Source organism: Hevea brasiliensis, chromosome 16 (assembly GCF_030052815.1).
Source record: "Hevea brasiliensis isolate MT/VB/25A 57/8 chromosome 16, ASM3005281v1, whole genome shotgun sequence".
Lineage (NCBI taxonomy): Eukaryota > Viridiplantae > Streptophyta > Magnoliopsida > Malpighiales > Euphorbiaceae > Hevea > Hevea brasiliensis.
The window spans coordinates 49810065-49882153 of NC_079508.1; the positions used below are offsets into that span (position 1 = coordinate 49810065).

The following is a 72089-nucleotide window of genomic DNA, read 5'->3' on the forward strand; positions in this document are numbered from 1 at the left end:
CCCGCGCGTGTCCTGAACCCTCTCTCTTTCTCTCCCGTTTTCTCTCTCCTCCCTCCTCCCCTTGTCGCGCCGCCGCCTCCCCTTCTACCCCAACCCGCCGGCGCCTCCCGACCACCTCCCTCTCCGGCCGCTTTATGGCAAGCATCGCATGAAGCGATCACGGCAGTATGTGCGACCTTTCGCCTTCCCGGCTGAAATCCGGCCGATCCGGCCATCAATCGGACCGGGTCTTATATCTAAATCCATCTACTCGTCGAGAGCTTTCCATAGACACTAAAAACACCGAAATCCATCAAGCGGTTTGTCCAATTTTTGCCCGGAAAATTTTAGCCCATTTTGACTTTTGGGCTAGATTTCTCGCAAACCGTGGACCCCACGAGAAAACCGAGAGTACCAGAGCGCTCCACTCGTCGAGAGCTTCGTGGCAATATAAATTTCAAAATTTTTCGACACCGTTTTTTGGTGGGTCCCACGAAACTTTGTAGTATTTTTCTGAGCATTAAATGAGCTTAGAAAATTCCGTAAAATTTATGTACTAACCCCCGTGTTGTGAGCTTCATGTAGGTATCTTCAATTCGCGGAAATTAGACAGTTGTCCAGGTCTGTGAATTTTCGGCCAGACAAACCGGCTACCGAAAAAGTCTCCGAATTGGATCGAGTTTTTGGCTACCCCACCATTTTCAAATGTCCCGAGCGCGTCCCAGCAGTCGGAATCGGCATAGGTAAACCCAAACTTTACTTTTTCATAATTTTATAGTGCTTAAATGGGATTAAAAATCCGTAAAATATTCGTGATAGCTAAGAAAATTATGATTCTTTTTGCAATAGCCTAATAATGTTGCTAAGGACCGCGGGGCAAAGTTTTAGAATTTTTAGAGCTTATTTGGGCAATTTTTGCAAAAATGATCAATTATAAGGACTAAACTGTAAATTTACATATTGTGATTTATGACTGTTTGGATGGGCCCAGGAGGGGCTGTGTGATATGATTGAATTGTGGGTGTATAGATTGTGAATATAGAAGTGCGTTTTGAGCCCTTTTGCAGGTTGGGTAGATCCTAGGTATAGGGGAGACTCTGCCGGATTTTCGACACGACTTAGGACGTATTTGGTCTTTTCTTGATTTGTGTTGATTCAATTGTATTAAATAATTGTAATGTAATTATCAGGTGAGCCGGGACAGCCTTCTTCCTCCACCCAGCCGCTACAGTGACTGCTGTCAAATCTGTGAGTAAAATATTAATTTTAATTGTAATTTTGATATTATTATATGTTTAAGCATGCCCATGCATCACTTATATGTATGTATCTATGTAGTTAAGCTCTAGGCACATTTTATGTTGCATTCACAACTGTGAAAGTGCCATGGATGTTGTTGTGGTAATTTGGAGCAGTGTGCGTGCGTTGGTGTGCGTGTGATGTGGTGTTGACTATGGATAGGACGGGTAGACACGGCTTGAATTCTTCGCTGGGACCCCGATTTGGTTATTAAGTGGAAGTTCGAGCTAAGTTCTTCGCTGGCACAGGTTGGATTTAAGAGAGCTGTATAGGGGATCAGCGCCCATATATTATGATTGATATTACTGGGTGTGTGAGTACTCCAAATTACCTTTTTGCTGTTATGATGTGAATTTGTTGCTGATGTTGCATTTCACTCTACAGGATGCATTAGCTTTAGATAGTTATAGAGATTATGGTTAAAATTGATATTTTACTCTCTAAGTCGAACGCTTACTCCTATTCAATATTTTTCCAGGCCACAGGAGGATATTTTTAAGGTTAACCTGCTTTTCTCCCTTGCAGGTCGTCTATTCATGTTTGTGTAATTCTATAAACTTCTAGAATTTCCGCATGTGTTAGAAATATTTATTTGACTTGGGTGTGTAATATAATTATCACGTTGGACCTGTAAAATTATTATTATGTGCATGTTTGATGGACTAGATGAGGGAGCAAAGCTCCCATTTATTTTATGTTGTTATGAGTATGTGGAGGGTGAGCTAAGCTCCCCAATTGATGATTTATTGTGTTTACAGGTCGGGTGAGTCAAAAACTCCCCGTTGAAAGGTCCATTTTATGACCGGACTCTGTCCGGTTGATTTCTTGAAATTGAGTCCAAATGGGCCTTAGAGTTGGGTTAAGGAATAGTTAAGCTTACTACGGCCTCGGGGGCTTTAGGCTGGCCTAGGTCCTAGTACCGGTTTGGCCCATAGGTTGGGTCGTGACAGTTTCATATAAAGTATAATTATTTTATTACGAAAAATAAGATAATTTTAAATAAATTTATCACTTATCTTATTAAATTTTCATAAAATCATTCTTTTTTCTATAAATTAGTTAATTAAGAAAATTTTATTAATTTTAAAAAAATAAAGTTTCCTTAAACAAAATAAAATATATAATATTTTTTAAAAAATCTAAAACATGAATTATGTATTGTAAATTTTGTTAAAAAATTATGAGAATGAGTTTAGGTTTATTAAATATTATTTATTAAAATTTTAAAAAATATTGTATGCATTAAGTTAATAAAATTTTTGTAATTAACTACTTTATGAAAAAAAAAATCATTTTAAAAAATCTCATATGATAAGTTATAAATTTATATAAAATTATTTTATTTTCCATAACAAAAAATAATTATATTTTGTATGAAATCAAGTAACTATAAAATACACGCTAGCAAAGATTTGTTTACCCATTAATTGTTGTTATTGGTAACTCAAACTCAACCTCAAAATAAATATTAAAAATTAAACTTGATAAAATATTAAACTCAAATACAATAAATGTTATCGGATATGGGATTTTTTTAAAATAAAAAAAATTAAGTGTGTACATATTCTAATTAACTCATCTAACTCAGCAAAAAATATTACATGTGTATGAGAATATTTCTTAAAATACAACCTAAAATGGATCAGCCTAAATGGGGTATTAATGAATCCTTTCTTTTTAAATCACTTTTTAATATCAATGGATTTACTAATGAATTTAAAAAGAATACCCTCATGAATGTGGTACCAACTACCAAACTCCTCAAATTATAGTAAACAAAATCTAATATATAATTCTATATAAAATAATGATGGACTTTTATTATTTAATTTTTTTTTTAAATTTTCAAATAATGAATTTCATTTAATTGGTAAGAGGGTGGTCATACAACTAGAGTAGGCAATGTTAATAAAAAAATTAAATTACATATATAATTTTTTTATTAACATTGCAAATGAAGGGCTAAAATTATTATTTTTTAATTATTTTAAATGTTATTAAAAAAATAATTTTAAAAAAATTTATTTTATTATTTTAATATTTTTATAATTAAAACTTATTAAATTTAATTTTAAATTATTTTTTAATATTTTCTAACTATTATATTTTAAAATTATTTTTCTCAACAGCAATTCTAACGGTAATGTTAAATGGGCACTTATATTTGAATCATAATTTATGATGGTTTTATATTGTATGATATGATTGCTATACATATTTAGGAAGATTATTTCTCAAAAATGGTGGTCTATGGTTGTAAAATGATAGTTTCCTAATCATCACTTTACTATAATTTTTCAAATCATCAAATTGATGATTTAATATTGTTAAAAATTTTTTTTTCCATTTCATACTTGTGCAATATGTAAAATTCTAATTATATAACTTCAATGTTATATATTTATAAGTATATTTAGTGGTTAATTAAAAAAATATAAAATATTTCTTTAATTATTATTATGATAATATTATTTATAAATTAATATTTTATCTAAATAAATATTTTTAAATAATTTATATATTTAAAATAGTAATAAAATATATTTTGGTGATCTTCATATTTATTTTATCATATCATATCATCTAACTAGGAAAACTTATTAAACTATTTTATCATATCATATTTTCAAATATGTTAATAATAAAAATCATATCATATCATAGAATACGCTACGTTATATTAATGAATCGCAGTGCATTTAATTCAAATGGATTAGATGTCGACAACCATATGACGATAGAATTTGTAAACCGAAAAACTAAATGATATGTAGCTAAAAAATTAATTTGAATTATGAAGAAAAAAAAAACTATACAGGTGAGAGAAATTATTCAGCTCGCATGCTAAGAAAACTTAATTTTATTATTTGTTCAAGATTACAAACACACAAAGGCTTTATTATTATTATTATTATTATTTCTATAGATAAATGACCTCTGTCTATATATATATATAAATCAATAGTCGGCAAAGAAAATTTTTCAGTCAAATGACATTAATTTTTTTGTTGATTCAACGCCAGATTGATATCCTTCGCTATGTTCTGGGAGTCCATGGAAATCCCATGCAATCCTCTGCTTGCAAATCCAGCACAATAAAGGCCATTTTCCCCTTGCCAGTGGTTGGGAAAATCTCTACTCGGCATTCCATTTTCATTAAAGAGGTCTTGGCCGCCCTGCAACATTAACAAAAGCCCATCAAGATTAATCACCCGTTAATTAATTTAATTTATTAAAAGCATGGAGTTTTGATTTAACTAGAAAAGAAGAAATGGTAGACCTTAAGCCAACGTCTGACAGTGCTTTTGTAGCCAGTGGCAAAGATGATAGCATCAAACTGATCAATGGATCCATTTGCAAACATGATTTTGTTAGCTTTGATGCTTGTTATAGTGGGCAAAACCTTGATCTCCCCTCTTTTGATCTTATCAATTGTCCCAACATCAATGGTAGGAGATCGACCAATTCTTGCTTTTATATGAAAAGGACCTTCTGTTGGCCTTTCAAGCCCGTAATTGGACAAGTCTCCATACCTTAATTTGCTAAGCATCACAGATATGTAGTCTACTAATTTGCAGGGGAGGGAATTTTCCAACAAGTACATCCCTAGGTGCACCATCTCCTTGGTGAGAACATGGACCTGCATGAACATAAACAAACGGTGTAACAGTTTAGCAGATTTTTGTACTTAATGCATGCAAGTTCACAAACTTTGAATCTCTTATAACCATCTGCATGACAAGGGTGAGATAGAGTACCGGACTACGAGTAACAATGGAAGTATCAGCCCCCCAATTTGATAGGTCATAAGCGATTTCCATTCCAGAATTTCCAGAACCCACGACCAAAACATCTTTATCTTTATACTTTTTGCCATTAACAAACTGGTTTGAATGAATGAACTCTCCGGTAAAGCTATCAAGCCCAGGAACATCAGGGATAGACCCATGGCTATTCTCACCGGTAGCAACTACAAGATATTTGGCTAAATAAACTTCATGCGCCTCCAGAGCAAGATTTTTAACTGTGACACACCAGTTCCCACCCTCCTTATCATCAAAATATGCAGACTCAACTGACCTATGATATCGTGGACTAATATTAAATTGGGAAACATAGTTGTCCAAGTAGCTAATGAAGCTACTCCTGGGGACAAATGTGGGTGTATCAGGAGCGAAGAGCATCTGAGGAAGCTGGCAGTATTGCTTAGCGAGGTGTAACTTCAGTCGATCGTAAGCCCTTTTCTTCCACAAGGAGGCGTAAGTATCCTCTCTTTCTAAGACAATATTGGGGATGGAAAGAAGGTTTAGGCATGCAGATGTTGCAAGACCAGCAGGGCCTGCACCAACTATCAGCATGGTGACCTTTTCCATCGCTAATACTAAACCAAACACACAACACACAGAAAAATCAAAGTCTCTTGTGATCTTCTTTCGTCTTGTGACATGCATCCGAAGGCATATGCAAGCATGCCTTTACATAAAAATCAAGATTATTAGCTAAATCTTAATTTCCTATTTGGAAAATGAATTTCATAAGAATTTAATTTAATTAATTTATCTTTTGTCAAATCTAATAAAAAATCATTTTAAAAAATTTAAAAATCATGTCGAAAATAATATAATTGCATGTGAGAATTAAATTAAATTCTTTTCTTTTAAAATTAAATTCTTTTCTTTTAAAATGATACCTTTTTTCATACAAAATAATAAACAGGAGAAACTCATTACTCCCACATATATTTTGCATTTTAAAACTATGATAAATAAGGTTTAAATAAAAAAAAAATTATAGTTAATTATAGAGTATCATTATAGAGTGTGGTTATTCCTACCCTAAATTTCATAAATATGATATTTATATATTTTTCTTAATTATGATATAGCCATATGAGCCATTTTTTAAGATTTCTTGCCATGTTTAGACTAAATGTGAGGCCAATGATTTAATTATCAATTTTGGTAACAAAATCTGCTGGGCAGTATAATTTTATCATATTTTATTAGTTGTCTTCCTCAACCACAACCATAAGAATATATAAAGGAGATAACTTAATGTATCAAAGCTAAATTTTTTTTCTAATTTTAAATATATATATATATATATATATATATATATATATATTAATTTAAAAAAAAATATTGGCATCTAAATTAGGAAGTTCATAAAAAAAAAATTGTGGCACATTTTATTTCACTCTAGAGTATAAAAATGTTGAAAATGGAAATTAATTCCTTACTTTTATTTATTTATTTAATCATATTATTTCTATTGTCAAAAATTGCATTTTATTCGATGTTTGAAGAATTTAATTTTTTTAACAATATATTTTATTATTTTAAGATGACATCTATTTTTAAATATTATTTTAAATTTATTATTATTAAAATTTATTTTTTAATAAATTTATTTTCAAATGAAATTATTAAGTTTTATTTAATTATATTAAAAAATAAACTTGAAATCAAATTCTTAAAAATTATTAGATTTCTATTTCAATAACGATCGCTTAGACTACGATAAATTATCTTTTTAATTTCACGGCTAAATTTAGTGTGCATCATGAAATGCATCACTATCTCGTAATTAAGGGTATAAAACATTTTAAATATAATTATTATATGTATAATAATTATATTATGATAATTAATTAAAATGAGTTTTATTATAATCAATTATTAAGACTATAGCAATCGCTTGTCACATGCAAGCGCGACTTTCCCTAGTTTTGTCACACAATTGGCTGTCTAGAAGCGCTACTCATCAATAAATTTATTTTGTACTTTTTAGGTTTTAAATATGACTCTTTAAATTAAATCGATAAAGAGAATTTAAGGTTGAATTAAGTTAGTATGCAATTAAATAAATATTAATTATATATTATATAATTAATAATTTTTAAAGACAATAATACTATATTTAGGGGCGAGCATTATCCAATTTGAATCGAATAAATTGAATTGAACCGTTTTAATTTGATAGTTCAGTTTGATTTTTAAGATAATTCGGTTTAGTTAGGTTTTATATTTTAAGAATTTTGATTATTTTAGTTCAGTTTGATTTTAGAGAAAAAAATCAATTGAACTGAACCTTATTGATTTTTAATTAATTTATTTTTATAAGAAATTTATGAATTATATGTAATTATATATATATAAATTATTTAATTTCATTGATTAATGGTTATTAGATTTAAACCAAGGTCAAAATCAAACCAAATAAATTAAAAATTAAGTCTAAATTAAAAAAAAATCAAAAACTCAAAAACTGATCAGTTTGAACCGAATCGAAATAGAGTGGTTCGATGTGATTTAATTTTTCATTCATTTCGGTTCAGTTCAATTTTTAAAATATAATAATTCAATTTTAATGGTTCTATTCGATTCGAACTGAATGCTTAGCTTTATGTATTTTTACGATCATTAAATAATTAGTTTAATAAAGTTAATTACATTTTTAAATATAATTTATTAAAATAATTTAAATTTTTATATTTAAGTAATAATATTTTATAATAAAAAATATTTAAAATAAAATTTTTATTATGATAAATTTATTTATGTTAGTAAAAAGGAAATTTTGATATATAAAAATTTTATAAAGTAATAAATAAAATAAAGAAAATTTTATATAGTTTACGAAATAAAATTATAATATATAAAATGTAACATCCCTAATTTTCAAATAATTATTTTATATATATACTTTTTATTCTAACCCTGGTATTGTGAACTTCGCGTATGTACTTTCATTTCGTGGAAATTCGATCGTCGCCCAGATCTGCAATTTCAGGCTGAGCAGATAAGTTGCTGGAAACATTTCAGAACCATATCAAGATTATAGGCTACCCTACCGTTTTCAGACATTCTGGATGCGTTCCAGTTGTCAGATTTGGCATAAGTAAACTCGAACTCTACATTACTCAATTTTTGCCTTGTACTGGATTAGAATAAAATTTATAAAATATTTGTGGATGATAAGAAAATTACAATTCCGATTGAAATAGCCTTATAATATTGTTAAGTACAACGAGGCAGATTTATAGAATTTTTAAAGGTAGTTTGGATAGTTTTTGAAAAATATTAGTTTTAAAGTCTCATAATTGAGTTGTCTGATGTTGTGATTATTGTTTGATTTGGAGGGCCCAAGAGGGGCCATATAATGATGATGAGATATGGGTTGAGTTTAGAAGTGTTATTTGAACCATTTTGCAAGTTAAGTAGGTCATAGGTATAAGAAGACTCTGTCGGATTTTCAGCACAACTTAGGGTGTCTTTGGTCTTTTCTAAACTTATATTTATTCAAATATATTAAATAATTGCAATGAAATTGTCAGGTGAGCCGGGACAGCCTTTCTTTTCCGCCAAGCCACCGCAGTGACCTCGGTTCAAGTTTGTGAGTTAAATATTAATTTTAATTATAATTTCGATATTATTATATGTTCAAGCATGCCCATGCATCACTTATAAATATGTATCTATGTAGTTAAACACTAGGCACGTTTTATATTGCATTCATAATTGTTGAAGTGCCATGAATATTGTTTGTGGTAATTTGGAGCAGTGTGTGTGCGTGGCGTGCGTGTGGTATGGTATTGGATATGGACAGGACAGGTAGACACGGCTTGAGAGACATTCGTTGGGACCCGGTCCTTTGGGCTAGACAAGGCTTTAGAAACACTCGTTGGAACCCCGCATTTGGTTTATTAAGCGAAAGTCCGGCTTGAGAGACACTCGCTGACAGAGGTTGGATTAAGAGGGTTGTATAGGGGATCGGCTCTCATATATATATTGCTTAACAATGTTGGGTGTGTGAGTGCTCCAAATTGCCTTTTTGTTGTTATGATATAAAAATTATGATGATGTTTCATTTCACTCCGCAGGGTGCATTAGCTTTAGATAGTTATAGAGATTATGGTTAAAATATATTTTACTCTCTGAGTTGAATGCTCACTCCTGTTCATCTATTTTTTCAGGCTACAGGAGGATTATTTGTTATGGCTAACTTGCTCTTCTTCTTCACAGGTCTATTGATAGTATTTAATATATTTTGTACAATTGAGTTAAATTTTTAGACTCCGCATGTGTTAGAAGCACTTATTTTTATTTTGGACCTGTATTATAAAAGTTATGTTGGACCTGTAAAATTATTAATTGTATGCATGATGAGATTGGATGAGGGAGCAGAGCTCCCATTTGAGTTATAACATTTTGATTATGTGGAGGGTGAACTGAGCTCCCCAATTTATTATGTATTGTGTTTACAGGTCGGGCGAGTCAAAAACTCCCCGTTAAATGGTCCATTTTATGGCCAGACTCTATGTGGTTGAATTCTTGAAATTGAGCCCAAATGGGCCTTAGAGTTGGGTTGAGAAATAGTTAGGCTTACTACGGGCCTCGGGGGCTTTAGGCTGACCCAGGTCGTATTGCCGATCCGGCCCATAAGTTAGGTCGTGACATAAAAATAATTGAATATTTTAAATTAATAAATTAATGATAAATTATATATATATATATAACTTTTTAAATATATAAAATTAATCAAATAGTTTTTTACCGATTCATAAATTATTTTTCTATTCACTCATTTCTCTAATAATTGTAAAACTTTTTTAAGAAGTCCTAAATTTTATTTTTTAATATCATTATATAAAATAAAAATATATATATCTAAATATTATTAATATTAATATTAATAATAAAATTTTATTTGAAAATTTTCGTGTGGACAATAAAACATGATATTGCTATGAAAAAGCAAAAATATTATACATATTATGCCCCCTTTGTTTCTTTGTCTCTCACTCTCCTGTCTCTTTCACTTTCACCTTCTCTTCTCTCCACCATTTATGTCTATTTTATCTCTTTCCTTTTATCTATTTCTCTACATCTCCAATGTAATAATTTATTATTAGTAAATAAAATTTAAAAAATTATAAAAACATCCATAATTAATTATGATATATTATTAATATTGATTGGCTTCAATTCATGTTAAGTATTAACATTGATAATTAATTAGAAAAGGAAATTATCAAAAATCTATCAAACTTATTAGGAATTATGAAAATTTAAACTATGAAAGTGTGATCATAATACTTATATAATATGTATACTTATGCTTAATAATATAATTATTCATTGAAGATTATAAAGATTTTCTTAAATTAAAAATGTTATTTTATATTTTAAAAGTTTATAAATTGATATTGTGATTTAATTAATTTTTTTAAGAACTTATAATTACTAATTTTAATTAATGTTTTGAATAAGAATATTTAATAAAAATTAATTTAAATTAGAAAGGAGTAATTTAGTAATTTTTTTAAATATTATGGTTTTTTAAATACATTTCTAGTACATAAACAATATATTATATTATTAATTAATATATAAATTGAACTAGTATTTTAGGAAATTATATATTTGAGAAACGTTAAGTTAATTAAGTAAGGAATTTTATAAATTTTAATAGAAATCATTAAATTTAAATACAATACTAATATAATAAATAATTTTAAAAATGAAGAATACTTTTATCCACTCAAAAGTTTACTCTTTTATGAAAATTTTTATAAATTAAAATAAAAAAATTTCATAGAATATTTAAATAATTAAATTTAAATAAAATTAAAAATTTTTATTTTAAAATACCTAAAAAAGAATAAAAATTCAATTTCTTATTTTATTTAATTGATTTTTATGTAGTAATTTTATTTTACTCAATAAAATATACTTTTTACAAAGCAATAAAAATACCTTTAACTTTATCGATTATTCATATGTTTTCTTCAGGGATGGCAATGGGTAGGGTACCCATGAAAATCATGCTACCCGAATCTAAATTCGATTAATATTTTCAAAATCTGAACTTGACCCAAACTCAATTAAAATTTATTCTTAATTATTCGAATCCATTCCAAACTCGATTATTATTACCTGGTAAATACCTGGATCTGTTTAGTTTTATATATTTTAATTAATAATCTATATAAAAAATAATTTTTATTGATAATTTATAGTTGAAAAATTTATTAATTTCATTAAATATTTCAATTTTATTTTATATAAAATAAAATATATAAAAATATATATTTTATATTTAATTAAATATTTATATAAATGAATTAAGATAAAGGATACCCGACATGTAAATTTTAAATTCGACCTGAACTCAAATTTTAAATCTGAGCCCGATTATATATTACTCAAATCTGTCCTATTAAGATTTGATCGGATCAAATATCTGTAAAAATCTGGCTCATTACCATCCTAACTTTTGTATGATAAAAAATTAAATATTAAAATTTAAAAATGTACATAAGAGATAATTATAAAATAAAACATATCAATTCAAATATAAAAAAAAAAATTTAATGGATAAAATTTACTTATTAATAGAGATTTTTTTAAGGAAAATATAACTTTATTTAGTTTTGGATTACTTATTAAATCAAAATAATGCTATAGTTAAAAATTTTGTTGATAATTATATTAAAATTCTAGTATTATACGGTAAATATTATAAAAGATCAAGGGTAATTCTTTCCGACCAATCAGTTGTATTTTAATATATATTTAAATTATAAAATCTATTAATTAAAATTTATTTAATTTATAAATAAGTAATGAATTTATTTTAAATATATAATTTTTTATTAATTTATTTTATTCAATTAATATTAAATGAATTTAAAATTAATTAAATTAAATCATAAAATTAATGAATGATTAAGAATGGCATAAAAAAAAGTGATAATCATTAAATAAAAATATTTAATTCAGTGATTATAAAACTCATTATTATATACTATTATAAATTTCTTTTACATTCATCGGACGGCTACGGGCTCTCAGAGACAGTGTAAGAACCTAGTCCTCGTATCAGCATACCATAACCGTAACTTGGTGGCATGCAATTGGTTAACAAAATTGAGAACAGCCATTGCAGCTTACGAGAACGAAAGAAGAAGACTTTAGAGCTTACTTTGTCCTCTCTGCAATCTCTAATTTCCAATTTCTCCCTCTCCATGTCTCTACTCTTCTTTCCAATACCAAAACATCAACTTCGGATCTAATCCAATATTCCCCATCACCAATTTCCGTTCCCCAGGCATCTTCTCTCTCTCTCTCTGTCTATAGAGCAGTTATTGCTTTCTGTGGTTGTGTTTTTGAGGCTGTGCATTGATGAGCTGTGCATTGATGATTTCTTGGGGATTTTGTATTGGGATTGTTGTGTTGTAAATGGAATCGTCTTCAAGTCAACCGGAGTTTGACTACTTGTTCAAGTTGTTGCTAACTGGGGATTCTGGTGTGGGGAAGAGTAGTCTGCTGTTGAGTTTCACTTCCAAGACTTTTGAGGATCTCTCTCCCACCATAGGTCAGCTAACTTTATTCCCTTTATCTTCCCTAAATTTTATCTGGGTCCTTTCAATTTTTCTGTATGTGAATTGGAATGTAATTGGAAATGGTAATGTTTTAGTGCTTCTTGATTAACCCATACGCTGAGGAAACAAGAAAAAAGAAATAGTCTTTTCTGAGAGAGAGAGAGAGAGAGTTTTCACATCTTCACAGTAATGCAATTATGCTCAAAATGCAATAGTGGAGCGTTAATGAACTGTTTATGCTCTATTTCCACTTCGAGCGTGTGTGAAGTTAGTGCCCATCTTTATGTGGTATCATGCCTTTGGAAAAGGGAAATATTCTTTATCAATGGTATAATTCTGGTTTTAGAGTATCAACATTTCATTTGTGGGATTAATTTTTATTGAAGCACCTTGATTATTGTCAGTTTTGCTAAATTTTGTAGGGGTGGATTTTAAGGTAAAACATGTTACCATAGGTGGGAAAAAGTTGAAACTTGCAATTTGGGACACAGGTATTACCTTGTTCCTTAATGATTTATTTCCAGATATATTTATTAAATCTTGTTTATATGTCTCTTGTTTATAAATAATCTTATGCTTGTCATGGGACAATCATAGTGGAACTGCAATAGGTTTATATGCTGTTAATATGATGCTGTAAGATGTGATTTTTCCAATTATTGATATGTCACGATCCACCTAAATTGTGGATTAGGAAGTGGCAGTTTCTCATTTGTTTGAAATGTTTCTCCACTAAGAAGGATGAATTAATAGAAGAGCTTTACAGCTTAGTCTTGATCATTCAAAGATGCCAGATCATAAGGAGAGAAATGAGGCTTCCAATATTTTGACCATAGATAGTGTTTTCTTTGCTAAAAGAATGTACTTCTTTTCTCAATAATGTGAATTGTTTATCTGTTATGAGAGTATGGTTTAGCTGTTACCATTGCCATGCTTTGGTTAGTAAAAGTTAATTTTATGAATAGTTACATTTTGCAGCTGGACAGGAGAGATTTAGAACGCTTACTAGTTCTTACTACAGAGGAGCTCAGGGGATGATAATGGGTATATGGTTTCATCTAATTTTCCTCTTCCTCATGTTGTTACCTTGTCCTTAGCCAACTATTATGTATCTGTTCTCCTGTTTCTATGGAAGGAATAATTAAATACTCCAATCCATCTTGAATGGTGCTAAAAGTTCTGCATTATTGATTATACAGATTTCATTTTGCAGCTTCTCCATATTTGCAAGTGGAGGTGACAGTAATTGCATAAATTAGTTTTTTACATCATGAACATGCATCTTCTTGCCAGGGAATTAGCATCTTTGTATAGATTAGATTCACTTCAATTTCATGAATAATTAATTTTGTTAGATTTTAGGGGTACAATTGTGTTGAATTGTAAATAATTTACCTGTAGCTGCGTTAAAACTATATAACAAATTTTTGGAATCGTCTAAGTGGTTGTTTTTGTAATACTTATGTTTCTCTAACTTCAAGACTCTTCTTTTGGGAATTGGCAAAGTATATGATGTAACAAGACGAGAAACATTCACAAATCTATCTGAAATATGGGCTAAAGAAATTGATCTATATTCAACAAACCAGGATTGCATCAAGATGCTTGTCGGCAATAAAGTTGATAAGGTACATTTCTTCCAAAACTAAAACCATTCATATAAATAATTTTGTTTTATGTAGAATGTGATGGGAATTTAGTAAATTCAATGCCATTTTTGTTGGCTAGATAGGGACAAATTAGTACCTTTTCAGAATTGCAATCTCTCTCTAGTTTCTGATATATTTTTTAGTAGTTTTTTCATAATTTGTTGTCTTATGGTCTTATTAGATAAACTGCATCAAAATGTTCTTATATCACAATGGATTGATCCACATCTATGGATATCCTGCTCAGGAAAGTGAAAGGGTTGTCACCAAAAAGGAGGGGCTTGACTTTGCCAGGGAATATGGATGCCTGTTTCTTGAATGTAGTGCAAAAACTAGAGTCAACGTGGAACAATGCTTTGAGGAGCTTGTTTTAAAGGTAAATCAGATGCTAGCTTTTTCCCCTATCTTTTCTTTCTTGTATAGGTTTGTTTTTGAGTTTAGCTAGCATTTCTCTTTCTACTTGAGTATTCTACTGGGAACAATTTTTTTATTGACAAAACAAGGTATCCACCTATTAATGTAAATGTTGATGGTCTGGTTCTTCTCCTCTTTCTCATTGCTGTTTCTAAGATTTTTCATCATGAAACGCGCTGAAAGCCAAGAAATAACTGCTTTGTTCATTTTCTTTTCTTGAAATAACTAAAATAACCATCTGTTGTTGAGGAAGAAATGTAATGAGTTACTTCATTGCTAAGTTCTACATAACACTGTACCTGACAAATTGGCTAAGATCTCCTTGTGGTCTGTGTATCTATCTAAAGTATGTATAGTGAAAGATAATACTGGTGATGATGATATTTAATGCTGGTGATGATGATATTATTTAATGCAGATTTTAGAAACACCAAGTCTGTTGGCCGAAGGTTCAAGCAGTGTGACAAAGAACATCTTCAAGCAGAAACCTCCACAGGACGTTCCAGCTAGTAGTTGTTGCTCATAATGATTGCCTAAGTTATTCTTGCTGCTCTCGTTATTGAAGAAGCAGCCGCTGGTTTTCTTCTTTTGTTTTCCACTATACGATCATCCTTGGACAGTGAACTGTTGTGAAATGGCTATGTTGGAGATGAGATCTATTTGTGTTGTCTTGTTTACTTGGCTATCCCTTTCATGCCATGGCCCATGAATTTCTCTTACTCCTCTATGCGGTTATGTCCATATTTTTAAAATTGAATGAAGTGTGAACAAACAACTTAAGGATGATTTTTTTAAAACAATGGGTACATGGGTGTCTCGTTTGTAAGGTGTTTTTTTTAGGAAGATTAAGTTTTTAAAGGTTTCCAAAACTTCAAAATTATTGAACTTTTATAATCTATTTATAATTATCTGTCTTCTTTTTAGAAATCTCCTCTCTTCATCTTTCTCATCTTTTCCTATTTTATCTTTCCTTTTCAACTTTAGATCTCTTTCTTAGGTGGTTGGCTCACCGATGACTGTTCCATAGATTGGTTTTTTTTTTTTTTGGTCGTTTTTTCTAATTACTCTTAGACCTGTGTCTATTTGAAATATACATGGATTTATCTTTTATACTCGTCCGCAAGTGCACAAATTTGTATAAGTAATGAAATTACCAAAATGTTAATTTTATTAATATCTAGACGATTAATGTGAATTAAATTCAATAGATTAAAATTTAATTAAAATTAACTACAATTGAAAATTAACTAATAAGAGCAATAAAAACATTGGAGTTAAAACCAAGTAAAAGGTAACTAGGGATTTGATTTCACTTGACCCAATGGTTAATCTCTTCAGACATCTATCACTTTTTGGCTAGGGATTTTGTTTAATAATCATATTTAACCATTCTTGCAAGATTTAATAACAAAAAACATTTAATAATTCCTTTTAGGTATCATCAAACTTTCTAATTAATAAATTAGTCTCTATTTTTTTAATAGAGATTTATTCTATTAATTAGAGCATTAAGATTTAATATTATCTTTCAAAAATACCTTAGTTCCTACTCTCAGTTAAAAATCTAATTGCTATAAAATTAAATTTTATAATCTTGTCTTTCAACTATAAATTACAAATCTCAAAATAATTTAAGTATTTAGCCAAAATACCCACAAGCGTTAAACACAAAAAAACAACTAATAGTAAAGTACATAAAATTAAATTAAAATTTAGAGATTAACATTAAGTTACATCAAAATCCCTAGCTAAAAAATTTAGACACTCATGATATTAAGAACAAAAACAATATTTCTCAAATTAAAACTAAACATCATCTTTCAAAAAAATATAATAAAAGAAACTAAGAATAAAAGAAATGAAGAGAAATAAAAAAACTCTATTATTGATGCCAAAATCTACCTGCAAGCCCCCACAAATCTCCTATTGAGCCTTCTTCTTTCACCTAATTTTGAGAGAAAAATGAATGTTAAAAACCCCAAAAATTGTTCTTCTCCCCTCTCATTCAACAAAAACCCTCAACTAATTCTTATCTTAACTCTTCTTATCCATTTGCCAAGGTGTCAAAAGGTAATTGAGTAAAAGAGAGCCAAAAATACTATTTCTCAGACAGGGTGTGCACCTTTGCTGAGTCTCATAAGCAAGTTGTGTACCTCTTGGCATCTCCCAAGCAGACAATGTGAAGTTCCTCAAATGTCAATATTACATAAAATATTTTTATCATTCAAAATAAAAAATGACTTGTTATAAAAATTTAATTATTTATATTTATATTTTTTTCTCTTATGAAACAAATGATCATATATTTATGTTTGTTAATGAATTACCATATTTTTTTATTTCTAAAAAAATTAAAATGCTATTTTCTCATTTCAACAAATCTAAGGATTTAATACATTACATTCTATTACTTAATTTTATTTTAAAAAATTTTTCATACTCCCTATAATAGTCTTAAAAAATAGCCTGAAATAAATGAATTTTATTTAATTTATTTATAAAACAATATATAATATATGTGTAGACAAGAATATAAATTTGAAATTTTGTATTATTAGCTTTATAAACTTAATTTATTTAACTCAAATGATTAAAATTATAATCGAAAACTAAAAAGAATATAAGATTTTAATTTTTTTTGAAAAATTTATAATTTAAAATCAATTATTAAACTTAAAAAATTAGGAAAAAAATATGAATTCTAACTCAACTTTTTTAAAATTAAATAATCATATTAAATGCGCCCTCCAATAATCTGAATTCCCACTTTTTTTTCTCTCTTTCTTATCAATAATTTTAATAACAATTAAAAATATATATTAAAATTAAAAAATTAAAAAATATTTTTAATACACATAAAAATAATATATTTTTTTATATTTTTTTTACAATATAAATTTTATATATACGTGTATTTGATGTATCTAATAATTTCTTATTAAAATTTTATTAATTTTCTATATATACAGATTGATAATTATTTAAAAATAATTATTAATAAATAAAATATACTTCACTTTTATTATTTAAAAAAGAAAAAAAAATGAGTATCCAAATTATCCGCTTAATAGACGACGAGAAGAAGGAAAATGAATAATAATAAATAAAGACAACGGCAGCAGCAGCAAGAGCAAGAACAGCAGGCATCCCGTCGCCGTAAAAATACAGATTCCGCCGCCGTTGCAGCTCCACCGACACCTCCGCTCTTTACCCTTTTTACTGATTTTCTTTTGGATTGTTCTCTCAATCAATCAATCTGAAGGACTCCGCTTCTCTCCGCTTCCTTGCGCCCTCCTCGGGGGATGCCGATGCTGAGGCCTCTCAACGTCCACTACCTCCAGCACCTTCACAACTGCCGCCAATATCAGCCGAACCACCACTATCGGCTCAGTCGCAATCATTATCACCACTCTCGGACATTATGATATCGAATAGGGATCCTGATGCTTTTTTCAGCGGCGGGGGTATCAGGTTCCTGAATTCTATGCATTTTTTCCTGATCAAATTCAGTATTTATTAATTTTTATGGCCATTTCTTTTGTTTCAGTCGTTTTGCTTTCTATGCTGTAGATACTTTTTGTTTCAGTAGTTACTACTTCTGTCTATTCCTTTAGGTCTTTGTTTTTATGGTGCTTTTAAGTGCATTTCTACTTGATTATTCGTATTCCTTTCTCCTTTAGGCGTTTAGTTTCGTGATTATGGTCTAATTAGGATATTCAAAATGTTTGACTGGACTGGACTGAACTGCTTTGCGGTTGAGGCTATGATAATTTATGAAATTTGGCGCAAAATTGCTGCTTTGCTTCTGATTTATTACAGGGATAGCAAGTTTAAGCTTAGAAAAGTAGAGCAGCACAGGTATTGATTCTTCAAATTCTAAAGATAAGTTGTTGTTCGGCTTCTTTATCCTATACAGCCAATTTGAAATCGAAACAAAGATAGATTTGCAAATTTGCTTCACTTATTTTTGGGAACATGAAATAAGTAATATTTTGTATGTTTGGTTTGCAAAAAATTTAGATTTTAATTCTAGGAATAAATGCTATGAATTTGGTTATACCCAAAATCAAATTCCATCATAATAGGTTAAATTTCAAATGAATTTCACAAAATTAAGAAAATAACATTTTTTGGACTAAAATCCACGTCTTCTTCACACGCACACACTCTCTCTCTCCTACACCTCTCTTTCTCTCTCCCCTACTTTTCTCTCTCTCACACAGCATTTAAAATAAATATTTTGAAATTAAATATTAAAAATAATTTGTGCATAATTAAAATAAGCTTATCACTTGCAAAAAAATCTTGTTATATTGAGAATATTTTAAAAATAAGACAAACTTAGTTCTAAATTATATAATAAGAATAAGCTTTATGAAGGATATTTTGTTATAAGGATATTTTAAGAATTAAAGTTTGTTTGTTTTTTTTTTTAAAAGGATATTTTGGGAATTAAGGATAAATAAAATCCAATCATAAAATTATAAAAATATGAATTATATAGAATTCAATTGAATTTTGCGTTTTGAGTTGTATAAAACCAAACACGGTCATTTATTTCCAAATAAATTTTAACTACGATTCATTCCAAATGAATTCCACATCTCTATTTTATTTGAACCAAATGGGGTGTGAATGTAAAGGTGCAGGATGGACTTAACCTCTTCTAGTTGATCCAATAGAAAGTAACATCATGTGGCAAGAAGCATTGTTAAATTTTGTGTCTTCTTATTCTCTTCCTTATGTCTTAACCTATTTTGGCATTGCAAATTTAGGGTACCAGTGGAACCCTATGCCTAGGTTGTTCTTACCTTCATCTACGCTTGGCCATATCCATAACTTCCAGCGAAGCCTTGATTTACTGTTTTTGACCAGAAGGATTGAGGATTTTCAGTAAAATAGTTGGGTTAATTTCTTATGAGAATTCTATGCATTGATCAAGGAATTGCTTAGAAAGATGGTTGTGTGGAAAATACAAGAATAAACCTTAACTCCTGAAACAAGAGTGCATAGTAGGAAGGTGGATGTGGGTGTAAGTTTTAAGGGAGGATTAGCTCAGATGGTTTTATCATGTCCAATGTAGACATTTGGATGAGCTAGTGATATCTCACGTTGCATGACAGTTTGTTCTAAAGCCAAAAGAACTTTACATTGGGGTTTATCACAATCTAGAAATTGGTGCGAGTTATACTGTTGCCTAATTATTTTATTTTTTTTTGAATATTCTTTTAGCTTTCTTTCTGAGAGCCAAACTGCTAAATTCAGCTATGGATATTCAAGTTTTAAGGGTAAAAGGGCTTCAATGGAGGATTTCTATGAGACCAGGATATCTGAAGTCAATGGTCAAATGGTTGCCTTCTTTGGTGTTTTTGATGGTATGGCCCTTGTTTTCATTGCTAATTTAGTACAGTTTTGTCTTTGCAGTGTTTGTTCTCATTTCTCAATCCATCAAATCAATAATCTGGGTGCTTTTTCAAATAAAATATCTTGCTCTCCAATTTTATATTTCCTAAATGTGTCTTCCTTTATTTCCCTTTAATTGTATCCTCAATTCCTTTAGGCTTTTCTCTACTTTTACAAGAGGGTGAGCCTCTGCGACCGCAAGTACAGCATGAGATATTTCAGCTGTAATGTATTGATACATCTTGGGAACTAAGCTTTTTTAAAGGGTTATTCCTTGAGGACCTTTTCGTGATTACACTTATTGTCGACTCCTTTGTTGTTAATAATTGGCAGGCGCCCAAGTACCAATTGTATTTCTTACTTAACTGCTCTAACGGATATATTATCTTATTGAAGGTCATGGAGGTGCCAGAACTGCTGAATATCTTAAAAAAAACCTTTTTCAGAATTTAAGTAGCCATCCAGACTTTATCAAAGACACAAAGACAGCTATTGGTATGAAGTTTCTTTACTTCTCCCATCATTTTTGTATGGAATGCCTATTTTCTTTTGTCCCATGTTTCATAGGAACAAGTACTTGATTGCAGTTGAAGCATTTAGACAGACAGATGCTGATTACCTCAATGAAGAAAAAGGCCAGCAAAAAGATGCTGGGTCAACTGCATCAACTGCTATGCTCCTAGGGGATCGGCTTCTTGTTGCAAATGTTGGTGATTCTAGAGTGGTAGCCAGTAGAGCTGGTTCAGGTTGCCTTTCTTCTTGTTCTTCTTCTTCTCTTTTCTGTGGTTAACGGTTTTTTTTTTTTTTTTTGGGTTTACTTATAAGGGTCACTCGAATCCATATTATTAGGTGTGACGAAAATTTTTACGCTGGTTGTCACCTGCCGCAACCCTCCTCCTTTATCCGGGCTTGGGACCGGCTAAGCACAAACGATTTAACCTAAAATCGTTTAGAGTGGAGAAAGAAAATCCACATAGCCGACCCTAAATTTTTGGGATAAAAACTTAGTTGAGTTGAGTTGAGTTGTACTTATAAGGGTCACATAGTCTGATAATTGTTGTAAAGTGATAAAATTCTAAATGTAAAGGGAGAATGGTAATATTTAAAATAAGAATCACTCAATCTCATGATTTGTATTTGATTAAATGTTGCTTAATGACATTTATCAGATACTTTTATGATGCCTTTATTGTGAAAAATTTTCGAAGGTTCACTTGCAACATCATGATTATTTAATTTTATTAATTATGAAAATTGTTACGGGTTTTTTTGTAGCTATTCCATTGTCTATTGATCACAAACCGGATAGATCTGATGAGCGCCAAAGGATTGAAGATGCTGGAGGTTTCGTCATATGGGCAGGTGAAATTGAATCTTCCTGGGTTATGTGTTTATTTATTGTGCCCATGACTGCATTTGTTGCATTCCCATTCAGGATGAATGTAATATTACTGACTGTATGTAATATGTATTGAAAATCGTTGTTTGCCACTCAAGGTATGTAATTGTGACAATTCAGTTGTGGCTGAGGTTTTTAACTAGTATAAGTGAACTTAAATAACTACACATCTGTATGATTTGTTGTGTCATTTTACTAATCATGAACATTTTGTTTTTGAGCTCAAAAAGTTTTCCATATTTTCTAATACCAGTGAGAGAGGTTTCTTAGCTTTTCTCTTAGGTCATTTGTTGAATATATTTATTTCATTATTTGCCAAGTATATTTATTCTTGTGGAAGGAAAAACATTGGACCTTAGTGTTGAGAGGAAGAAAATCAATTCAAATGGTTGATATTAGTTTGTTTAACAATATGAAGCGATAATGGATTTTCTATTATGGCTAACTGTTTTATTTTCGACACTTAACCTCGTATGATAAATGCTTGATTAAGTACTTAGTTAACAACTTTCAGAATACTTTTGTCTAACATGCTCATAAATGGCTAGGAACATGGCGGGTTGGTGGTGTTCTTGCTGTTTCTCGTGCATTTGGTGACAAATTACTCAAGCCATATGTTGTTGCTGAGCCAGAAATTCAGGTAATTTATGGAGTTGTAGGTTTGATGTTGGAGTTTTCAATACATGGGCATTGTTTGGGTCAATTGATGAAATTCTTGGACTGCCATATGTAAATCCATGTGTTGAATAATCAGGCAACCTCTTCATGTGAATATTAAAATTAGGATGGTAATCCTAGAAAACACAAATATTCCAAATATTAATGGGTGTCACTGTGTCAGTATCATAATTGTATTGGATTTAGGTACATGACTGAAACAGTCGGGTATAAATCAAATATGTTCTGCATGTATCAGAAAATAGTAACAAAGTTTTGTTTCTGGTAAAGGAGAGAATCCTATAGTTACTGGATAGGTCTGCATGCCAATTGTACCTCTCTCATACCAGAACAATTTTCATTAGGGATAATTACAAGAAAGGTCCTGATGCATGGGCTCCATTTCATTTAGGTCCTATAATTTGAAAAAGAGAAGGCCTTAACAATTTAACTTCTTCAATTCACTTCCTTTTATATTCTCTCTTAAATCTTAATACTAATATTCATCAAGAAAACAAAATTACAAGTTCAAATTTTATAGAGAACAATTATCTGTGAATTATAGTTAAAATGGTTTGAAACTGAATATGACTATATTTCACATCATAATTAGTGTCTGTAAAAATTTAACTTATAAACTTATTCTACTTGATGGATATTTTATTTGAACACATTTACTGCAAGATTTGATGGAGAATTGAGATTGGGGGAAAAAAAATTCAGGACGACTTCGACTTGAATTGGAATTTTAAAAAAAATTTCAGGCATTAAGAAGTAATGTTTTAAACAAGGGGACCTAAATTGAAACTAACTTCATATTTCATTTTTTTAATTTGTCCCATATTATTATTGTTATTATTATTATTGTTGTTCTGCGACTCTGAATTCCCTAATTCTTCCATTTTCATACCTTAAAATCATTGAATCAACAAGGGAGACTGTTGATAGCCCATATTTGGGGTTGGGCATTTTGAATTTCATATGCGCTGTTCTTTCTTTCTTTTTTTCTTTCTTCTTTCTTTTTGGTGGTTTGTGGGAGGGTTGGTTTGGTTGCGTTTGTGTGCCAGTGTTTTCTTGTTGCCATTTAATTATTTGTGGAACTAGGGATATGTTACAGCCCTGCACTTTGACCATCATTTCATGTCTTTCCTTCTGCATATTGCTTCCGTTCCCACTAAGGAATGTTAGTTTACTTATGGTTTTACTACCTCACTTCCTATTACTAAAGGGCGTTACATTGCTACTCATAATTGTTTCCCTTCCAATGCTTAGGAAGAAGAAATTGATGGTGTGGATTTTATAATTATTGCAAGTGATGGGCTTTGGAATGTCTTATCAAATAAGGTCAGTGTTGTCTACTCTTTTAAAATATTGTGATTTTTATTTTGAAGAAGTATTATGTAACTTTTCCTTCCAAATTAGTGGCATAGTGTTAATAATTCATGCTAAAGTTGAAAAATATTACTGTGTAGAACCCATATATTGTTTGTAGGTATATCTCACATGCACACACTTAAGTTGAGACACTGGCATTGCATTTCTTGAATTTTATAAGGGTGCGTATTATAATGGTGAGATTGTGCTGTGTCAAAGGTGTGTTTTCTTTTCTTCTCTGAACATGCCACTTATCACTAAGATTCAAGTAGCATTTATGAAATTCATGAATTCAGGCAGTAGGATGCATAATTTAGTGTTAAACCAATATTGCATTTATCGAAATTTAGAAGACATTTTATATTTCCTTGTATAAGAAGGGTTGGAAATAATTGTTGAACACTTCTATTGCTATAGAATGCATGCAGCATCTTAACATGCTAGTTTATCTGCTTCCAGGATGCAGTTGACCTAGTGCAGGACATAACAGATGCAGAAGCAGCATCAAGAAAACTAATACAAGAAGCTTATGCAAGGGGTAGCTCTGATAACATTACCTGCATTGTAGTTCGATTTGACAATTCATGAGCGGACAGATCAAGGTGATAGTCATCCTAGCTCAAAATGGAAGAAGCATCAAGTAGTGCTTTATTTAGCCCTCCCTTTGGATGGACTGTACAATGCAGACTAACAATTGAATTTCCAAGTTGTTGATGTAGATCCATGTGTTTATTATGGATAGCTTCATGGTACCTTGATATAAAAGATTGTGTTTTGTTGCCACCATTCAGATCTTGACTGTTCCTTTAGAAACAAAAACAAGGTAAATTACAGATGACACAATTTATATGAATTGCAGTTTAATTTTAGCCCAAAGAATTTTTCACCTTGTTAAAATATGTTTGTCACTGATTATGGATGCAATAGTTAATGGAACCCATGCATTGCTTCTCCCTGTAATTTGAAATTTTAAAATAAATAAATGTTAAGCAAGTAGTAAGATATTATTATTATTATTATTATTATTATTTTTATTATTATAAATTGACAATACATGAACAATAACCCTACCATTCTCATTGTCAAGCAAGTAGCATTTGGTTAAATGCATTGTTTTCAACCACTGGAATTATCTTCTCAACTTAATGAGGTTTCATGATTTTGTGGTGACATATTTTGGGTTAATCTAACTAAATGAAAAGCTAAGAACAGCTAACTGTCATGCAAAGATTCAGTCATATAGCTTTATGTAGGCCTCTAGCAACTTAAGAGTCATTAAATTTGTTGCTCATTTGGAGGGCAACTAGAATTATTTGTCCAGAAATGTTAAATTAACACTAAAATTTTAGTGCTAAAAGTATAAAATTTATTGTTATAAATTTATAGTAATAGCAATACATGAATTGCTGTATATTACTGCTATATAAGTATGATTGTATTTATTTTATAACAAAATTATAGTTGCTATGAAAATAATAGTTATTGACAGCAATAATTATTATTATAAAAAATTTATCAATAATAGCAACAATTGTTCTTCTATCTTTTTTTTATTGTATCATTAGTAATAATTATTTATATTATTATTTTTTTATAACAGTAAAATTAATGTTGCTGTATATTTTTATTGTTAATTCTAACATTTTTTTAGTGTATATGTTATAATTTGATGACAATTTTTTTCTCAAATTTCACTAAATTTTATTAAATTAATTTAATACTATTAAATTTTGTTATTATCAAGATAGTGTAATAAAATTAAAATAATAAAACCTGCAATATATGATAATATAGCAACTATTTAATAAAAAAAATTTATTTAATATTTTTGTGATTATAAACAATCAAAGTTAATATATTTTTTATTTAAAAATATTTTATCACATACCATAAAATTCTACTCTTGCAAAATTGAAAATTTTAGAAAATCTTCATTATATATCATTGCTTAATTGTTAAAATAATACATCTATAATAATTATTGAAATAATGACTACAATAATAATGATTATTCAAATTTATTAAAAAAAATGGACCATGAAGGTTTTTTTTTTTTTTTTTTTTTTCTGAATGGAAGCTAATTACTTTCGCATAGGAGGTGGAAAAAAAAATTAATAATTAAACCACTAGAAGTTATTCAACAACTTCAAAGCAAATGGTTCTATGGTGTAGTGGTTAGCACTCTGGACTTTGAATCCAGCGACCTGGGTTCGACTCCCGGTAGGACCTCTTTTTGGTTTCCCAACCTTTTAAAGGGGAGTTAACCCAAGCCCACTCGACACTTGAAAATGGCAATTCAAAGTTACAGCAGTATCATAATCGCCATCTTGGTGACAGTTAAAAATACTGTTTTGCTCCCGCGAAAAAGAGCCTTCTCCCATTTCTTTATTGCTCTGAATAACTGGAAAGGCAACACAGCCAAGTGGGGCTCTATCTATCACCATATCTCTCTCTCTCTCTCTTTCTCACTCACTTTTCCTAGATTCTGTCTTTCTTTTGATCATTTCACATTCCTAGCCAACATTTCTGAGCTGTGACTCTCCTTTGGAAACCTGATCCTGACCTCACCATCGGTCAGTTTCACTTTCATCATCTAGGAAAATTCAAGAATGGTGAAAGAGACTGAGTATTATGATGTTCTTGGTGTCAGCCATTCTGCTTCAGAGGAGCAGATTCGCAGAGCTTATTATCTTAAGGTTTGATTAGTTCTTGATGTATATATGTATTGGTGCTGATCTTTTTCCTTTTTTATTTACTGACTGGATTTATGTTGTTGACTGAAGTTAGTTTATGTTTTTTTATGATGGTGTGTTCGTATACAAGATGAATAGATGAATCTCATCAATTGTCCAGTTTAGATAAACTATATTCTTTTGTTATTCCCTTCTTTTCCTTTCCCTAAAGTCTTTGCTTTTTTCTGTTAAAGCTGTTATTTTATAAAAGGATCTTAGTTGACTTCAAAATGTAGTTGCAAATTATGATTGTTTGATGACTGGAACCTGGCATGCTTCTTTCAAATCATTGTGTTTCAGGCTATATTCATGCTTCAATCTTATGAGAGAAACTCTGAAACTTTTCCTCATGATATGAAGTTCTGGTATTAAAGAATTTGTAATAGTCTTCTATCATAGCTAAGATGTAAAAGAAGGAAATCTTATACTTTACCGGCCAGGCAAGTTATCCAGATAAAAATCCAAATGACCCTCAGGCTGCAGAAAGATTTCAGGCAAGTTCGCTCCTTCAGTATTTGTTCTGGCGATATTGCAGAAACGTCCCATTTCGTATATTACACTCTTTTTGAAATTCCTAGTGCCCATTGTGCCAGCACCACACCTGCATATTATTCCTGTATGATGAGCGATTATAGAGAATGCGGATGCACATTCTTGATTGGAAACATAAAAGATCTACATGCTTTTATTCATCAACAAATTTAAAACAGAATTACAGAAAGAATGACAATTTTGACAGGTCTTAGGTGAAGCTTATCAAGTCTTGAGTGATCCAATACAAAGAGATGCTTATGATAGGAATGGGAAGTATTGCATATCAAGGTAAGCCTTCTGCGTTTGTTTAATTATATATTACTTGTTGTGAAGTTAATACTTTATCAGCTGTTACAGTCTTTATTATTATTATTACTATTTCTGGACAAAGATTCAAAGGATTGAAAGATTGTTACCAATCTCAGAGTCTAGTATCAGCATTCACTTGAAATGGTCACATAACTGCTTTGGCCTAAAACGTGCAGAATTGTATAATTTTCCTGGTTGAGATTTTTTACTTCTTGTGCACACATTTAGCTGTGTTACCCGAAGGTTATATGTACTAATAAAAAATAATATGATGTCTATCAGGGAGACAATGCTTGATACTACAACTGCCTTTACTCTTCTGTTCAGAAGCGAATTATCTTAAGATTACATAGGCCATCTATCTGTGGCATCAATGGCTTCTTCAGAATTAGCTACTGAAATAGATAATCCTGAGAAAAATACATGATAAATTCAAGGTATGGAGGTTCTTAAATTCAATGCATCCTTGTATTCATAAATTACAAACGATGTGTTTATGGTTTGCAATTATTGATTGAAGCCTGTTCAAAAAGAAAGAGAAGAAAAGCTTGCAAGATTGCTTAAAGATTTCCGTAACCAGTATGTTCAAGATGACAAGAAAGGATTCTTAAAGCGTGTTGAATCTGAAGCTAAACGGCTCTCTGATGCAGGTCTTCCCACTTCCCATTTTGGCATAGCTCCATGAGATGTATACTATACCTCTTTAGATGTGACAACCATTAAATTACTGTGAAGTTTCTTACTATAGCAACCTGTATGCTATATTTGCTGTACTAGAGACTTTTAACTGTGTGCCCAAACATTTCAGAGAAGTATCACTATGTCGTTTCTGGATTACTGCAATTTTATTTTGATTGTTTATTACAGATAGAAAACTTAATAGCATAATTTAACATTGTATTTTTTACTTAAACATGCAGCATTTGGAGTAGATATATTACAAACAATTGGCTATATATATTCAAGACAAGCAGCCCAAGAGCTTGGAAAGAAAGCAATTTATCTAGGGGTGCCATTTTGGCTGAGTAGGTTCGCAATAAGGGCCACTTCTGGAAGTCTCAAATCACAGCAGCAAAAGGTACAATGACGTTTCTTCTTCCACATCCCATCTTCTCCTCTAGCATGTGTGCGCTTGCATATTCTTTTCGATACCTGACTACTAACCACATGAGCAAAACAAATTCAGGTGCTTTTCAGCAACTGCAACTTCAAGAGGATATCCGCAAGCAATTAAAAATGGATGGAAGTGGCCCTGAGAATGATGTTGAATCAAATCTACGTTCAAATAAAGATATACTGATGAACTCGTTATGGAAACTGAATGTAGTCGACATTGAAGTTACCCTTGTACACGTTTGTCAAATGGTGGAAATCTCTCAATTTATTTCTGTCCTTTGTTTATCATAGATGGAAGTTATTCATGAATTTTGTCATTATTAGGATGGAGAACTAGGATAGCTTGTCATGCATGGGAGAGACATTTGTCCCCAACCCCTTCAAAGAAAAAAAAAAAAAAAGAAAAAGAAAAAAAAAGAAAAAAGAAAAAAGAAAAAAAAATTATATATATATATATATATATATTTCATGTTTTTAAACTTGTTTTTGTGCGCAGGTCCTTGGGGAAAGCAATGTTAGAAAGGAAGAACTTAAAGCCCGTGCCTTGGCACTGAAAATTCTTGGCAAAATCTTTCAGGTGCAATAATTTTCTATGCAAATAAACTCCGTATTGTTCTTGAGCTTTACCGCATACTTTTAAAATGGGGAAAAAGGAAAAGAGAGTTACTGCATGTAGACTCATCATGCTTACAATGTGAATTATGTGTTGTGAATAAGAGAAAAGAGACTGCTTTGATAAGAACAAAGCAGGTTCCTGAAAATGAGCTTTTGTCAAAGGAAGTAGCAGATGTTGCTATGTCCAGGTCCAGCTTGTAGTTATAGAACTAATGATGTTTTTTTATTTTTGGTTCATTTTCAGCAGGAAAAGCAAGCAAGAAACAGGGCAACATCGCAAGGAAAAAGTGCTGCTGAAATTGATGACGACGACGATGATGATGATGGAAGCAGTTCTGATTAGCAGTAGTAAAGAGGATTCACCAAGAGCAATATCATACCGAACTCCTTTACTTTCTCAGGCATGTCTCTGTATTACATATTTAAAGCCAAATGTACGATACGTACGCATATCCATTTACATCTTTTTCTTCTCGACTCCAATATTTGCCTTCACATTTTATACAGAGAAGGCATAAGGATGCAGAAACACTCTCGAGTGAATTGGAAAGAAAAGCTTTCTGTAGTTTCCAAAGTAGGACAGAAGCCTTGCATGCGGATGTATATCATTAACTTGTTTTATATTGCCAGGGCATTGGTAGACTCTTCAGCTGCCTGTGTAATCCAGCATTTGATGTGGATGATGAAGAGATCGTGTACAAAAGCAAGTGATGCATAGCGTGTACATAACCAAGGTTTGACGCTATATGATTTATGAGAGCCAGAGCAACAGTCGGCCCATGGCATCATGTTGAATGAAGAAATTGTCATTGATAGACGGATCGGTGCAAGCTATGATTTATTCTGTATTTTTTGTCATCCCAAGACAAGAAACCATTGCAATCACATCATTTGGTATCTGCTTTATCAAAATGACTTGCGTATAAACGTAGAAACCAGTTTGTTCACTTCATTTCAAGATTGTTCCTTTATGCCTTGAGGGGTTTTTGCTTCTTTGGTTCTTTTTTGTTTCCCTGTTAAATCCCAAAATGGACAAAGGATTCTAACTACAAATATGAAAATGAACATGCAAGCTTGTAAATTAAAAATCTCATGGAAGTACGTCAAGCAGGAAACAAGGCTGGATTTGCAGGAGATGAAGGAACATCTCGAGTAAAGGATGAATTTTCACAGGCGGTTGAAGCTTGGCTTTCAACAGACCCAAATGTTGGGCAATTCGGAAAGCTAGGGCGGGCAGCATAAAAACAAACTGTACATACCACACTTCCAACAACAAAAGTGCTGCTCATTTGCAGCCAAAGAGTCCAGTTTTAAACACAACCATGTATGTACAGGGGCATAGTCCTTTCAGTGGGCTTCTTAACAAACTTGATAATTTGAACTAAATGCACTGCTCAATGGACTGGATTAGGAATTGAAAGAAAAACTTTGAAACTTAATGAAGTGCTCAATGAGCTGGATGAGGAATAGAACTCATTGTGCGGTGTGCTTGGACTGCACAGGCACAATGCACAGAGGTCAAGTTCAAACAGCCACTCATGACGAGGGAATGTCTCCCTGAGCAGGTGTGAAGTGCAGGAAATGAGTCACATAGTGCTTGCACAGCAGGTGGGGTGAGTGCTGTGCACTGACTGATGTTGAGACTCTTTAACCCTTCCTCATTGCACCTGCCCTTCATGGATTGCCACATTGGAGGTTTGTTCTTCACTCGGCTATGTACCAGTGAATACATTGCCCTATCTGTGATGTTTCGACAATAATACAGGCCGAGGGATCTCAGTTGGAGACACCTGTATGCCAAAGCAATCACGCTATCATCTACATAAAAAAAAAAAAGAAATTATAAATAAAGTCAGCCCTCATCAGAGAAAATGCCAAAATAACCTTCTGACAAAAAAAAAAAAAAAAAACCACCACAAAAGTAGCAAACTGTATTGTCAGCATCCAATGACATCTGATTAAAATTTCTCACTGCTATCACTGTATTAATCTTTTATCAATTAAAATTTTCAATTAGAAGAATGGTCAAAGTCCTCAGCCAGTGAAAATAATCCTGTAGGCCACTCCATACAATTGCTGAAAGGTGTCACTAAATATTTCCTCAAGAAAAAAAGGATTTTGAATCCCCAATATTCTGTTCTTGACTCTCAACCTTGACACTTCAAAAAAGTATAAAACCAGGAAACCTATTTATTTCCAGCAACCATAATCTTAAGTATGGAATACATCCTTAGAGAAATCAAACAAGGCAGACAGCCAAAAATTGAGATCTAAGCACTGGTGGGTGCATGTGTGCATATTCAATTCTCTGAATCCTAAAACTAAGGGATGAGGTTTGACAGTGGCAGCAATTCCCATGTAATGCACACAGCTAAAGACCACACACAGAGAGAAAATGTATAAAGTTGAAGACTTTTTTTAAGACAGCTGTAATTTAGTGAAGTTTGACCAGTAAAACCAATCCATTCATGAATCAATAAAATATTAAGATCATATTCAATTCTCTAATTGTCAAATAGCCTTCCCAAACATGAAATACCTGTTATACAGATGCATCCACATAAATCAAGAGTTCTGAGATCAGGGCATCCGTATGCTAGACTCATTACTCCAAGATCACCCACATTCTCACACCATCCCAGATTCAGAGATTGCAACTGAATGCAGTTCCGTCCAATAGCCTGCAGATAATTCATTCAAGCTTATAAATCACTTCCATCAAGATGCATATTCAGAGAGAGAGACAGAGAGAAAGAGAGAGACTTATTGGACCTGCAAAGCAAGGTCAGTTGCAGCCTTTACACATCCACAAAGATTTAAAATTTTTAATTTCTGGCAAAACTCAGTCAGATATTCAAGAGCACCATCACTAAATGATGTACACCCACTGATGTTGAGTTTGGTAAGTTTAGGACAACCATGAGCTAATGCATACAGGGAACGATCACCAAGCCTAAAGCTTTTGCTGAGGTCCAGGTCCTGCAGATCATGGCAGTAATTTGCAATAGCCTCAACAGCATTATCCTCAAGTTGTGGTTTATCTTGGCGCAGCACCAAAGTTTCCAGTTTTGTGAATTTAGGAGCCAGAGACAGGACTAAGTTGTTCATGTTGTTTTTGCACCTGAAAAAGAGTATGCCAGAAATTATTAAGATGATATCATGTAACTTCTTATTGGTGAAGGCGGAAGGTGGAAATCATTTCCCTAACATCTCGCTCACCCAAAAAGGCACTGATTTATATTTAAAGCCATTTATACCCAAATTATTTTAAAAAATTAAGAAAAAAGGATTAACTAACAAAATAAGGCCTCTACATAAGTTTTTTTCCACTTTTTTTCCCCAGTTCAAGGGTGATAGAAGCAGTTATTTGATCCTCTCACTGACATCACCACAGGCAGGTATTCAGCCACTGCGCCACTGCCCCAGAAGAAAACCCAATTATGACTAAAGAAACATGATTAATTCCAACGAACAAACTAGATTTCAAAAAGCCTCAACATTATATTTCAGAAATACGTTAAGAATTTGTGAAAACATCTCTAATGTCTTGAAAGAGCTCACCTTCATCTTTTGAAGGAGTTATAAGGAAATTCAACAAAATCTATAACTGCCTACTTGTTTCTACAGACTATTTTTGCAAACGAAACAGGTGTGCACATCTTCTGTTACCATTTGCAATCAATTTCCCTATGTTTTAATTTCGGATTCAAGTAATAATTGGCATTGGTCATAAAAACTTCAAAGGAATAACAGTATAACACAAATCACAAAGAATGACTGAAGCAATCGCAACAAAATGAGATGATTAGCCTGATCTATTGCGCTTGAAAGAACTTTCACATAACTGTATATGCTGTCTCTTACTATGGGGTGCATATTACTTCCTAACACCATAAAACCATAAAATCTTTATAATAGGACACCAAAAGAAAATAGAACTACTCTTAGGAATTGATATCGTGTTTAAAGGAGCGTCAAGGCTGTCATTATGGATATGGGAACAAAAGGGATGAATGAATTATAATATGGCATAAACTAAAAAAAAATAAATAAAAACTTAAGATACTCTATACAATAAAATTCTAATCCAGTAACAACCACTCCAACTTCAGAAATACCATGAAAAACAAATTCTGGGCAGCTAACAAGCAGTCCATAAAAGAACTGCAGACCATGAATTCCTCCATTCTCTTATCCCCTCATTAGTCAGGGTACCTGGATGAGCCTATAAATAATTAATAAATAAATAAATAGGCAGAAACTTCAAATCTAAAATGGCATCACTGACACAACATATCTCATTGTTATCGTCAACAAGAAAACATGCGCACACAACAATATTTTAGAAATCCTGAAACCAAAATCAAAATTCCTAATTCACCAACACAACTAAGAAAACCATCGATGACATAAGGCCTCAATTAGAAGTACAGCAGCTTAGAGAGGAAGAGAGATCAATACCAAGAGAGAGAGAGATGGGTGAGGCCCAAGCAGAGGGCATCCCTCCACCCACTGCAAACCCCAGAAGCCATAATTACGGTCCGATCATCAACAAGAGAACCAATTCGCAGCAAGAGTTCCATAGGAATATCTTTCCACTCAGTGATGACCACTCCCTCCATTTTCACTCCTCCCTGACTAATACCACCACCAATCCCACTATTTCCACCACCAACCATCATCAGCTTCTCAAAGCACTGGTTCAAGTCCTCACTCCTCAATTTTGCTTCACCCACCATTTCACTCTGAACCCACCACCGTCTTTAACCGCTACCGCTGGAAATTATTAAAAGAGTATTTCTTGTTTCTGTCAGCAGAGAGAGAGAGAGAATTAGACAGATAAGGCAAAACAAATACCAAAAAGACATCGAATTTCGTAAAGCGATAAGATAACAAAGAAAAGAACAACACAAACCCATGTGGAAAAACACCATAATAAGTTACTTTCTTTCGTCAGCCGTGGAACTGATGAAGGATAGTAACAATCGCAATCAATAGGCCCAACAAATCCCTATGAAATATGAACTACAAACCAATAATTATAAAAACGAAGAACCCAGAAACAGAAAGAAGCAAACAAACAGAAGAAAACGAAGGAGCTCATTTTCGTCAATAGAAAACGAAATACAGACAGACCATTTCAACAAACCGAAAAGAATAAAATAAATAAATAAACAACCGATCAAGAAAAATAAAAACCATCCGTAGAGAGTTCATCAATTCCCTTCTGTAGCATAATTGAAGAGAAGAAGACGAAGACAAGAAAGAATGGAAGAAAAAACGACAAAGCGTATGCATTACCTGAGTCAGCGTGGAGAAGAGGGAAGAAGAGGTTCGTTTATTAAGGCGAAAAGCCGTTTTGCAAAGGGAGGCAGAAACGTGCAGGGAAGAGATTTAGCGACGTTTGTGGTGCCACGTGTCTCAATGATCGGTGATATGATTTCGCAAAAACAAAGTAGGTCCCACGTAAAGTGGTCTCTTTGAATGCTTTTGATATTCCCAATTTTTTTTTAATTTAATTATGTAATTAAACAATTTCACAAGCGACTAGAAAAATCGAAGACGTTCCATAAAGCTAGAGAAAAAGGAAGGAAAATAAAAAATAAAATGAATTTTTATTTTTTGAGGAGGTGGGTGTTGGGGGTATTTTGGGTATAATGTTCGGTTGGGTTTGTCTAAAATCGAAGCCGCGAACGAAAAGCAAAACTCCAAATGAAAGTGCTGTCCAAATAGATAAATCATTGGATGCTCTTTTTTGTATGTGTATTTTTATTTATAAAATTATAAAATTTATTTTTTTAATTTAAATTTTCATTAATTTTTTTATAAATATTTAATACATAATTTTTAATATACTAAATATAGTTTATAATTTGCCATCTGTCAAATTAGCAGATATTTTTAGCCTTTGACTGATTATGAAAAATTAAAAAAAAAAATTAAATAAGAAGCAAAAAATAGAGGAATGTTAGACCATAATGTTCCCTTCTCTTTTTCTTAATTGGAATTTCTCTAAGTAGAGGCTGTTTTTCTTTAAAGAAAATTAATATTTTTAAAGACATTTTCTAATAATTTTTTTAAAAATTTTTTGTATAGAATTGAATTCCACAACGGTTTAATAAAAAACAGTTTTATTAATTAAATAAATCTAAATTTTATGATTTTTAATAAAATTTCTTTAATCTTAAAAGACATAATTAAATTATTCAAAATTATGTTCAAGTGATGGATGATCAAGTTGTTGTGTCACATCATATTTAAAAAAAAATTCCCTGCATTTTTTTTTTTATTTTTTCGCATTAATGTTTATCTTCTTCCACTAGAGGGGAACAAAACTTTTGCTTGAGCGATGAACACTTTCTCATCTCCAAACATAGTGAATTGTGAATTGAGGAGTGGTAGTCGTCCAGGTACATTCTCTTTATCATATATGTACAAATCAAATTCCAATTATACTTTATGTTTCCTTTAGGTGGCTATGTTTGGAGGCGATGTGAAATAGATTGTCGATTAGTGGTTGTCATATTCACCCTCTCTCGTCTGTTATAGCATTACCGAGATCACTCATTAAGGGCATATATTTTTATTATTATTTTATTAACCATAAAAAATGAGTTTTTTAAGGTGTGAGGGTTATTATCTTTAAGTTAGGGTTTGTATTTAATTCCTCATTAACTTTCTATAGGGAGACCTATTATCGAACTATAGTAGATCTTTAAAGAGTAGTAAGAGCAAATCATCCACAATCGATTCACCCATTCATCATGAGTGGAGATAATATTAAGTCATGAATGACAATACGAGAAGTCGAATTGGGGTCAAATGCCTCTAACTCTCAAGACTTATCATTAAGCCACCACACTTAATAGAAGGGTATATTTAGTTTATAGTTAAATGTAGCTAATAATGAATAGTTATTTTGATGATTAATAGTCAATAGTTTATTGTAATTAATATATTTTAAGTATTTAATTAAATAATATCTAATTATTATTATTATAGATAAAATAATTAATAAGAGTATATATCATATTATTTATTTTATTATTAAAATAAAATATATAATTATTAATTTATTATACAACTTATTAAAAATATAATTATTTTTTAAAAATATATATAAAAAAATTATAATTATCATATTTATGGTATTTTATATTTATTTATTTATTATTTATTATAATTTTAAATAATATATTGATGTAAAAAAATTTTTTAAAGACATAAAAATCTTATGATTAATAAATTTATAAAAAGATAATATGATCTAAATAAAAAATAAAATCAATGACCGATAAAAAAAAGTTTTAAAAGTAGAGTTCATATAAATTACAGCTGATAGTGCCCTATTTCTAAAAAAAATTAATTTCTTTAAACTAATTAATATATATTTTTTTAGTTTAATTTAACCTATTTATTTTTATATTGCCATACTTGTTAATTATATATTATATTTTTTATTATTATTAAATATAATTATTAATTTTAAGTTCAATCAAGCTTCCCGTTTATTTTTATTGCATGAATTTTTAGTTATTCAATCGCACTTGCTTTACATTTCTCACTATATATAATTTACGTTTTAAAACTTTGCCATTTACATTTATTTTTCTAAATAATTATTTACTTTTTTCAGCACAAAAGATTTACATTTTTAAGCACAATAATTTATATTTTCTGTTAGTGATTTTTTTTTTTATAAAAATTATTTACGTTTACGTGCAAATATATTTTCTGTAAGTGATTTTTTTTTATAAAAATTATTTACTTATACATGCAAAATGATTTATTTTCTAAAGCACGACTAATTTACTTTTTAAGAGCAAACAACTTCACTTTGGCATTGTTGATAAAATTGTTATCGAGAAAATACCTAATTAAAAATATTAATTAGAGAGCATTAGAAATTATTTCAAAGTTAAATTTGACTTATTTTATCTATAATAATTCCAAAATAAATAAACAACTTTTTTTAAATGACTTTTTTTAACATATAAAATCATGATTTTATGAAAAGTTTTATAAATATGAAAATCAAGTATTAATTAGATATGCTTATTCTATCAAATTGATGATTGAAGAATTTTATTATTTATTAATATTTCTATCTTTGATCAAACTTTTAATTTGAGTATTGAAATAATTGGCTAATAGGTCATCGACCTTATAATTTTCTTTGTTTTCAGGCTGATTTGATATTCTAACCGGTCTTCAAAAAGTCATAGCAATATCAAGTGCTATTGAGAATTTTTAGAAAAATTGAATTTTTTATTTCTTCTACACAATCAATATAATTAAAAGTTTGAGTCGCATTTTATATTTAGTTTATATTAAAATCTTAATTTTTTAGCATAGTTATAATTCATTCATAAGAAAAGGTTAAACAACTTTTTAATATACTGAAATAAAAAAAAATCATTTAACACGAACACAAAAATAATATGAAATATATAAATTAACTTCACTGAAAATTCGTTTTGCCCCACACATATACAATTTCATCTTAAATACTCTTTTTCATAAAAATCTTGCAATTGTCTTATAAATAACTTAATTTTATATTCTCCATTTTGGATCCTTTCGTTTTTGCCTTCATTAACTATAGAAGGAATAAATGGTGATTATTTACTTTAATAAACAATAAATTATTTAAAATCTTTCTAGCTAAAGTAATTAATTAATTGATTAAATTATTTGTTTATTAATTATCTTCACTTTAAATTAGTAACTTAATAATTAATATATTCATCTCTTGCAAAAGATTCCAAACTTCATAACCCCATAATGTCTTCGTATTACTTCTATAATATAATTTTTTGAATTTTTATTTTTGAGTGCCATGCATATAATATGGAATGGGATTTTCTTTCATACTAGACCTTGACCATCGATGCAAGCTTCCCATTTCCCTATCGTATAATAACCTTCATTAGTGGCATGTGGAAAAAAAAATAAGGTAAAAAAAAATATTTCCTTTTATTTTGATGGAGTTATTTATTTATTTATTTATTTTGACTGAATTTATTTTATTAAATTATATTGTATTATTTTGGGTCAACGAGAACTAACTCACATGTTTTCCAACTAATTGAATTAAGGAGCAACTAATTATATCACAAGCAATCTTTTTCTTCTGTCTTGTGCTTTCTTCTTTTGCACATATCTTCATTCCTCGTTCAATCACATATTCTTGGCTAGTCACAAATCCAATGGACTAATAAGCAATGTCCAGAATCAAAGGCATAACACCAGGAACAAACAAAGCAAAAATTTCATTTAGCTTGCAAGCATATTTATGCCTTGCTTCCACAAACAAGCATTAAATTACAAGCCCTGCCCCATATTCATAGCTTCTGTTTCATTTATAACATATGGACATGTTTCTCAAGCGAAGAACTTTTCGAACAAGTTCCCGAAGAAGAAGCTCGTTTTCGTCCATCCTTTGGCTTCAGGTTCCCTTGCAGTAGCAGCAGGTTTTTTCACATTAAGCATCATGGTGTGTCCAATTTCTTTTTGAAGAGCTTCAATAGTCTTCATGTCCACTGCATTCCCTGAGGCATCTCTCACATAAAATACACACTGCTTGCTCTCCCACGGATGTTACGCCGGCTCTTGTAACCAATAATCCATTCTCTCTCAGAACCCTTGTTACTTCGGACAGCAATCCTACTCTGTCCTTGGCACATAGCTCTAAGCTCAGACCCTTAGTTCATGTTAAAAAATACACACATATGTGATTAAGTGATCAAGAAGATAAATTTCAGGACATAAAATTAAATGATTTGCAGAGCAATCAAGGTGTAGCTGTATGTGTAACAGGAAGCTAAGAAGATTGATATCAGCTAATGATGCTATTCTGTGATGGTGAATTATTTAGATGTCATCCCCATAACATCTCAGTGGACTAGAAGTTATAAATTGGATGGTTATTAAGAAGCAAAAACCAATCCATCATAGATGAGAGTTACATCAACCATGAACGACATGGAGAAGTATATCCAAAAATCAATGTGATAAGATTTTTATTTTATAACCTCTGTTTCTCTTATGTGACATTCTTGATTACTACGAAAATTGCTGAGAAAAATTAAAGAGTGCCAAGGGTTAACTACAACATAGTCTCATATCTGTGCGCGTGCGCGAGAAATATTGGTTGACTGCAATTATAGGACTCTATCAGCATTAATACATGTGCTAATATTGAGCACAGAAATATTACTTCACTCACCTTGCATACTCTTCTTTGAATTGCAGCTTCAAGACATTTTATGACTCTTTCTTTCTCTCCTTCGGCATCAAGTATGACGGATATAATACTCCTATAAGTCAATACTTGGTCAGTAACTTCAACCAAATTCAAATGAAGTATTCAGGTGTAGATGTAATCAACACAGTTCAGCATAAGATTTTTAAATCCCTCAAACTAGACTTCAGCATAAGATCATTTCAAATGATATGGATTAAAATTGGAAGTAAGTAATGTGAATATTGTTGAACTGATTTTTGGAGATTCAAATGGTCCTAGAAGGAAGGCTAAGTACTGAAACAGCTATTCTACCATCTAAATACATAGGTCTATCTATGATAGCAGTCCATTTAAAAGTTTTATCTAAGTAATTGATTCTCATATTTATCAGTATGGAACATTTATGAGCACATATACTGCCATGGAAAATGTAATATTTTTATGAAGGGACAGCAAGAAAGTTGAGGATTGAACCTTACGGAACATGCTTTATGATCCACCTTCTATGGAAATGAGAAATGTTGTTCAATTTTGCTTCAAGTTGTTAAGGAGCAACTATCATATTCCTTGAGAAAAGATAAATATACCTGTAGTGCATAGGGGCCATCAGATGATATCGTGGCATGAAAGACAACATATTGCATGTCTGTGAGTGTGCACACAATATCAAACAGCAATTTTGCTCGATCTTTGCACCGAACACTAACCACTGAGTACCCCTTTTCCCCGCAGCGCTCAATCGTGATCTTTGGCTTGAAGGAGGGAGGATGATCAACCTCATTTGCCACTCCTCCACCTTCGCAATCTCTATCTGCTAAAAACAATTGGTGTAGTCTTCGGTCAATATGGGTGAACCCCAAGGAGAAGCTGGTATGAGCTGCTTTCTCATCATCCTCACATCCACCTAAAATGTTCTTAAGGTGCTCCTTCATAACAGACAATCTGGTTGGGTCATCAACAGCGCGGCATGTAGTGTCATCGTTAACATAAACAACACATGCTATCCATCTATCATGCGTCCAAACTTCAGCAGCGACCACATTGAAATGAAGGTTGGCAAGGACAGCAGTAATCTCAGATAAGAGACCTAGACGGTCCCTGCTAATGAGCTCAATGCCGTGTGATCGCCAACAGAGTGCACTCCTATCCGTTTGCCAGGCCAAGTCTTCAATTCACCTTCATGAACTCTTTTGGACCTAAAGCCTATTAATGTAACCAAAATTGTATTAGAAATTGCTTAGTATGTCAGATGGAGAAAATTATATAATTCATATCATTAGATTGACCAGTGAAATTGATCAGACCTTGACCAAATTATTATATAGAGTTCCTTCATCCACTGTAAGACCTAAAGATATAGCACATTACGAAGATAAAAAGCATATACCTTCTCTATGTAGTCAATGGTTTTACTGTCCATAATCTTCTTTCCTTGTTGGTCAGTGACATGAAATACTATTCATAGGGGGAAAAGTGAGAAAAAAATAAGGTTAAAAGAAATATTAACATAAGGCTATAACAATGGTGCCTTCTTTTGAATACTTAGTTAATGTCCTAGTATTTTAGAATTAAACACATCAAGAGAGGATCATTGTAGATTTATAATAAAGTTAAAACATATATTTTTGAATTAGAAAAAATAAAAATTCTTAGGCATAGAAAGAACACCATCCCTTGCCTAATCTTCAAGGAACAAGGAAAATAGAAGCATGTACATACTGTCCATAAACCATCCTCCATCTGAGGAGATGTAAGCTTTGGTGATGATGAGGTCGATATCTGTTAGGATTTGCACGACTTCCAGTAGAATTCCTGGTTTGTTCATTCTGTCAACCTATATGCATCACATTCCATGAATATTTACTAATAACTATGCAATATTGCTGAGCAAAAAAGTATAGCAAGCATGCAAGATAAATCTGCTTTCTGATTAAAACCCACTGTACTTTTTTATGTTTCAAGGATTTAATAAAAGTGAGAACTCCACCCTTAATCTCATACAATATGGCTTTGCAAGATTGGACTGATCATATTATACAGATTCGCCTTGGAGATCATGAGGAAGCAAAATCCTTAATAGCTACAATGAAAAAGGTTACCTTTATTAGAGTACAGTCATTGCAACTAGTGTTATCAACTGATATCCTGCAGTTAAAAAAGGGACAATAATTGAGGAGGCATGGACTGAAAAATGAAAAGGAACCTAGAACAGTAGATTTTAAGGATAATCCATTTAGTAAATACCTTGGAGGATTGATTCCAGTGCTCAAGTTCTCATACTCGGGATCAAAATATGGCCAACAAACCTTAGCCATTGCAGTTGCTGACTTTCTCCAATCAACCAGCAGATCTCTTGTCCTGAATCACCACAAGATGAACTATTCAGGCTTCCAAGATCATAGTCACGGTGACTCTTTATCCTCTATTTCATGAAATGAACAAAATGTTCAAAGAACACTAAAAATATTTTAAAACTTGGACGGATGCTTTAAAATGTGGGATCACTGAGCTGTGATTTTGTGTTAGTGTAACATATTAGGAAAAAGCATCTTAATCATAGAGCAATACCCTGTTCAAGGAAGACAAGAAATGGTCTCTTGATAGCTGGGAAGGTGTCCAAGTGAGTACAATATAACTGTTATACCAAGCACGCAAATCTAAGGCACACACACAAATCGCACAATCACACAGTATTGAAAAAAGAAGAAGAATAACACAGGATTTAATGTGGTTCAACCATAAGATCTACGTTCACGGGCAAGACAAGAGAAAAAAGTTTCACTATGATGAAAAAGAACAAGATACAATCAATCAGAACTCTCAAACCCTAACCCCAATGTGTTTCCCGAATATCTCACAACTCTACCTTAAAGGGTAGAATATTACAATATTTATACTGGTCAATACCGTGGGGTCGTTGCCCCGCACCCCCAAGGAGATCAATGGTAGGCTTCAGGCCCGAGCCCTCGGCAACCACCACAGATCTCACTTTTTATTTCAAATTGGGTCGCATCGCAAAAACTTTCAGATCGGATCACAATTTGGCTTATGAAAGAAACATATCCAAATTTCAAAGCCACAAATATAACAAATCTTCCCATTGGCTTGAATTTCCTTTATCATTAACAAAATAACCACAAAAACACTCTGTCTTACCATATACTCTCACAAGGGCATTACTGAGCACTACAAATACCAACCAAGTCTAGGCAATACCTAAACTTGCTGACTAGGACTCCCTTGATCATCATATCTGCTGGATTATCATGTGTAGAGACTTTCTGCACAACTACAGTCCCCTGAGATACAATGTCCCGAATGAAGTGATATCTGACATCAATGTGCTTAGTTCGCTCATGGTACATCTGATTCTTTGTGAGATGTATTGCACTCTGGCTATCACAAAACACTGTTGCCTTGTTCTGTATCAACCCAAGATCACCCACCAAACCTTGTAACCATAAAACTTCCTTTACTGCCTCTGCTAAGGCCATATATTCAGCCTCTGTGGTAGACAAAGCAATTGTAGTTTACAATGTTGCCTTCTAACTGATAGCACTTCCAGAAAGAGTAAACAAATAACCTGTCAAAGATCTCCTCTTGTCTAAGTCCCCTGCAAAATCTGAATCCACATAGCCAACAACTGAATCACTCATCTTGGCCCTGTCAAATGTCAGACCAACATCTGTAGTACCCTTCAAATACCTCAAAATCCATTTCACTGCCTGCCAATGCTCTTTCCCAGGACACGCCATGTATCTACTCACAACACTAACTGCATGTGAAATGTCAGGTTGGGTGCATACCATAGCATACATGATGCTACCAACAGCACTCGAATAGGGAACACTAGACATGTGCTCCATCTCCTCATCTGTTTTTGGTGACATGTCTGCAGATAACTTGAAATGGGCAGCAAACAGAATAGTCACAGGCTTAGCATTATTCATGTTGAAATGCTTAAGTACTTTCTCAACATAGGCCTATTGAGACAAGAAAAGCTTTCCAACATTTCTATCCCTGGTAATTTCCATTCCCAATATCTTTTTTGCAGCACCCAAATCCTTCATCTCAAACTCATCACTCAACTACTTTTTCAGAATGTTAATTTGTGACATGCTTTTAGCAGCAATAAGCATGTCATCCACATACAACAGCAAATAGATAAAGGAATCATCTGAAAGCTTCTTATGATACACACAACTGTCATATGAACTACGATTAAAGCCATTACGAACCATGAATGTATCAAATCTTTTGTACCACTGCCTAGGAGACTGTTTCAGACCATATAAAGATTTTTTAAGCAAACAAATACGGTTTTTCATACCTGAAATGACAAATCCCTCAGGCTGACTCATATAAATTTGCTCCTCCAACTTACCATGCAAAAATGCTGTCTTCACATCTAGTTGCTCAAACTCTAGAATATGAAGAGCAACCATAGCAAGTAAGACTCTGATAGAACTGTGCTTCACAACTGGAGAAAACACTTCATTAAAGTCAATTCCCTCCCTCTGAGTAAAGCTTTTTGCTACCAACCGTGCCTTATATCGAGGTGCTTCAACCCTGGAGTGCCTTCCTTTTTCTTGAACACCCATTTGCAACCTACCACTTTTTTTCCCTTAGGCAATGTTACAAGCTCCCAAGTCTGATTCTTGTGAAGAGATTCAATTTCTTCACTTATAGCACCGACCCACTGATCTGCATCTGAACAAGAAATAGCTTCTCTATAATTGTTGGGTTCATGCACATCAACTATTTCAGCAACTGATAAGGCAAACGCAATTAGATCTGCATATGCATATCTTTGCGGTGGTCTAATCTGTCTTCTCTCTCTACCAATTGCAATGCTATATGGTTCCTGTTGCTGTTGCTCAGGTGCATCCTCTTGTTGATCAGGATCTTGCACCTCATCCTCTGAATCACTGGACTGAACTGCTGAAGTATCAATATCAAGCTCCACCTGTTCTCTGACACCGTGATCTGATTCTGCTATTGACTTCTCCCTCTGACTATCCAATGAAGCAGACTCATTAAATGTCACATCCCTGTTGATAATTAATCCTGGAGACTTTGGATCATTGCACCACAACCTGTAGCCTTTCACTCCAGATGCATACCCTAGAAATATGCATTTTCTTGCCCTCGGCTCAAGCTTACCATCTCTCACATGAGCATAAGCAGGGCAACCAAATACTCTCAGCTGAGAGTAATCAGCAGGTGAACCGGACCAGATCTCAAAAGGAGTTTTGCACTCAATAGCTGTAGATGGAGATCTATTAACCAAGAAACAGGCTGTATTAATTGCTTCAGCCCAGAAATCCTTTCCCAATCCTGAATGTGAGAGCATGCTTCGTGCTTTGTCACAAAGCGTTCTGTTCATGCGTTCTGCAATACCATTCTGTTGTGGTGTCCTTGTACAAGTGCGATGTCTCACTATACCTTCATTGCTGCAGAATGCATCGAACTCACGATTGCAAAATTCCAACCCGTTATCAGTTCTAAGACGCTTGACCTTCTTTTCTGTCTGCTTCTCAATCATCGTCTTCCACTTTACAAAGGTTGAAAATGCCTCATCTTTTGTTTTCAGAAAATACACCCACACCATCCGAGAGTAATCATCAATCAAGGTCATGAAGTACCTGGCACCGCTCTTGGAAGAAATTCTGTTAGGACCCCATAGATCTGAGTGGATATAATCCACCGTTCCTCTGGTCTTGCGCACTGCCTTTTTATCGAACTTCACCCTGGTCTGTTTGCCAAACACACAGTGTTCACAAAAGTCCATAGATTCTGTTTTCTGCCCGTCCAACAAATCCCGCTTGCTTAACACAGATAATCCTCTTTCACTCATATGACCAAGACGTATATGCCACAATTGAGTCTGATTCTGATTATTGCTTCCGGATGCTACTGCAGCTTCCCCTGAAACTGTACTGCCCTGAAGAAAATACAATCCTGAAACCAAACTGCTCTTCATGAGTACCATAGAGCCCTTGCACACTTTGAGAACTCCATTCTCTGAATGGTATCTGAATCCATGAGAGTCAAGTGTCCCAAGAAAAATCAGGTTCCTCTTTAGTCCTGGAACATGCCAACACTCTATAGTTCTAACAACGCCATCAAACATTCTCAATCTAATGTTACCAATTCCTTCAACAGATAATGCACGATCATTGCCCAGAAATACCTTGCCACTCATCTGTTTGTAAGTGACAAACCAGTTTCTGTGTGGACACATGTTATAAGTAGCACTAGTATCAAGAATCCAGGAATTTTGTCCATGATCTGAACTCAAGGATAAAATTTCTCCAGTACTGTCATCACCATCAAAATCAATAAAACTATCAACCACATTCGCAGAACTTTCTGGTTGCTTTCCCTTTCTATTTTTCAACTTGGGACAGTCTCTCCTGTAGTGACCTTGCTCCCCACACTCAAAACAGTAGGCCTTTTCATTTTTAACTTAGATCTGGCCTTATATTTCTTCTTGCTGGAAGAACCCTCCCTTGAATGTGTTCTTCCCCTGCTCACCAAACCTTCCCCCTCAAATTTTTCTTTATTATCTGAAAATTTCTTTTTTAACTCTTTCGATTTTAGAGAGTTACTAACGTCGTCTAGTGAAATACTATCTTTCCCATACAACAGAGTATCAACAAAAGTTTCATAGGAGGGTGGTAAAGAACATAACACAATAAGGGCCTGATCCTCACTATCAATCTCAATATCAATATTCTTCAGGTCCATAATGATTGAATTGAATTCATCCAGATGTTCTTTAATGGGCGTACCTTCGCTCATTCTCAGATTGTAAAATCTTTTATTCAGATACAGGCGGTTGGTCAACGATTTTGCAGAGTACAACTCCTCTAATTTCTTCCATGCCGCAAATGCTAAGCTTTCACCAGTAATCTCGAGTAGGACATTATCAGTTACGCTCATGAAAATCGCACTCAATGCTCTCTCCTTTAGATCCGCCTTTTCCTCCTCTTTCATACCTTCTAGAAAGTTATTCTCGATTGCCTTCCATAGATCTTGTAAGATCAAGGAAGATTTAATTTTAATCTTCCACAGACTGAAACTCGATCCACCATCAAACTTCTCCATCTCATAGTTCGTTGAAGACGAAGCCATCTGTAAACCCTAGGTTTTGCGCACAAAGCTCAGATACCAATTTGTTATACCAAGCATGCAAATCTAAGGCACGCACACAAATCGCACAATCACACAGTATTGAAAAGAGAAGAAGAATAATACAGAATTTAATGTGGTTCAACCGTAAGGTCTACGTCCACGGGCAAGACAAGAGAAAAAAGTTCTACTATGATGAAAAGAGCAAGATACAATCAATTAGAACTTTCAAACTCTAACCTCAGTGTATTTCCCGAATATCTCACAACTTTACCGCAAATGGTAGAATATTACAATATTTATACCGGTCCATAACGTGGGGGCGTTGCCCCCGCACCTCTAAGGAGATCATGAGTGAGTTTCGGGCTCGGGCCTAGCAACCACCACAGATCTCACTTTTTATCTCAAATCGGGTCGCAGCGCGAAAACTTTCGGATCGAGTCACAATTCGGATCATGAAAAAATATATCTAAATTTCAAAGCCACAAATATAACAATAGCAATCCCTTCTTGTTGACAAACAGGCTACATGGTCACATAGAACATCTGCAAACAAAAAACACTTGGTGATGATCAGTGTAAAAGGGAAAATCTGGGTTTGAACCTAACCTCTTGGACAATGAGATAGGCATTCAACCATTGAGAAACTAGCGAAATGACTGATCTCAATTGTTATATATTTGAACAAAGAAAGTATTCTAACAAAAGTGAAAACTTTCTAACCATTGCTCTCTTACAATACAATTTCACTGGCATAGGCATTCAAATTTTCATCTCTTCCACTATAAAAACCCATTTGAATGCTGTATTCTATTAATTTTTTTGGGGTGATACGCACTAGAGAAGGTTGCTTATTAATGTGTTCCAAAAGGAAATAGATTTATGGAGTAGTAAATGAGTTGCAGGACCACACCTGAATCATAGACTTATAGAAAACAGCTTATGATAAAAATAAACGAACTCCATATTAATTAGTATGTAGTCAGATGATGATGTTGTCATAGCAATAGTTATTGCATTTAAAGCATTAAACATAGGAATAGATCTGTGGCTTTCAGAGGAACAGACGTAACAAGCAGTCATACTTGCATGCCATGGACACAACAATCCAAACTATTAATGCAAAAATTTTAGACCAAGTGGGAGTTTATATTTTGGTATAAATAAAAAAAATGAAACATTAGTGCATGATTTAAAATTTACAATTTGAACCTTTTCAATTTTTAACAAAAATCAAATTTATATTAGTACTTATCAATGAGCTTTAGCTCAGCGATAATAAAGTCATCTCTAGCTTTGTGGGATCTCAAGTTAAATATCTCAATAGATTTTCTTAAGCATAACAAAACAAACAAAAGAAGTGGGCGACAGGTTTTACTGGGTAAGGTTGTGTTGTCATGGCAAGTGGCAACAAAGGTCTTATCATGTGCTTAATTCATCACTCCCAACACAGAATAAAGTCTGCAAATAAAAAGCAGGGAGTCAAGCAGACTAGAAAGAAATCACTTGTGAGGTGACATAAAAAGATTTTGATTCCTTAGCTTTAATATTTGACCCACCATCTCCAGTATCCCTACAGTCCCTTGAAAATCTAAAGCTTCATCCATCTCCACCGTCCACCACTCCACTCCATTTTTACACCACTACACCAGAATTATTCATCACCCTCTTGGCCCGTTCAATTACCCACCTAATACCAACAATAATATTCCAACTGCCCAAACAAAACTTACTGTCGTTTATCTTCTCTTCTTTGACACTGCTAACAACAAAACGACAGTATACTTACATCGTCTCTTGCGTTAAACATCCATCAAGAGCTGTTCAAAAGGTAGAGAATTCAACTTATTTACGAACTAACCAAAAACAAAGAAAGACTGTTTATGGACTGTTGTATTTGAAGCAAATTTGTGACGAAATCTATTCATTAAATGTAACTAAAACTATAACATTTATATGGGAACTTACCAACAAAGACGAGGAGCAGATTCGTCGAGAGAACTGGTATCAGCAGTCCACTAGCAAGGAAGGAAATGGAAGAGAACATGCTAAGTTTTACGTGTAAATCAGTTGTGTGAAATATCTGGGATTTGTTATGGTAAAGAAAATGAAATCATGCATGGAATGAACCTACAAATAATAGTAAAAGAATCAAGAAAATGAAATAAGTAGAGAATCCATTCAAGAAACTATAAATTAGCAGCTATGGATATTGGAGTACAGAGCAGAGGAAAAACTCAAGACAGAAAACAAAACAGAGAGAGAGAGAAGAAAGGATCATTTGGTATTTGAAAGTTACCTCTAAAATCCCAGAAAGCACATGTGAAAAGGCACCTATTCACATACTTAAAAACACGGGGGGCAAAAAAGGCAGAGGTGAGAGATTTATCAAAGAAACAGAGGAAGTACTCTCTCAAAAAGCATCCATTGGATTTCTCTCTGTCTCTGCCTCCTCTAATGGATGAATTGAATCGAAACAGAGGAAGATTGCGTGGAGATGAGAGGTAAAAAACTCTCTAAATATTTATCAATTCTTGGACATTATTCTTGAGAAAGGACGCAGCGACCAAACACCTTCACCTGACAATTTTGTGTCGGGAGAAAAAAAAAATCCTCTGTCAGTTAACCAGGCGAGAAACACCTCCCTGTTATTTAGAGTAACCATATAATTTCTCTATTTATAGCTTGTTTGGGGGGAGGACGGCAGAATTTTCTCCGATGAAACCATATTATATTGAACCTAAAATTAAAGCCTTAAAAATTAAATTGAAATATAAAAAATTGAATTAAAATCATATTAAATTTAGTATTTAATTTAAAATTTTACAATATTTTTAATTCAAACTGAAATTGAACAAACTGGGCGTGGTCCTCTCTTTACTTGCAGTTCCCAGGAGAGTGGGATTGTAGGAGACATTAGGAGAGTGCAGGTCTCCGTTTTATGTTCTGGTTCGTTGTTGTCTGTGTCGTTTTGCTAGGTAGATTACAACAAAGTACAACTGGGACTTTACAGAATGACTACTTTGTTTTGTTCTCGAGTTTTTTTTATATGACAAGGGTCAATATCCACCGTTGAATTATTATTTATTTTGAGTGCAGCATAAATTTAATAATAATTATATTAAATATTTATTTTTTTAATTTATATATTCATTATATGTATTTTAATTTATTTTATATAAATTTTAATATAAATTCACTTATTAAATTAAATGAATTTATGGATATGAATTAATGAAGAGCACCAAAAAGAATCAACAATATTTTCTAAAGTTATTTCTTTATATATTCCATTGGGATTCATGTGCAAGTCCAAGCTTCAATTTGTTGAAATTTATTGGCACCCACTTTGTTTTGTCCTTTGTTAATAATTAATTAATGTTATAAAGGAATTTATTTTTATTTTAATATTATATATAAAATAAAAATTTTGTTGGTAACCATATTATTAATTAAGTTAAATAAAATTATAGTAGCCATCCAACATGGAAAGAAAACAGATATGTGTTTAATATTGTGTGTTCATCTCCTCATACATGTGTTTCATCGGACATGAAGTTTTCTTCTCAATATTGAAGCCTTATTCTCTCATTATTAGGAGTCCGATCTCTCCTTATTAAGATTTATTATTATTATTATTATTATTATTATTTTAGTATTTAATAGGTTTTTTAGTAGTTTAAAATATAACGTAGATCATCGATTCTTTTTAATTAGAGACTTTAGATATTTAAGTATGAGTGATAATTTTTTATTAATAAATTTTGATAGTGCGACTTGGTTCTTCAATTGAAGTTTAGTAGTTTAAACCTTTTTGCAAGGCACAGAGTTAACAAGTTTCCAAAAAGTAATATTGTAGATTTTTTTTATCATTTAAAATGAATAAGAACCTATTGCTATTTAGAAGGCTATTCACTTTTACTTATATCATCTTTAAACAGAACTTTTTAATTGTCTATATTTATATTTTTTTTCTTATACGAATATTATGATGTACTTACATTCTGTTACTTATTAATGAATTGCTAAATCTTTTATAAAAAATATTTATTTATTTTTTAGTAAATGGTTGATAGAACTCGATTATGAACCTATATGATTAATAATATGTTTTTAACCATTAAATCAAACCAAGTTAAATTTTAATATTTATTACTTACTAGCATTTATATTTTTAATTTATGGCATATATAATTTTAAGATATTCTTATGAATAATAATATATAAATTTTAATTTTAAATTAATTGATATCAAGTATATGAATATTTTTCACAATTAAATTTGTTATTTTTAACGTAATAATTTTTTTTTAACATCTCTATATCATAAATTTTCTTTAACAACTTTCATAATATCTAAATATAATATAACTAGACAAATTTTGTATATTGTTCTAATCCCACTGTCACTGTCACGACCCAATCTATGGGCTGAACCAGCACTAGGACCTGGGCCAGCCTAAAGCCTCTGAAGCCCATAGTAAGTCTAATTATTCATTAATCCAATTTTAAGCCCAATTTCAAGAATTCAATTGGACAAAGTCCGGCCATAATATGGATCATATAACGGGGAGTTTTTAATTCTCATGACCTGTAAGCACAATATGTAATAATTTGGGGAGCTCAGCTCACCCTCTACATACTCATCATGTCATAAAATCAAATGGGAGCTCAGCTCCCTCATACAATCCAATCACACGCACACATACATGCATTTAATGTTGTTACAAATTCAACATAATATTATATTATAGTTTCAAATTGACTAAAATACTCTTAACACATACAGAGTTTAGAATTTAATAAAATTATACAAGCATAACAGATATTAATAGATTGCCTGCGAAGGAGAGAGGCAGGTTAGAACTCAACAAGAAATCTCCTATATCTTAAAAAAATAAGGTGAACAGAAGTGAGCATTTGAATTAGAGAGTAAAATACTGATTTTAACCATAATTTCTATATCTATCTAAAGCTAATGCATTCTGAAGAGTGGAATGTAACATCATCAAAATTTTCATACAAATCACATCATAATAGCAAAAAAGTAATTTGGAGTACTCACACACCCAATAATATTCAAACAGTATATGTATGAGAGCTGATCCCCTATACAGCTCTCTTAATCCAACTTCTGCCAGCGAGTGTCTCTTAAGCTGGACTTTCGCTTGATAAACCAAATGCAGGGGTCAGCGAGATCATCTCGAGCCGTGCCTACCCCGACTTATCCAAAAAAGAATCAGGTCCTAGTGAGTCAAGCTCCAGCCGCGTCTACCCGTCCTGTCCATAACCCATATCACACACCATACGAATGCCAACACACGTACACTGCTTCAAATTACCATAAAACAACATCCATATGCATTTCATCAACCAAAGATGCAACATAAAACATGTCTAGTATTTAGCTACATAATTACATTTATAGATGATGCATGAGCATGCTTTGAATATATAATAATATTAAAATTATAATTAAAATCAATATTCTACTCACATACTTGAACCGAGGTCACTGCGGCTGCTGTGCGAAGGAGGAAGGCTGTTCTGACTCATCTGACAATTTCATTGCAATTATTTAATATATTTGAGTCAATACAAGTTTAGAAATGACCAAAGACACCCTAAATCGTGCTGAAAATCCGGCAGAATCTCCCTTATATCTAGAACTTACTCAACCTACAAAAAGGTTTAAAATATACTTCTATATTCGCAAGTCACACAACCACAACTCAATCACATCACATGGCCCCTCCTGGGCCCATCAAAACAGTCAACAACAATAATTTGAAAAATTACAATTTAGTCCCTAAAATTAACCCTTTTGCAAAAACTGTCCAAATGAGCTCTAAAAATTCTAAAAGCTTGCCCTGCGGTCCTTAGAAATATTATTAAGCTAATGCAAAATGAATTATAATTTTCTAACATACCAGGAATATTTTATAGATTTTTAATCAAAATCAGACATTAGATAATTATGAAAAATGAGGTTTTGGGTTTATCTATGCCAATTCCGACCCTTGGGACACATACGGGACGTCTGAAAACGGTGGGGTAGCCTATAACCTTGACTCGATTCTGAAGCTTTCCCAGTAGCTTGCCTGCCCGGCCTAAAATTGCAGACCCAAGCAACTGTTAAATTTCTGTGAAACGAGTATACCTACACGAAGCCCACAACACGAGGGTTAATATATAATTTTTTATAAAATTTATTAAGCTCATTTAATACTCAGAAAAATATTGTAAAGTTCCGTGGGACCCATCGAAAAACGGTATCAAGAATTTTGAAATGGGTATTGCCGCGAAGCTCTCGTCGAGGGGAGCACTTCGATACTCTCGAATTTTTCATGAGGTTCACGGTTTGCGAGAAATCTAGCTAAAAAGTCAAAATGGACTAAAACTTCCCGACCAAAAATTGAACAAACTGCTTGATAGATTTTTGTGTTCTTGGTGTCTATGGAAAGCTCTTGAGGTGTAAATAGGTTTTGGGATAAGACCCGGTCTAATTGGTGGCCAAATTGGCCGAAATCGACCTTGGAAGTCGAAAAGGCACATGTACACAAGGGCAGCTTTGGCGCGATTTTTCGGCCAGCTGGGGCGTCTGCCGGCGGCGAGGAGGTGTCCTGGAGGTGCGTCGGCAACTAGGGAAGGCTGGGGTGGTGGCTGGCCAGCTAGAGGAGGAGGGAGGAGAGAGAAAAAGGAGAGGGAAGAGAGGAGATCTAGCGCACGAGGGAGAGGGAAAAAGAAAAAGAAGAAGGTCGGTCCGATTCGATCGGTCAAATTCGATTCAGTCGGTCCGATTTAAAATACCCAAAAATTGAATTTTTACTATGCCATGGAACAAAAAACGAGACCTAAAAATTCTGAAAAAATTTCAGAAAACTCAAAAAAGTTTGTAGAGTCTAAATATATTTTTAGTTTTGCAACGTGGTCTTTAAATTAATTTGTAAAAATTAACAAAGTTTATTGATTTTGAAAAATCAAATCCGATTTCTAAAATTCGAAAAATTTCAAATAATTTTTCAAAATTTTAATAAAATAAAATATTAATATTTACCCATAAAATAAGTAATTTAAAAATTAAGGGTGTTGTTACATCCACACCTTTAATTTAGTAAAGAATAAATTATTTATGTTAAAATTAAATAATTCACAAAAAAGAATATAGCTCCAATATAATTCGATATTATAATATTTAAATTCTGATAATAAAATGAACAAAATATTTTATTATAATTTCCATTATGTATGTTTTATTAGAGCTATAAAATTACTTTTTAAATTTTTTCACTTATAAATTAATTTTAAGTTTAGGATTAAATGGTTCTTTTTTTTTATATTTATATATTTCAACATTTATATCAATTATATTAAGATTTATACCTTATTTCCTTTTCCAACTTCATTCTACCAGGCTTCTTAAACAACATTCATTCTATCAAGTAATTCTACCAACTATATACATGTAAAATCGAGTGATATATTGAGATTAATTAAAATTAAGAATTTATTAGGTTAAAGTATAATCAACTTCGATTGTGATTCAAAATCGAGATCTCACTTCTAAAAATGATTTTAATATCATTTAAGTGCTTGATATGAATAAGCTAAAGTGCTTAAATGTGGCGTATTAAAATGGAAAAGCCCAGAAGTTGTTCTTTGAAAGTAACAAAGGCAAATTGAACACATTTTAAAAGGGATAAATTATTTATATTGCTGTGAACAACAATTTTTCAAACTTTACAGATGCATTATTTTCTTTAATATTTCTTATTTTTTTCCTTTCTTATTATTGGCTAAGACAGTCTACATAGGAACATCAGAAGGGTAGTCTTGTGGATGTCTATTGATGGTTTCTCTAAGCTGTTTCTCTTGCTCGCGAAGATTTGATGGTGGAAGATCATATACATCAGAGAACAAGTTTCCTAGTGCAGGCTTCTCTGTTTTTTCTGCAACTTGAATCGCCTGCAATAGCTGCAGGAACATTTTTTTATTTAGAAGATAATATTCCATAAAAGTTAAGATGTCAACCGAGGATTATTTAATGAAGTTAGACTTTCACCTGCTTCCTGATGCTGCTTCTAAGCTCTGATTCTTCCTTCTCACTCCACCAGCCATTTCTTTCAACCCATTTTCTAAATCTATTTACAGGGTTTCGTGCCATTTTCCAATATTCAATTTCATCTGCAGGACGATACTTGGTGGAATCATCAGATGTGGAGTGGTGTCCTACCCTATATGTGAGGGCCTGAAAGTGGAAAATACTTGTTAATAAGAACACATACAAGGCATTTGGCATGCTGCAGAATGTCACAGGAATTGAGTTCCGAAGATCATCTAAAATCATGAGGAAATTCAATCTCACCTCAACTAATATAGGCCTTTGTTCACTTATAGCAATTTCACGAGCTGCCCTAATCGTTCTATAAACAGCAAGAGCGTCATTTCCATCTACCCGTATGCTTTGGATTCCATAAGCTTGACCCTTAACAGCAATGCCATCGCCTGCCAAGCATAAACTTTGTATCAGAAAAGATCACAAAAGACACTGTGTGCCCATTTATTTTTGGATGACAAAATATTTGATCTTGGATTTCAATTTGGAAAAGAAAGGATGAATCAGATGAAGGATTGAAATGGTACTTCGAAATTGCTCTGTTATATGGGTACTAATGGCCCAGCCATTGTTGCGACAGATAAAAATGACAGGGGCTTCCATTACTGCTGCAAAGTTCAGAGCAGCATGAAAATCTCCCTGAAAAATTTGTCAACAATCAGAAATTGGATATGAAAACTTCAAAACTTACAAGGAGAAACACTGGAGAAATTATAGTGCCATTACCTCACTGGTACCACCATCCCCAATATATGTGACTACACAAGCATCCTTTTTATCCATTTTAAGAGAATAAGCAGCACCCACAGCTTGAGGAAGTTGAGTACTGAGAAGCATTGTTAATGAAAACTATTGGAGGCTTGTCAAAATTGAGAGAGATTCAAATCAAATGGTGATGAGATATACAGGTTTTACTACATACGCTATAGGTGAGGAAACAGTGAAGTAATTAAGCTTTTTAGACCCATAATGGATTGGCATCTGCCTGCCTTTCCCATAATCAGCCTTGTTTCCAAAGCACTGGTTGGCAAATTCTTCAAGTGTGAAACCACGCCATAATAAAACTCCAGGCTCCCGGTACTGACATTTCATTATATGATCATTAAGCAACCTATTGTTTGGCCTAGAACTGGAATTCTATAGTACATATAGAAAAAAAAAAGAAATCACCTGAGGCAGGACAACATCATCTGCAGCAAGTGCAGCTGCTGATGCTATATTTGTTGCTTCTTCACCAACAGATGTGACATAGAAAGAAATTCTTCCTTGCCTTTGTGCTTCATAGAATATGGTATCCATCATCTGAAGGGTGACCATTTCACTGTACATCTTTACTGCAACTTCCTTGCTTATCTAATGCATTGCTTGGGAGTTTTAAAATAAAGAAATGGAATGCGAAATGCAATGCAAATCACATTATTAATTTGGGTTTATAGTCAATCATAGGCATTATATATTTGAGGGAGATACCTGATCAATATCACTGTCCTCTATTAGCTCCCCATTGTCATCAAGAAGTCGGTAACAGGGTATTCTCTTGTCATTAGATTCAGAAATGAATCTCATTTCAGAAATATATGCAACTTTCCCTCCAGGAAAATCCAAGGCCTGACACAACAAGTTTATAGTAATTGTGCTTCATTGATGCACAAGAGTAAATATTTCAAAATCCACGTAAATATATTAAACAAGATTAATTAAATTCATTTTTGTTTAATATTTTACAAACTGATCAATTTTTTTTTTTTGAGAATGAAATGGTGACTATTGGTCACATCATTTTGAACCTCAAAGAAAGTGATGATTTCAAAGGTGAAGCCGACACAAACAAGCAAGTCCTAACCCATTCCCATAACAGGTCAAGTCGAGGTCAATATTAGGTAGAAAAAGCTTCCCTTTAAATTATTGATCATCCCTATTAATTATTTCAGAAAGAGATTGTTTTTCTGATTAATTGATTCCACAAGAAGACGAAAACTCTTTCTCATATCCTAATCATCTACATCAATAATCCTATTTAATTTTTCTTAACCATATTCATGAATTATGTAGCTAAGTTTAATCCAAAAAACATAGCATTCAGCATATTCATAATATTCGTTAATACAAAAAAAAAAATAGTCTGATTGACATTTTTTTACACTCTTAAGGTATAAAGAATAAAAAGATCTCAGAATTTGAGTAAAACAAGAAAAGACTATTTTTATTATTCGGTATAGTATTTTCATATATAATTTATTAATTTATTAATTGAAATGATATTTTTTTAAGAGAAAAATTACTGTCTTTAATCATTAGAAAAAATAAGATTAGATAATTAAAATGATAATTAATTAAACCAAATTAATGGACTAATTAAGGAGCTAAATCCAAAAGGGAACATATCTACACAACACAAGAATTCAATACCATCTTGTATTCCTTCTCTAGCAAAGATTTGGACAAAGTACGAGGATAAGGATTAGAACAACCCACACAGGGGAAAAGGCCTATCTGATAAGAAGTGTAATGATTCGAAATGACTCACTAAAATAATTTCAGATTTTTTTTTTTTCCATTTCTTTCTTCATGAAATAATTGGAAAGCAGGCTGGATATACATCCATGCATGTTTTCGAGACCATTTAAGAAATTTATTTAATTTCTTATTTATTAATTACAGATTTTTCATTTTTTAAATTAGATTTATTGTAAATTCAAAACAAAAAATATGGTTTGGAACGCAATTTATGGTAATTTAGATTTAAACAAGAATTTTCCACCTTCATATTTGGTGGCAATAGCCAATAAATATATATATATATATTCTCATATAACTTTATTATGTTTTTAAATAATTTTAAAAATATATTATTCTATATTCATGTGATGCATTTAGATATTTTTAAATATAAATTTAATTTTTTTAAGGAGATAAATGCTTACCAATTAAACATAATTATTATTTTTAAATTAAGATTATATATTTAATGATTCATTCATGAAATTATAAGGAATATATTAATTTAGAATATTAAAAAGTAAATTAAACTTAAAACTTTTTTTTATCTATAAATAAAATACACGACGAATTAGTAACAGGAATTGATAGCCGTTAAAACAACTTAAACATATTAAAACTTATTAAAAGAAATTATAAATCATTAATAAGCTTAATTATATTCATCTCATATATATGAAAGTTTATTAACAAATAATATATAATAATTTATATTATTTTAACTTTTAAGTTTTACTAATAAATCATTTTCTATTTATATAAATATAAGATAAAAAAATTAAATGTAATTTTATTTAGTAAATTAGATTATATATCTACAAATATAGAACTTATTCAAGACACCTAAATCGGTTCAAACTTGTCATTTGACCCTCCACGTTTTTCTTTGAGCACGCCAGTTGGCTCAAAGCTCAGCGAATTTTGGTGACTCAACTCTTATCCAGTGCTAAAAAAAAAAATGAACTCTTATCCAGTACTGCTAATTGAAGAACAGTTTTTTTTTATTTAAAATATTTTTATGAATTTTATCATTATAATCATAGATGTTCAACGCATAAAGGATCAGAAAAAAAATTAAAAAAACTTGAAATAATTAATAGGAAATTAATTATAAACACCGACTTGAAGGGTGGTTGGAGTTACCTGACTGTTTTCATCATCACTAGAGTAAAACTGATCGAGTTGGCCTGAAGTTTTGGTGGATTTGAATCGGTGCACCAAGAAAGTGAAGGCTGATGAGTAGCGCGAAATTGAAGAATTCTTAACGTCTGGGATTCTTGATGAAGAAGAAGAAGAAGAAGAAGAAGAAATAGATTCGAAATAAGAATTACTGCAAGAGTCTTGGTTGAGAATTCCCATGAAACCCATCTTTCTCTTTAAATAGTAGGTGATGGTTCTTGATCTCGTGAACCAAATTGCCATGGTAAAATGGAAAAGGAGGAGGAGGAAGGGGTGGCGTTCGACTGCAGTGATGAATTGTGGATGTGTTTTAACTTTTGGTGGAGAAGTTGGTCGTATCCCACACGTAGCCACTCACTTTTTAAATGGGACGATAGATTTAGAAATCCCATACAATGGGGAGTGGACAGATATAATCAAATGGGCATGGCCTGGCTTTGTTGGATGTGACACGTTATTTGTTCCAATCCCATGGTACTTCGGATGAGTCATTAATAATTTTTTTTTTTTTTAGAAGCAAACATAATTCTTGCATTACATGGCCCTTGGGGCATCAAAACAACAAATATTCCTTCCAGAGGGTCTCTGGGGTAAGGCATTTAGCCAATTACAGGGCAACTGATCAAGCATATTCAACTTTGCCAACACGTGTGTTCCAGCATTTGCTTGTCTCTTGACATGAGAGAAAATCACCTTCTGAAACATGGGGATTAAGGAATTTATGGATTCGATAAGAGCTTGAATCTCCCAAGGGAACTGGTTAATACGTCTGTTCTTCATAGCTTCAATTAGAACAAGAGAATCAGATTCCAAAACCATAGCTTAACATCCCATGGCATGCGCCAGCTTAATTGCCACCCTCATAGCTGTTGCTTCTCCTATTAGCGGGGACTATAACACTCATAATTTTTAAATAATTATTTTATATATAAATATAAATATTTTAGTCTAATTCTTGGTATTGTGGGTTTTACGTAGGTATTTTCATTTCGTGGCAATTCAATCGTCACCCGTATCTATAATTTCAGACTGAGCAGATAAGCTGTCGGAATCACTTTGGAACCGGGTCAAAGTTATAGGTTACCCCACTATTTTCAGATGCCCCGGATGCGTTCCAAGTGTTAGAATTGGTATAGGTAAATCCGAACTCCAAGTTTCTTCAATTTTATAGTGTTTAGTTTAGAATAAAATTCCATAAAATATTCGTGGGTAGTTAGAAAATTATAATTCCTTTTGTATTAGCTTAGTAATATTGCTAAGGACCGCGAGAAAAAATTTTAGAATTTTTAGAGCTCATTTGAATAGTTTTTGCAAAAAGGATTAATTGTAAGGACTAAATTATAATTTTTTAAAATTATGGTTATTGACTGTTTGGATGGGCCCAAGATGAGCCATGTGATGTGATTGAGATATGGTTGTGTGACTTGTGGATATAGAAGTGTATTTTTGAGCCATTTTGCAGGTTGAGTAGGTCCTAAGTATAGGGAAAACTCTGTCGGATTTTCGATACAACTTAGGATGTCTTTGGGTTTTTTTTAACTTACATTGAGTCAATTATATTAAATAATTGTAATGTAATTGTCAGGTGAGCCATGATAGCCTTCCTTCTCTACCCCAGCTACCACAGTGACCTCAGTTCACGTTTGTGAGTAAAATATTAATTTTAATTATAATTTCAATATTATTATATATTCGAACATGTCCATCCATCACTTATAAATATATATATACATATTTATGTAATTAAATACTAAACACATTTTATATTGCATCTTTATTTGATGAAATGTTATGAATGTTGTTTTATGGTAATTTGGAGCAATGTGCGTGTGTTGGCGTGCATGTGGTGTGTGATATTGGATATGGATAGGACGGGTAGACGTGGCTGGAGCTTGACTCACTGAAACCGAATCCTTTTATGGATAAGTAGGGGTAGGTAAGGCTCGAGATGATCTCGCTGGCACCCGCATTTGATCTATTAAGAGAAAGTCTGGCTTGAGATGTATTCACTGGTAGAGGTTGGATTAAGAGAGCTGTATAGGGGATCAGCTCCCATATATATACTATTTGAATATTTTATAAGTGTGTGAGTGCTCCAAATTACCTTTTTGTTGTTTATGATGTGATTTGTATGAAAACTATAAAGGTGTTGCATTCCACTTCTTAGGACGCATTAACTTTAGATAGCTATAGAAATTATACTTAAAATTGGTATTTTACTCTCTGAGTCGAACGCTCACTCTTGTTCACCTATTTTTCTAGGATACAGGAGGCTCTTTATTGAGTTTAACTTGCTCTCATCTTTGCAAGTCTATTATTGCACTTAATTGTAATTTGTCTTTTTATTCTGTTCTAGAACTGCGCATGTATTATTATTATTAATGATGTCACACCCTACCCCTCTGTAAGGCATAACATGATCCCGTAGTATACCTAATGAATTACCAACTCCGTCTACTGATAATCCATTAAATACACTACCAGGGATTTTAAAAACTTTTCTTACTTCTTTTACAGTGGTGAGCACTATTTACAGGTGTGAAAGACTTTTTTGAACTGAATTGAAACAACTAACTCATTTGATTTATTTGGAATATCTGTAAAAATTTTGGCAAGGTGCCATTTGTATTTTGGACAAAACAGTTCTTCAGAAAACCTGTAAAAAGCACTTCAATATATTTTCAAATCTCAACTCCAATATTTTTATCAACACAACACATTTCTCAAGTCAAATCCACAGTGATTTTCAAAGACTAAGATACAAAGATATAACACAATTTTTACAAGCCAAATAACTCATAATTATTTTACAACTTTACTGTACAACTTAAATTTACAACTGCTCAAAACCAAGAACAAGATATACATACAGTGAATATACATTACAGTACAAAATGCCACATGTGGTATACTCACTATACCCAAAAATCTCTCGCTGGCGATACTAGCAGCCTAGCTCACTCTGTCTGTCTCTCTACCTGCGACAGCAATAAAAGCTATCGCTGAGACAATGTCTCAGTGGTGCACAACATTAACCAAATACAAATTTTAAATCACAATTCATAAATCATATCAATAGTGGATACTTAAAACCATAGTTAAATTCAAGACAATAAATGTCAACAAGAATTTAAACTCCATTTGTTAATATCACAATAATTTTCAATAAGTCAGATCATGGTTGAATTCAATAGACAGTATATGTCAATAAGAGTTTAAATCAATTTCACAATCTCACAATACATAATAACACAATTCGATCAAATAACTGAAGAATACAGTGTTGCCAATCTATAACACAATTTAGGCCATGACACAATTTTTCCATATATGCCGTGTTGTACACCACGACAAGACATGCTCACCCCAATAATCGAAATCAATGAGGGCGGAAGCTAGCTATATAATGAGAACTCATCCATACTCACCTCAGACTGGGAAGTCAAAGAGGGAGGAACATAATCATACTCACCCCAGACTAATAAGTCAAAGAGGGAGGAATAATCACACTCACCCCATTAATGGAGGAGGAACATATTATCAGTGTCATGCCAATTGTGAGTCAAAACAATTCCAAACATTTTATTCAAATGATCCGTAAGAATCCAATAAATTTCCAAAGTTATAATTTCATTCACAAAATGGCAACACAATTCGTAATTCACTTCAATTTCCACAAAACCATTTCTGATGCTTTTCAATCAATAAGTATCCATCAAATACCATTCAAACAATTTTTCAGTTTCAAACCATTCACAATTTTTTTCAATCAATAAGTGTCCACCAAACACAATTCCACACTTTAAAACAATGATATGCATATAGTCAATATTTATTTCCATTGAAAATAATTCAAAAGAAAGCAGTTGTTGTGCACAAACCTCGATGTTGTCTCACGATCCGACTCGTGTTTCCTTCCCTTTTCTGAGTCTTTGGTAATCGAGAAACACAATTTGAAGTGTTTGATACTAATTTAAAGCGTCTCTATCGATGGTGTTTGGTAAATAATGCATGAACTCAATTATTCACTTAATCACCTAATATACCGACCCTCATTGAGTTTTAGGTAAATTAGGTTTTAGTGTCTTTAATATGTCACAGTTTATAGGTTTTTAGGTTTGGTATGTTTTACCAAAGTCATTTACATTCTTAGTGCATTTTAATGCAAATTCTTTGGATTCAGGACACTGGTTTGACCTAACCGGACGATCTAGTTCCCTCGGTTTTCGGGTCTCGGTCGAAACTACAAACTTGTAGATTTAGGTCTTATGGACCTCGGTGCAAAATTTTAGGTCAATCCGAGTTAAGTAGACCAAGTTATGGTCATTACACTCTTGCTGGTCAAATGGTACCATTTTAGGTCAATTTTAGGTCAAATTGGTCAATTCTGGTTCGGCCAGTTTTTGGACCCGAACTTGTGCAAGTTGTTTGACTTACTTATGGTCATTTCTGGGCTTTGGTGTCTTCATAAGACTTGTAGGTATGGGTCTTAACTATTCTTGGTCAAAATTTCAGGTCAATTGGACCTGGTTTGAGTGAGTTATGGCCTAAACACTCACTGCTGCCCAATTGGTCATTTTTCAGGTCATAATTGCACCTAATCCGAATTGGTCATTTTTTTAGGTCACCTTGCAAGCAGAATTTTGGCATGGTTTCTCAATGAAAGTTGGCACATTTTGTGCCTAGTTTCACCTCAAATTGGTCTCATACCAATTGAGGTTACACATTCAAGGTTATAGGCTAAAATATACACTGCCCTCAATATGCATTTCACACCCCAACTTCAAACACACACTTACCTTTGCCATTTGTTTACTTACCTACCAAACTGTTTTGGCACATTACCAAAAGCATTTTCTACATTACATTAGCATTATTTTGGGCAGATTCCAATCACCCTCAACACACCAAATATCATTCACAATTACAATTTCTAAGTACCATTACAAACACACCTAAACATTACAAACTTTACACACACTTTACAAGATCAATCTACATACATATCATCAATCCTTCTAGGTTAATATTCTGCATACATTTCCTTCAATATATACCATTACTCAAGTGTCCCCAAGCTGCCACAAACCATTCTTCAACATCAAAGTGCCGTCCATTTTACAATTTCCCATCCAAGTGCATAAATCACCACATAAACATGAAATAATTCACTAGGTTACTAATTCATCATGATCAACACCATTTCTCATCAATTATATGCACAAATATCTCATCAAAAACGTGACTCATGGCTGTCCAAAATGAAAACAACAATAACCCTTCAAACTCAAAATTTTCTTTCACCAAACTAACACCCATAACATGAACATAAACTTTAACAAAGAAATTCTCAAAAATGCAAACTTACCTTTAATTGTAACTTGCTAAACCTTCATCAAACTTCTCAAAATTAGTATCAATATCTTCCTTGTGATGTGTAGACAAAGTTTAATGAAGAACACTAAGAGGTTGGAGTTGAAAATGGAGAGTTAAGAAAGCTTGCATGAAAAATGGCTATGGAGTTTCCTTCACTCTTCAATTCGGCAATTTGAATGCAAATGAGGAAGATGACTTATTCAGCTGCATTTTAAGTGTACACATGTCCCACTATGTATTTAATTAATCCCTTAGTGGTCCACTTAGTCACTTAATCATATAATAAAGTAATTATTCATTTATTCCACATTTAACCCATAATTTCCACTATTTATTTTAGGTACCACCAATTTAATTTTTCATTTTATTTTCTAAGTGTAATACTATTTATTTTTAACGGACATTTAGGTCAAAAGACACTTCGGGATGTCAAATGACCATAATGCCCCTGTTCGGGTGCCATTCCTGATTTTTCTGTGACACGGTTTTGTCTGCTTTTGATTTCTCACTTTTCTTTGTACTAATTATTTAATTTTTCTTTGATATTTCTAATGATATTTATTCTTCAACAAGGGTCTATTTATGTCCCAAAAATATTTTCGTGGTTCCATGATCCGGCAATCAACGGTCCATGCCGTGACTTCCAAGTCGCGATCACCCATCGTTAGGTTTCCATTGCTTAACTTGATCACATTTCTTTGCAATCATTTTTCCTTTGTTTTTCTTGTACTTTCTTTTCTTTTATTTCATTATTTTATGTCTCCTCACTCTCATTGAAGTGTGGTTCTAGGCATCCTAGCTGTCTGGACAGCACTGGTAACCGGACCAGTAGAACGCACTACCGAACTTAGGGGTGTTACAATTCTCCCCCCCTTAAAGAAATTTCGTCCACGAAATTTTACCCGAGAATCATCTTACAATAGTCATACGTTTATTTTCTCCTTTCTATATGATCGTAAGACTTTTAACAATCTAATACAATGTTTACTTTGTTTGGATAACACTAATCTCCTCTTACTATTATGTTGTCTAATATTTCACCACGTTCCTTCTTGAATGACCCTTGAGGTCATATTAGAATCATTCATCGTGCATTGGTCCTCTGACCATTCTAGTCCATAGTCTTCCTCACATTCGAATATTTCTTTGTTACATATGAATCAACTGCTCAAGTCTCTACTTCCATAACTCTTTTTATCTCACAATGTTCTATAACTTACTTCCTTTTGTACTGAACTATAACCTTCGATATTTTAACTTTTGAGTTTTAGATCCCTAAGTAGGATTTTCAAACTTATTTCTAACAATTAAATTGCCCCGCATAACTATGCCAAAATGTATGCCGTTGGCAACTATTCTCATCTAGGTGTACTATCGGTTAGTGCGTAGCTCTACACAATAATCTCAAGTTAGTAATCGTAATCTGCACTTACAAGATAAACATCAAGAACATTGCATAGTTACTACGATACATCCCAATAGATCAAACTTTGTTATCTTTTATTCTTTTTGAATTCACCGATATTCGAATCTTATTCGATTACAATATCCATTAGCAATTTCTAACAAGAACCTCCTTGCCCTTATCAAGAGCAATTCCATTCTCGCATCTTACTTTTACGTCCTCTTGCCTTACATTAAGTAGGCTCACTAATTAGCTTTATAATTTATGGTGTGTTAGAAAATACTTTTCACGATAAACTCTTTCAAAACTAATTTCACTTATTATCACAATCCTTATCTTAAGGGCTAATCACTAATGCGTCAAAATTTATTTCTCTCAGAACGAATAACAACAGAACATATAGTTCTAACACTAATGTAAAAATATGAAAATTCCAGTCAAACAATACATATATATATCTCGGTTGCTAATTGAGAAAGTACCAGAATGATGTCAAAAGTCTCACTTCTTTTCTCGTCAGATAGCGTATACTCGTTGAAGCATCACCATGTTTTGGCTGATTCACGATGAGTCCGACTTCTAGGTGTACTACCCTACCTCTACCTTTGCCTCTACTAACCGATGGTGAACTCTTTGGGGTAGAAACTTGGGTTGATCCCTTTGGTGTAGTAAATGATCCGAACGACTGGATTTACACAATCCTTAGCAAAATGACCGCTCTCCACAATTAAAGCATGCTCCTACGGCTCTATAACATACCCCACTATGTGGTTTACCACAAGTTTCACAAAGTCGATCCGACAACAGATTTAGGTTTCTGTTGAGTTGGGTGATCGGATCGAGGTGGTTTCATTCAAAAGATCTATCTCTACCGGACTTCTTACTATCTCCGTCAGATCCCCAAAGTTTTTCCTCTTTCAAGAGGGACCACTAGAACTCTGTCACTGACTTTCCTCTTTTTCTCGCCTTCTCTCGATTTCATTTTCTCAAGAGCCGCTTGATTCAATTCTTTCTAATTCTAGTGCTTGAGAAATAAGTTTAGAGAAGTTGTTATGTTTGAATCCGACCACTTGTAACTGATACTAGGCTTCAAGCCGGTTTCAAACCTCTTACATCTCTCCTCTTTGGTAGAAAGTAGACTTATCTTGCATAATGGCTTAGGCGGGAGAATTCCTTTCATACTCACCACCGATCCGCCTCTGCTTTGGACTTAGGAATTCTTGCAGCTTCGGTCTACATAAGCATCGGGACATATTTTTGCCTGAATTCCCGAGGAAGTCATTCCATGTTAGCACTGCAGTTCTATCGATCGTGGGGATGGTTTTCCACTACCATAAGCATCCCCGTAGCAAAGATACGAGTACTCAAATCTAAGCTCCTCTGTGCAATGCGCTTTCTTGAATACCCTATCCATCCTCTCTAACCATTGTTCTCGCTCTAGAGGATCTATCGTCCCTTGAACTCAGAGCCCCATACTTCATCAATTTGTCATATTGTCTAGCGTAAGATCGTGGTTGTACCACCGGTGTCTGTATTGGGACTTGAGTAGGCACATCACCATCCATTTGTTGGAACATTGCGAGCTTAATCGAGCAGAGAACTGCAGATCGCAGGGCTGGTGCTCTTGAACCACCGACATTATGTAGGCATGGGGCATCCCCTTGCACCTCACCTCAATAGATTGATCGATCAACGATCACCCTCTTCCATAGTCAATGCGAGGATTTTAGATCTCCTAAACCAATAACACAAGGAGATTTCTCCCGTTAGTGCATATTTATAATGTAATGTCAGTATATATCAAACAATGATATTGAGTAGTTGTAATCGTGAAGAAAGAATATTCAAATGACAGTGAAAATGTAATTTAAAAACTTTACTCGATACCACTAAAACATGTCACACCCTACCCTCCAGAAGGCATAACATGATCCCAGTATACCTAATGAATTACCAACTCCGCTTCATCGATAATCCATTAAATACACTACTGTGGATTTTAAAACTTTTCTTACTTCTTTTACAAAGTGGTGAGCACTATTTACAGTGTGAAAGACTTTGGTGAATCAAGTGAAACAACTAACTCATTTGATTTATTTGGAATATCTCAGAAAATTTTGGCAAGGTGCCATTTGTATTTTGGACAAAACAGTTCTGTAAAACTCAAAAAGCACTTCAATATATTTTCAAATCTCAACTCCAATATTTTTATCAACACAACACATTTCTCAAGTCAAATCCAGTGATTTTCAAAGACTAAGATACAAAGATATAACACAATTTTTACAAGCCAAATAACTCATAATTATTTTACAACTTTATCAGACAACTTAAATTTACAATCTCAAAACCAAGAACAAGATATACATACAAAGGAATATACATTACAAAGACAAAATGCCACATGTGGTATACTCACTATACCCAAAAATCTCTCATTGGCGATATACTAGCGAGCTCACGCTCTGTCTCTCTACTGCGACAAAGAATAAAGCTATCACGAGACAATGTCTCGATGGTGCACAACATTAACCAAATACAAATTTTAAATCACAATTCATAAATCATATCAATAGTGGATACTTAAAACCATAGTTAAATTCAAGACAATAAATGTCAACAAGAATTTAAACTCCATTTGTTAATATCACAATAATTTTCAATAAGTCGATCATGGTTGAATTCAATAGACAGATATGTCAATAAGAGTTTAAATCAATTTCACAATCTTACAATACATAATAACACAATTCGATCAAATAACTGAAGAATACAGTGTTGCCAATCTATAACACAATTTAGGCCATGACACAATTTTTTCCATATATGCCGTGTTGTACACCACGACAAGACATGCTCACCCCAATAATCGAAATCAATGAGGGAGGAAGCTAGCTATATAATGAGAACTCATCCATACTCACCTCAGATCGAAGTCAAAGAGGGAGGAACATAATCATACTCACCCTGCACTAATAAGTCAAAGAGGGAGGAATAATCACACTCACCCCATTAATGGAGGAGGAACATATTATCAGTGTCATGCCAATTGTGAGTCAAAACAATTCCAAACATTTTATTCAAATGATCCGTAAGAATCCAATAAATTTCCAAAGTTATAATTTCATTCACAAAATGGCAACACAATTCGTAATTCACTTCAATTTCCACAAAACCATTTACGTTGCTTTTCAATCAATAAGTATCCATCAAATACCATTCAAACAATTTTTCACGATTTCAAACCATTCACAATGTTTTTCAATCAATAAGTGTCCACCAAACACATTTCCACAATTTAAAACAATGATATGCAAATAGTCAATATTTATTTCCATTGAAAATAATTCAAAAGAAACAGCTTGTTGTGCACAAACCTCCGATGATCGTCCCTCGATCCGACTCGTGTTTCCTTCCCTTTTCTGAGTCTTTGGTAATCGAGAAACACAATTTGAAGTGTTTCAAGACTAATTTAAACTGTCTCTATCGATGGTGTTTGGTAAATAATGCATCAACTCAATTATTCACTTAATCACCTAATATACCGACCCTCATTGCGTTTAGGTAAATTAGGTTTTAGTATCGTTAATATGTCACATTTGATAGGGTTTTAGGTTTGGTATGTTTTACCAAAGTCATTTCTTGCTTAGTGCATTTTAATGCAAATTCTTTGGATTCCGACACCGGTTTGACCTAACCGACGATCTAGTTCCTCGATTTTGGTCTCGGTCGAAACTACAAACTTGTAGATTTAGGTCTTATGGATCATGTGCAAAATTTTAGGTCAATCCGAGTTAAGTAGACCAAATTATGGTCATTACACTCTTGCTGGTCAAATGGTACCATTTTAGGTCAATTTTAGGTCAAATTGGTCAATTCTGGTTCGGCCAGTTTTGGACCCGAACTTGTGCAAGTTGTTTGACTTGCTTATGGTCATTTCTGGGCTTTGGTGTCTTCATAAGACTTGTAGGTATGGGTCTTAACTATTCTTGGTCAAAATTTCAGGTCAATTGGACCTGGTTTGAGTGAGTTATGGCCTAAACACTCACTGCTGCCCAATTGGTCATTTTTCAGGTCCTAATTGCACCTAATCCGAATTGGTCATTTTTTTAGGTCACCTTGCAAGCAGAATTTTGGCATGGTTTCTCAATGAAAGTTGGCACATTTTGTGCCTAGTTTCACCTCAAATTGGTCTCATACCAATTGAGGTTACACATTCAAGGTTATAGGCTAAAATATACACTGCCCTCAATATGCATTTCACACCCCAACTTCAAACACACACTTACCTTTGCCATTTGTTTACTTACCTACCAAACTGTTTTGGCACATTACCAAAAGCATTTTCTACATTACATTAGCATTATTTTGGGCAGATTCCAATCACCCTCAACACACCAAATATCATTCACAATTACAATTTCTAAGTACCATTACAAACACACCTAAACATTACAAACTTTACACACACTTTACAAGATCAATCTACATACATATCATCAATCCTTCTAGGTTAATATTCTGCATACATTTCCTTCAATATATACCATTACTCAAGTGTCCCCAAGCTGCCACAAACCATTCTTCAACATCAAAGTGCCGTCCATTTTACAATTTCCCATCCAAGTGCATAAATCACCACATAAACATGAAATAATTCACTAGGTTACTAATTCATCATGATCAACACCATTTCTCATCAATTATATGCACAAATATCTCATCAAAAACGTGACTCATGGCTGTCCAAAATGAAAACAACAATAACCCTTCAAACTCAAAATTTTCTTTCACCAAACTAACACCCATAACATGAACATAAACTTTAACAAAGAAATTCTCAAAAATGCAAACTTACCTTTAATTGTAACTTGCTAAACCTTCATCAAACTTCTCAAAATTAGTATCAATATCTTCCTTGTGATGTGTAGACAAAGTTTAATGAAGAACACTAAGAGGTTGGAGTTGAAAATGGAGAGTTAAGAAAGCTTGCATGAAAAATGGCTATGGAGTTTCCTTCACTCTTCAATTCGGCAATTTGAATGCAAATGAGGAAGATGACTTATTCAGCTGCATTTTAAGTGTACACATGTCCCACTATGTATTTAATTAATCCCCTTAGGGGTCCACTTAGTCACTTAATCATATAATAAAGTAATTATTCATTTATTCCACATTTAACCCATAATTTCCACTATTTATTTTAGGTACCACCAATTTAATTTTTCATTTTATTTTCTAAGTGTAATACTATTTATTTTTAATGGACATTTAGGTCAAAAGACACTTCGATGTCAAATGACCATAATGCCCTGCTCGGGTGGCATTCTGATTTTTCAGTATTCTGGGTTTTGTCTGTTTTTCGATTTCTCACTTTTCTTTGTACTAATTATTTAATTTTTCTTTGATATTTCTAATGATATTTATTCTTCAACAAGGGTCTATTTATGTCCCAAAAATATTTTCCGTGGTTCCTCAGCAGTACGATCCAACGGTCCACGCCGTGACTTCCAGACGGCCACCCATCGTTAGGTTTCTGCCTGCTTAACTTGATCACATTTCTTTGCAATCATTTTTCCTTTGTTTTTCTTGTACTTTCTTTTCTTTTATTTCATTATTTTATGTCTCCTCACTCTCATTGAAGTGTGGTTCTAGGCATCCTAGCTGTCCGGACAACACTGGTCACTGGAGCAGCAGAACGCACTACCGAACTTAGGGGTGTTACAAATGATGTATTCATTTGGATCTGTTATGTATGAATTAACTGGAATTGTAAGCATGAAATATGAGTATGCATGGATGATTATTGGGTTGAATGAGGGAGCTGAGCTCCCATTTGAAATAGTATTGTTGTGAGTATGTGGAGGGTGAGCTGAGCTCCTCAAATTGTTATATATATTGTGCTTACAGGTCGAGTGAGTAAAAAACTCTCCGTTTGATGGTCCATGTTATAGTCGGACTCTGTCCGATTGATTTTTTGAAATTGGGCTCAATATGGGCCTTAGGATTAGGTTAAGGAATAATTAGGCTTACTACGGGCCTCGGAGGCTTTAGGGTGGCCCAGGTCCTAGTGCCGGTCTAGCTCATAGGTTGGGTCATAACAGAGACAAGTGATGTGGCTCAACCGCAAGTGCATGGGTTATTCAAGTAATATAGATAAAAATATCATTCCCACAAAGAGTTGTGTTGATTGAATTTTTGGTGTAAAAGTTTACTAATCTAAACTAAATTTGAACTATGAGTAATTAAGTGAAGAATTTGAAAATGTAAAATGTATATATGCAATTTCAACAAAGAAATTAATTGAATGGCAAGTACCACTAAATTGTAAGGAATAAATGTAGCAAAATGAAAAATGACAAAAATCAAAGAAATAAGCCATCTAAATCAATTAACAATTAATAATAATAAAAAGATGATTCCGGAAGTTAGGAGTTCATATTTAAGCTATTTTGGGATTTCAAATTGATTATCCAAATATATGAAAATCATAAGCTTCAAGGAGATTAATTCTTAAGTCCTTTAAATACTCTTTTGAGTGAGACAAAGAGTGCTTTAATTAACTTAATCCTACTTTCGTGGAGTTGAAATTAACTAAAACTCATTAGGTGCCTTAATCGATCTATTAGCCCTCTTAATCTTTAGTCTATTTATAGATCTAAGTTAATTAAGTCTAATTTTTTTATTATTTATCACTGCGTTTTCTCCTTTTGGTACTTCAACCAAGGATTAAGAATAATACTTAATGGGATCCTACACTAAGAAGTCATTAAGTACACAAGAAATGAATAAAACTTTATAATAACTATAAAATCTGGATAAATGAACTTAAATCCACAAAATATCTTAAATATTATGTATCCAACTCCAGAATCTTACTCACTATCCATATTTAATACAAGAAATTCTAAGCAAAAGAGAAAATAAATCATAAAAATATATTAAAACTAAAGAAACTTGATAGGAGAAATGTAAAAAATGATGAAGAAGAGTGGAAGAATATTAAAACTAAAGAAACCTGATAGGAGAAATGTAAAAAATAATGAAGAAGAGAGGAAGAAGTTAGATTCTGGTCCAAAAATGAAAAATATCAACTGTTGTCCTCCTTTCTCTCCTCTTTCTCTATTTTCCTCCTCTTGCAAAAATAATGTAAGAGTCCTATTTATATTCTTTGACAAGAGCCCTAAAAATGGTGTGTGTGAGGTCTTCACGTGAGAAAATCCCTTGTCAGACAATTAATGAAGATGTGCACAGGCTGTGCAAGTGGT

At 32.6% G+C, this 72089-nt stretch overlaps 3 protein-coding genes, 1 non-coding gene and 3 pseudogenes across 6 annotated transcripts; 3 read left to right on the forward strand and 4 right to left on the reverse strand.

The window, feature by feature from the left end:
- Positions 1 to 4274: 4274 nt before the first annotated feature.
- On the reverse strand, positions 4275 to 5651 carry LOC110672001 (probable indole-3-pyruvate monooxygenase YUCCA11). The gene is made up of 3 exons (XM_021834657.2): positions 5037 to 5651; positions 4559 to 4918; positions 4275 to 4454 (listed from the first exon to the last, which is right to left on the reverse strand). The coding sequence occupies exons 1-3, from the start codon at positions 5649 to 5651 to the stop codon at positions 4275 to 4277; spliced, it is 1155 nt and encodes a 384-aa protein (XP_021690349.2).
- Positions 5652 to 12200: 6549 nt separating this feature from the next.
- LOC110634536 (probable protein phosphatase 2C 11) lies at positions 12201 to 24231 on the forward strand (annotated as a pseudogene).
- A 1486-nt stretch (positions 24232 to 25717) lies between these two features.
- Positions 25718 to 25789, forward strand: TRNAQ-UUG (transfer RNA glutamine (anticodon UUG)). The gene has a single exon. It is a non-coding gene; the product is annotated as a tRNA-Gln (tRNA).
- Positions 25790 to 26085: 296 nt separating this feature from the next.
- Positions 26086 to 29577, forward strand: LOC110634553 (chaperone protein dnaJ 10-like; annotated as a pseudogene).
- A 395-nt stretch (positions 29578 to 29972) lies between these two features.
- Positions 29973 to 34309, reverse strand: LOC110634552 (F-box protein SKP2A). 2 transcript variants are annotated; one of them, XM_021783600.2, is made up of 5 exons: positions 33782 to 34161; positions 33328 to 33673; positions 31639 to 31987; positions 31406 to 31547; positions 29973 to 30684 (listed from the first exon to the last, which is right to left on the reverse strand). In XM_021783600.2, the coding sequence occupies exons 2-5, from the start codon at positions 33603 to 33605 to the stop codon at positions 30314 to 30316; spliced, it is 1140 nt and encodes a 379-aa protein (XP_021639292.2). In that variant the 5' UTR covers positions 33606 to 33673; positions 33782 to 34161; the 3' UTR covers positions 29973 to 30313. The 2 variants fall into 2 exon arrangements, with proteins under 2 accessions (XP_021639292.2, XP_021639294.2); XM_021783602.2 differs by lacking the exon at positions 33782 to 34161 and adding an exon at positions 34168 to 34309 and having other exon boundaries at positions 30099 to 30684.
- A 3810-nt stretch (positions 34310 to 38119) lies between these two features.
- LOC110634538 (ACT domain-containing protein ACR3-like) lies at positions 38120 to 41899 on the reverse strand (annotated as a pseudogene).
- A 12026-nt stretch (positions 41900 to 53925) lies between these two features.
- LOC110634562 (2-oxoisovalerate dehydrogenase subunit alpha 1, mitochondrial) lies at positions 53926 to 58450 on the reverse strand. Of its 2 annotated transcripts, none has more exons than XM_021783615.2 (9): positions 58005 to 58450; positions 55833 to 55970; positions 55533 to 55715; positions 55285 to 55442; positions 55089 to 55188; positions 54890 to 55001; positions 54612 to 54751; positions 54309 to 54494; positions 53926 to 54220 (listed from the first exon to the last, which is right to left on the reverse strand). In XM_021783615.2, the coding sequence occupies exons 1-9, from the start codon at positions 58281 to 58283 to the stop codon at positions 54053 to 54055; spliced, it is 1464 nt and encodes a 487-aa protein (XP_021639307.2). In that variant the 5' UTR covers positions 58284 to 58450; the 3' UTR covers positions 53926 to 54052. The 2 variants fall into 2 exon arrangements, with proteins under 2 accessions (XP_021639307.2, XP_057994214.1); XM_058138231.1 differs by having other exon boundaries at positions 55833 to 55998; positions 58005 to 58175.
- Positions 58451 to 72089: the final 13639 nt, after the last annotated feature.

What these genes read in the sequence shown, in the direction of transcription:
- LOC110672001 (XM_021834657.2), bottom strand. Translation starts at nt 5,651, where the DNA reads ATGGAAAAGGTCACCATGCTGATAGTTGGTGCAGGCCCTGCTGGTCTT. An exon ending in CCATTGTTACTCGTAGTCCG is followed by an intron (nt 4,919 to 5,036) that starts GTACTCTATCTC and finishes ATGTTCATGCAG; the next exon opens with GTCCATGTTCTCACCAAGGA. An exon ending in CTGTCAGACGTTGGCTTAAG is followed by an intron (nt 4,455 to 4,558) that starts GTCTACCATTTC and finishes TTAATGTTGCAG; the next exon opens with GGCGGCCAAGACCTCTTTAA.
- LOC110634552 (XM_021783600.2), bottom strand. Translation starts at nt 33,605, where the DNA reads ATGGTGGGTGAAGCAAAATTGAGGAGTGAGGACTTGAACCAGTGCTTT. An exon ending in ACCCATCTCTCTCTCTCTTG is followed by an intron (nt 31,988 to 33,327) that starts GTATTGATCTCT and finishes ACTCTTTTTCAG; the next exon opens with GTGCAAAAACAACATGAACA. An exon ending in TGGATGCATCTGTATAACAG is followed by an intron (nt 30,685 to 31,405) that starts GTATTTCATGTT and finishes TTTTTTATGTAG; the next exon opens with ATGATAGCGTGATTGCTTTG.
- LOC110634562 (XM_021783615.2), bottom strand. Translation starts at nt 58,283, where the DNA reads ATGGCAATTTGGTTCACGAGATCAAGAACCATCACCTACTATTTAAAG. An exon ending in ATGATGTTGTCCTGCCTCAG is followed by an intron (nt 55,443 to 55,532) that starts GTGATTTCTTTT and finishes ATGAAATGTCAG; the next exon opens with TACCGGGAGCCTGGAGTTTT. An exon ending in AAAGGCCTATATTAGTTGAG is followed by an intron (nt 54,495 to 54,611) that starts GTGAGATTGAAT and finishes TTCCACTTTCAG; the next exon opens with GCCCTCACATATAGGGTAGG.